At 36.0% G+C, this 70,513-nt stretch overlaps 9 protein-coding genes, 1 long non-coding RNA gene and 1 other non-coding gene across 16 annotated transcripts in view; 6 read left to right on the plus strand and 5 right to left on the minus strand.

Moving 5' to 3' along the window:
- LOC125193483 (NEDD8 ultimate buster 1-like) overlaps nt 1-701 on the minus strand; it is a 3,894-nt gene extending 3,193 nt beyond the window's left edge. The window contains exon 1 of the mRNA XM_048091277.1: nt 351-701. Coding sequence (XP_047947234.1) covers nt 351-655 — 305 coding nt within the window. The 5' untranslated portion in view covers nt 656-701. The remainder of the gene's footprint in view (nt 1-350) is intronic.
- Nucleotides 702-4,028: 3,327 nt separating this feature from the next.
- On the minus strand, nt 4,029-5,671 carry LOC125197243. 3 transcript variants are annotated; one of them, XM_048095963.1, is made up of 7 exons: nt 5,324-5,671; nt 5,125-5,262; nt 4,986-5,054; nt 4,847-4,918; nt 4,692-4,774; nt 4,425-4,605; nt 4,029-4,253 (listed from the first exon to the last, which is right to left on the minus strand). In XM_048095963.1, exons 1-7 carry the CDS (start codon nt 5,633-5,635, stop codon nt 4,209-4,211), a joined length of 900 nt encoding a protein of 299 aa, XP_047951920.1. In that variant the 5' UTR covers nt 5,636-5,671; the 3' UTR covers nt 4,029-4,208. The 3 variants fall into 3 exon arrangements, with proteins under 3 accessions (XP_047951920.1, XP_047951921.1, XP_047951922.1); XM_048095964.1 differs by having other exon boundaries at nt 4,029-4,622; XM_048095965.1 differs by having other exon boundaries at nt 4,029-4,630.
- Nucleotides 5,672-8,049: 2,378 nt separating this feature from the next.
- Nucleotides 8,050-13,718, plus strand: LOC125194511 (protein ALP1-like). 3 transcript variants are annotated; one of them, XM_048092771.1, is made up of 2 exons: nt 8,050-9,408; nt 13,257-13,718. In XM_048092771.1, the coding sequence occupies exons 1-2, from the start codon at nt 8,119-8,121 to the stop codon at nt 13,278-13,280; spliced, it is 1,314 nt and encodes a 437-aa protein (XP_047948728.1). In that variant the 5' UTR covers nt 8,050-8,118; the 3' UTR covers nt 13,281-13,718. The 3 variants fall into 3 exon arrangements, with proteins under 3 accessions (XP_047948728.1, XP_047948727.1, XP_047948729.1); XM_048092770.1 differs by lacking the exon at nt 13,257-13,718 and adding an exon at nt 11,065-11,175; XM_048092772.1 differs by lacking the exon at nt 13,257-13,718 and having other exon boundaries at nt 8,050-9,522.
- Nucleotides 10,816-13,560, minus strand: LOC125194509 (calcium uptake protein, mitochondrial-like). Its single transcript, XM_048092769.1, has 7 exons — nt 13,275-13,560; nt 12,906-12,973; nt 12,357-12,580; nt 12,200-12,283; nt 11,840-12,053; nt 11,329-11,625; nt 10,816-11,240 (listed from the first exon to the last, which is right to left on the minus strand). Exons 1-7 carry the CDS (start codon nt 13,558-13,560, stop codon nt 11,028-11,030), a joined length of 1,386 nt encoding a protein of 461 aa, XP_047948726.1. The 3' UTR covers nt 10,816-11,027.
- Nucleotides 13,719-17,794: 4,076 nt separating the features above from the next.
- LOC125193687 lies at nt 17,795-18,445 on the plus strand. The gene has a single exon (XM_048091534.1). The coding sequence runs from the start codon at nt 17,795-17,797 to the stop codon at nt 18,443-18,445; it is 651 nt and encodes a 216-aa protein (XP_047947491.1).
- Nucleotides 18,446-19,058: 613 nt separating this feature from the next.
- TRNAM-CAU lies at nt 19,059-19,143 on the plus strand. The gene is given in 2 exon segments: nt 19,059-19,096; nt 19,108-19,143. It is a non-coding gene; the product is annotated as a tRNA-Met (tRNA).
- A 4,153-nt stretch (nt 19,144-23,296) lies between these two features.
- Nucleotides 23,297-24,237, minus strand: LOC125196538. The gene has a single exon (XM_048095100.1). The coding sequence runs from the start codon at nt 24,106-24,108 to the stop codon at nt 23,527-23,529; it is 582 nt and encodes a 193-aa protein (XP_047951057.1). The 5' UTR covers nt 24,109-24,237; the 3' UTR covers nt 23,297-23,526.
- Nucleotides 24,238-31,891: 7,654 nt separating this feature from the next.
- On the minus strand, nt 31,892-32,967 carry LOC125196394 (protein CHLORORESPIRATORY REDUCTION 6, chloroplastic-like). Its single transcript, XM_048094887.1, has 4 exons — nt 32,748-32,967; nt 32,565-32,687; nt 32,290-32,504; nt 31,892-32,188 (listed from the first exon to the last, which is right to left on the minus strand). The coding sequence occupies exons 1-4, from the start codon at nt 32,935-32,937 to the stop codon at nt 31,991-31,993; spliced, it is 726 nt and encodes a 241-aa protein (XP_047950844.1). The 5' UTR covers nt 32,938-32,967; the 3' UTR covers nt 31,892-31,990.
- An 8,066-nt stretch (nt 32,968-41,033) lies between these two features.
- LOC125193675 lies at nt 41,034-42,482 on the plus strand. Of its 2 annotated transcripts, none has more exons than XM_048091517.1 (5): nt 41,034-41,196; nt 41,298-41,356; nt 41,478-41,538; nt 41,887-41,942; nt 42,072-42,482. In XM_048091517.1, exons 1-5 carry the CDS (start codon nt 41,136-41,138, stop codon nt 42,240-42,242), a joined length of 408 nt encoding a protein of 135 aa, XP_047947474.1. In that variant the 5' UTR covers nt 41,034-41,135; the 3' UTR covers nt 42,243-42,482. The 2 variants fall into 2 exon arrangements, with proteins under 2 accessions (XP_047947474.1, XP_047947476.1); XM_048091519.1 differs by having other exon boundaries at nt 41,481-41,538.
- A 13,771-nt stretch (nt 42,483-56,253) lies between these two features.
- Nucleotides 56,254-59,242, plus strand: LOC125197484 (pectinesterase-like). The gene is made up of 2 exons (XM_048096235.1): nt 56,254-57,258; nt 58,441-59,242. The coding sequence occupies exons 1-2, from the start codon at nt 56,268-56,270 to the stop codon at nt 59,079-59,081; spliced, it is 1,632 nt and encodes a 543-aa protein (XP_047952192.1). The 5' UTR covers nt 56,254-56,267; the 3' UTR covers nt 59,082-59,242.
- A 9,070-nt stretch (nt 59,243-68,312) lies between these two features.
- LOC125196381 lies at nt 68,313-70,029 on the plus strand. Its single transcript, XR_007171886.1, has 2 exons — nt 68,313-69,250; nt 69,342-70,029. It is a non-coding gene; the product is annotated as an uncharacterized LOC125196381 (long non-coding RNA).
- The last annotated feature ends 484 nt before the right edge of the window (nt 70,030-70,513 follow it).

Consider the following 70,513-nt stretch of genomic DNA (forward strand, 5'->3'; position numbering starts at 1 on the left):
TCAATTACACATACTATAATGGATTTTTGACAAAAAAAGAAATCTTAACCCATAAAAGACGACTTCAAAAATAAGCAAAAAACAGTAAAATTACTCAGAGAATTCAAGTCAGGACCACCAAAACACAAGAAACACCATCTAAATTTATAACGATCGCGACATCGAGCCCTAAAACCCCAACAAACACAACCAAAAAAATAATCTTGATCGTGAAAAATCCCCAAATAAACCATAATCAAACGATCATGCAATCAAACACGTCTCAATTTCAAAACCCCCACAAACCCCCACGCCGAGCAACTGTAACTTCTTCCCCCAAAACCCAAAATTAAACCGAAACACGTGCTTACTTGAGTCTAGCAAGCCTATTGCCGCGCTCTTCCTCCGCCAAAAACTCTTCTTTGATGGAGTTTCCGTGCTGATCGACGGGAATGTTGGTGGCCAGAATCCTGGAGTTGTTCTTAAGCCCCAATTGCGTCAGGTTTTGGTGGCCTTCGCCGTCTTTTAAAACCTTGCCGGCGGAGATGAGTTTGAGGCAGGCGCAGCCGGATCGATCGAGGAGCTCTTGGCGCAGCCTAGCGACAGTCCAGACGTCGAGCTCCACTTCCAACACACCACTCCATGCCCCGCCAATTTTGAGTTTCCCCATCACCATCTCCCTCAGCTTCAATCGCAATCAATGTGGAACGGAATTAGAGATACAAAGGGGGGTTTAAATATACGTTGGATTTTGTTGATCATCATTGTGTAACTTGAGGAGCAAGGGCCGAGGGCCCACATCCACCATTCCCTAAATTAATTACTAAAATTTGACTTATATTTATCCAATGAAATGAGTGTATACATGGAAAAACTACTTAATTCGTATGAATTCAGTGTGCGTCAAAAAATATTGATAGTTCCATTCACATTTATTATTATTTTTCTTAATTATATAGTATAATTAAAATTTATGAATAAAAAATACTCCAGTTTTTACGCTAAACAAGTAAAAAATACTCCTACATAATTAACAAACCACATAATGAAAATATAAAATAAAAATACTAAATAAAGCATAAATTTAATTAAAATTTAAGCTCGTGTGTCGAGAAGCGAATTAGGTTACATAATTTAAGATTAATTGAGCATGAGTAAGTTCGTGAAATTCCACTAAGAATGATCCGACCACACTTGATCATTATGTAATTTTTTTTTATTTTTTTAGAGCTTGGGCTCTTTCGTTGCTGTTACAAAAATAACAATATAAAAAGAACAGTACAATGCGGTCATATTAAAATGCATTTAGTATTCAATCCACTACTAACATCAATCCTACGTAGGTCTTAAAATAAGTCTTAAAATAAGTGAATGAGATTAAAGTAACATGATAACTTTTAAATGTTTTTATATTAACATAAGTTTTTTTTGTTGGGGTTAGGATTCTTAATCGTATTACAAATATCAATACAGTGATATGAGAATCTCAACACAAGTACCAGAAAATATCAATGAGCATATTGTACATGCATTATATTGAGATTGTTTGATGTATTTATTGATATAAAATTTGATTATCAATATATATGACAATTGAAATAAAAATTACTCCATCCGTCCATAAAAAATAGGGCAATTGGTGTAGGCACGGGTTTTAAAGTAGAATTTGTAAAGTAATGGGTAAAGTAAGAGAGAAGGAGAAAAAGTAAGTGAGAAGTAATGTTAGTGGAATGATGTGTATGGTTATTATTTCTTGAAAACTTTCCATAAATGAATGTGTTCTATTTTTTGTGGACGGCTAAAAATGATAAATGTGCCATATTTTTTGTGAACGGAGGGAGTATAAAATTCCATCATCCGATCATTGTCGGAACATATGCAATGAAGATCTCGTTAGAATCCTTATGAAATTACCTTTAATTTGATACTCCATCCGACCCACTTTTACTCCTTGTCCTTAGGTAAGAGCACAACACCCACATTCGTGCTCTTCCACAAGGACAAGCTAAGAGTTTCACCATTCTATTATTCAATTTAAATACTTCAATTACTAAAAACATTTCTACAATATAAAAATACATTAAAAAAATAAAAATTACATAATTAAATCCTAAAAAATAAAAATTACATAATTAAAATTCTAAAAAATAAATTACATAATTAAAATCCTAGAAAATAAAAAAATACATAAATAAAATCCTACAAATTAAAAATTACATAATTAAAGACTAAAAAATACCCCGTGGAAGACTAGTCCTTTATCCCCAATGTTCTCTTGAGACCCCGTATCATTGCTACATGTGTTGCAAGTTGGTCAGGAGTCATGTTAGACGTATCGATCGTATTAAGTTGACCCAAGAGGGCCCACAACGAGTTGGTCGGGGGTTGAGGTGGCACAAAAGGGAGCGGGAGCGGGGGCGGATAGAGTCGGGGCACGACGGCGGTTGGCCGTCGCCTTCTTCCTTCCTTGCGGCCGGCGGGAACTGCTCGGGCCAGCGTCGGAGCTACCCAAGTTAGTTCCGGCAAGCTGGGTAGCCACATCATCGGAGGCGCCGTCGGATAGGGCTACCGACCTCGACCGTTTGCTGGAGGAGGATGCTACTACGCCACCCCTATACTTCGATGTTGGCGCCCCTCCTGCCAACAACTGAGGTACTTGAACGGTTTCAACTCCAAGCTTTGGTAGGTCGCCAAGGCGGCACTGATGATGTCGAGCTCGCTCTTGCCGCTCCCCGCCGCCCACTCTTCCTGTTGGTAATACCCCTGGAACTTACCGATTGCGTCGTTGGCTCAGAAGATGCAATTGCGCACCATACTATCTGCATCATCTCATTCGGAGTGTACGAGGTGCTGGTACCACGAGTAGGAGGAGTAGGAATAGGAGTAGAAGTAGGAGTAGGAGCAGAGCTGCCGCTCCCTCCCGATCCGGGTTTGGGTGCCCACCCGTATCGCCCATCGGGGGCATCTTGGGCGTCTACCGGGTAAGGCCGGTTGCCACCCGAAACTTTAGAACATTGGGTTTGAGAAGGGGTGAAAATTGCGTTTCCGGACTAGAGAATGGCTCGGAGCCGAACCATTCGTGGTTCCAACCGCGGGAGCCGGAGGGATGATCGCCGGAGCCGGACATTGTGTAGTGTGGTGGGAATTTAGATGAGAGAATATGAGAAAAAAGATGAGAGAATAGATGAGAGAATTTAGATGATAGAATAGATGAGAATTGTGTAGTGTTATGGTAATTTTTTTGTGTTGAAGTGGGAGTATTTATTGATGAAAATGTGAATTTTGGAAAAAAAAAATTAAAAATGTGTATAAAATGGTTATAATATATTGGGAAGTGGAAAAATATTTTTTTTATTTAAAAATGTTTTTTAAATTAATTTTGATTTTTTTAAAAAAATAAAATTAAAAAATCAAATTGCCAACAGCTATGCCATTGGGCAATCAGGAGCTGCCACGTATGGCTGCTCAGCGGCACGGACGTGCTCTTATTTAAGAGAAGCGTCGTGCCGCTGACACGGACGCACGGGCTGCATTGGCGGACGGCGGGTGTCCTCGCCGCTAGCACGGACGGACGGGGGCACGCTGCGGATGCTCTAACACAATTAAACACTACTAATAATATGAAGCCCACATTCCACTAACACTACTTCTCACTTACTTTTTTCTCTTCTCTCCTAATTTACCAATTCCACATTAAAACCCATGGAATTCACAATGTGGTCTATTTTTCGTGGATGGATGGAGTATATTTTTATTAAAAAATAATTTAAATCGAGGAGAGTTACGTAAATTTAAAATTTTAAAATGATTTTGAGGAGAGAGAAAGTGGTTAATTTAACTACCATACATAAGAATGACATTAATACCCTTTAAGTTTATTAAAGTAATTTTTTTAATTGAAAATATTATCCACGTAGCATTATTTCAACCACTAAATATACTAATTTAATGGCTAAAATTTGATCTTAATTTATGATTATTAATTAGTTAGCAATTTATCATCACATTTCAACGTAATATCAACTGATTTTGAACCACAAATTTTTCATCACAACAACATTGTAAATGTATAAACAACATGAAGAAGTCTACAACTCCCAAAATCTTTTCCATTACACCATCAAAAGTTTCACAAATGTTTCAATGAAACATTACATCTAGCACAAAATAAACAGAAATCCAGATGAAAAATCTCTTTCACAAGCAATGCAGAATCAAGTTCATCTCTTTCACTCCAACATAAACTCTTCAAGCCATATAAGCACTTCATTCCTCTTCGACACGAAACAACACAGAATCAGACACTCTTTAGCAAATCTCAAAGCTAAGATCAGTATTCTAAGATGTTTTGTTAACTGATCACTTTCTCTGCAGCATTGTAGCCAAACAGGAAGCTCTAAAACAACAGACAAAAGACGACGAAAGTAGTACTACCCTTAGCTTACCATTACGAAGCTCCACGTCCTCCTTGGGTCGTTATAACATGCTACCAAACAACCCTCTTGACCTCTGAGGCCGTCTCTAGCAAGATTTTGCCTCAGGGCATTTTCCTTCGCTCGGAAAATCTCCTCATCTGCCTTTCCACTGAATTTCAACACTGCAGCTATACCTTCCTCAAACTGACTTCTGCTTCATTCAGAGCTCTGGCAAACTGCTCAACATCAAATCATCCAGAGACTTAAGAACAAAACGAACGAGTGTAAAACGCGTACCCAGCCACAGAACTGAAGCCGGTCGAGCCAGACAACTTGTCACCACTTGCTTCGACAGCCGTAAAAGGATCATACTCTCTCACCTGCAATACATCTCAAATAAACAGTCACTAAACATGAAAACTCGCATCAATGAGGAAAAAGGAGCAGAGGACCTCATAATTCGCAGTTCTTTTTAGTATCCGATATCTCGGTGTTTCCACATCCGGAGCCTTGTAAACCCGAAGCTGCACAGTTGAAAAGGGTAAATACTAGGCGTAATGCAAGGCGAAAACAAACTCTATGTGACCACACCTGCTTCACCATGTCCATGAAGCCTTCAACGGAGAAATAGTCGTTGTTCTCGATGGAATCCCAGGAGTCCTTGACAGAGAAACGAACGACGATAAGGTGCACGTTATTGTTGGATGGAAGAGGGTGTGCAATGGCTTACCACATGAGTGCAGAACTTCATGTTTTGGGGGTTAATGCCCATAACAGAAGTGCCCGTGAAGACTAATTCGGGCTTCCAAGGTAAGAGAGCAAACTTCATCACCACAGTCCACCTCGTGCTTATCTCATAAGGCCCCGTCTACACAGACTCAATCAATCAGTGTATGACGAGTTTTTAAAGTTTAGAGTGATTTCGGAACCTGTTTGACAGAGTGGAGGTGGAAATGGGGGTGGAAGAGCTTCCCGACCATGGCAATATTGAAAAGATAACCGCTGATTCCGTCGTGCTTGGTTATGGGGTCTCTGTACTTGACGGCGTCGTCGTAGGCAGTCGTGTCGATGCCTAGGCCGTCGAACATGTGGGGAAGGTCCTCGTATAGAAAATCCACCAAACGCTGCACCTCCGCATTTGTGCTTCTGACCACCAACCTAGTGGATTTGTGCTTGTCATGAGAAAAGGAGGCGGTGGTCGGCCGAGGATGGAAGGTGGCGGCGGGGAAGCAGGAGATCATGATGGCTGTTTGTGTTTGTGTTTGATATTCACTCAACTTGCTGCAATTGTTAAGGCAGCTATTCCATGTCTCCTCTGATTTTAGCACACACCCATTCTCTGTAGACACGTGCTTAATATGACGCAAACCGAGTTACCGACACCTTCGTCCTCTCCTTGTCGAGGCATGCGTACGTGGGGTCGGCCGAGTGCTGCCAGCTGCCAGCTGGGTCTCCGACCCCAACGTCAACTCCACCCGAAACTGATGAAGGAAAGTGATTCAAATAGTTTGGGCCTATTTTATGCAAATAAGTTGGGCCACTTGAGATGTTAGTGGGCAATTAATTTATTAGATTGGCTCATTGTGAATATATTAAGTATAGTTATTTTTATAATTTTCGTTCAAGTTTCATTATATTTACTAGTAATATTTTAAAACTATTAGTACAATGTTTGGTGCTGAGAATTTAAAATCGCCTGTTTTATATATGGATATTCTGAAAAATTAACTATTTAAAATATAATGATTTTTTAAATAATTATTTAAATATTAATTTATTATTATTATTAAAATTTTACTATATTCGACCCAAACGGGCTTCATTTTCTGGATCAGCCAGTTACACGCCTGTGCTTGGTGCCCAATCACCAAGAGTTTTGGGGGAGGGTAGTAGGAATCACCTACAACTTTTTCTACACCACCCCTCACAAACATAAAATATGATGGTGGATCCATATTTTATGTTTGCGAGAGATGATGGAGTAGGGGGTGGTGAGGAAAAGTTTTAGGTGATCCAATCCGTTATTTAAGATCACGTGGATGGTCTTATCGAATTCTTTTTATTAATATCCCTCTTCTCACATTCATTTCCACTTCGAGGTGCCATAATTATGTTTGATTAAATTAATACTCCCTCCGTCTCAGATAATTTGGGACACTTTGACCCGGCACGTGTTTTAAGAAATCTAATGAAAAGTGAGTTGAAAAAGTTGGTGAGATGTGAGTCCTATTTTTAAAGTATTAGTTTTATAATAAAATGTGAGTAGGAATGAATTAATGGAATATGAGGTCCACTACCAAAAATGGTAAAAGTGAAATAAGACAAATTATGTGGGATGATCCAAAATCGAATACTGAGTCAAATTATCTGTGACGGAGGGAGTAATTATTTTTCCAAGATATTTCCGTATTTAATTATTTTTAATTATGATCACACGCACTCTCATAGTCTCATTTTATGTGCGTAGAGGGTGTGATTTTTTCTATTTACTGGTGTGATTGAAATTCGTGTGACCATTTTACTCTCTGTGAGGATTTAGGACTACAAGACTAATTTTCTGATAAAAATACGAATCCTTACTTTTTCAATCAAAACCCAAATATGCATCACTTTTATAATTGAATCACATCGATTCAATGACTCTCTGTCTTTTTTTTTTATTTTTTAAAAACAGTGATTCTATAGAATGTACTATAATACATTGGAAGAATAGTTTAAATATTGTATACTACTATTAATTAGGGTAAATAATTGCATATATAAACAAATAGTGGAGTGCGCACATGAGTGCAACTCTCTGTCTCTTTCTTTAATTCATTAGAGCCAAGAATTAATTGTTGAAATCAACTATTACCATATTCTGTTACATTTATATTTTAATCTGTGGAAAAATGACAATCATGCTTCATGATAATGAATTTTCGCAACAAGACAATGGGCGTGCGCATTACACCTACCTAGAGTTTTGGTTACCGGAGCACCATATAGATTAGAAATTGTTCAAGATGCAAAGCAATAATTTTCCTTTAAAAAAACTTAAAGTACAACTAGTAAGTTAATAGTTTATAATGTACTACTTCTAAAAATAAATATACTAATTTCATCGCCTTTTTTGCTTCACGGAGCATGCGCACGATATTGATTACACCGCACACACTTACAAGTATATGTGTGCATGAGCATGCATGCTATGCACAAGTATGTTGCCCAATCCCAAGAATTGAGTAATATAGTGCTCAAGAGTTGTAGATGACCAGATATAACTCATCTCTGAATATCTCCTCTTTCTTCATTCATCTTCACTTCGAGCCTCCTCTACTAACATGCATCCGGAAAAGGTAGAAAAGGAAAAATTCAGAAAATGTTTAAAACTAAGAAAATGGAAAGAAAATAACCGGAAGATGAAGAAAGCACAAACAATGCTAGTGCCGTGTGCACGGCCACACAACGGGCATGTGCACTACATGACCACCGGAGCGACTTATAAAGTAGAAATTGTTCCAAATGCAAAGCTGCAATTTTTAAAAAAATGAAAAATCCTATTGATTTTTATTCCGAAAATTTTACTAAATCTAAATGAGATGCAAAGTTGATATTTTTGAAATTTGTATTTTAGCCCTCAAAAGTAGAATAATAGCAAAATGATACGAAAGATTCAAAGAGGAATTACTATACCTTTGATGAGCCCCAAATCGGGAAATTAAATCGACCACCGCCACCGGCGATGACCACCGCCGGCGTAGCCACCAATAGGCGCCGCGGCCTACGGAAAACCAAGAAGGAAAGGCCGAAAACCGAGCCCCAATCCAGCCACCACAAACACCTCTCCACAGCGATCCCGGCGCTCATCTCCGCCACTTCAGCCGCTCGCTCCTTCCTCCTCCGCCACGACCTTCACCTCCTTCCCTCCCAAACCCTAGCCCTAGAATCGCTCCTCTCCTCCACCTCCCGCTCCCTCCTCCACCTCCTCTCCCTCGTCTCCATCCCCACACCCCCTTCCCCTTCCCCTTCCCCACCCCCTTCCCCGCCGCCTCAGCAGAGCTGGTTCGACCGCTTCATCGCCACTTCCCCCGATTACGATCCGCGCTGGGTTCAATTCTTCAACCTCTCTAAGCCGTCGTTCACTCTGCTCCTCCGCCTCCTCACCCCCTCTCTCATCTCATCTCTCCACCCCTTGCCCCCCAATGCTGCCCTCGCCGCAGCCCTATTCCGATTATCTCATTCGGCCTCGTTCTCCGCCGTCTCTCGCCGCTTCTCTCTCGACTCCCGGACTGCCTGCATCGCGTTTTATTCAGTCTGCAGAGCTATCGTGGAGAATCTCGGTCATTTGTTTGAATTCAACTCTGACATCAACCGAATTATAGTGGGATTTGGCTGGATTTCTCTGCCCAATTGCTGTGGCGTTTTGGGGGTTGAAAAGTTCGAATTGGAAAGCACCGAAAATAGGTCTTTGTTAGTTCAAGCTTTGGTGGACTCGGAAGGGAGGTTCTTGGATGTCTCTGCTGGCTGGCCGGGGAGCTTAAAACCGGAAGATGTGTTGAAGCGATCGAAGCTTTTTTCTGGGGTTGAGGAGTCTAAAGAGTATCTCAATGGACCATCTTTTGAACTGAACTCTGGCAATGTAATTCCTCAGTATTTATTGGGTGATTCATGCTATCCACTTCTCCCTTGGCTTCTGACGCCGTACAGTGGTAAGAATAGGGAGTTGAGCTCTTCGGAAATGGAGTTCAATGGGGTGCATTGCAAAGGTATGGAGTTGGTGGGGACGGCTTTTGCCAAGGTCAAGAAGAAGTGGAAGCTTGTTGGGAGGAAATGGAAGGAGCAATGCATTGAGGCTCTCCCCTTTGTTATTGTTGCGTGTTGTTTGCTGCACAATTTTCTCATCAAGTGCAGCGAGGTGTTCCCCGAGGAAAGTGTTGAGGGTTGTAAGGAGAGGGAGTTTACGGGGTTTGATGGGGAGGACAGTGAGATTGGGAAGAGGATTCGGGATGCACTTGCTTCACACTTTACTCGGGTAAGTCAGAGATAGTAAAATCTTGTAGCGCTTGTTTTAGATAGGAAAGCTTGTAATGTTCTCATGTTCAACTGCTCTAAATTTTGAAATGCATTTCTGGCGTTGTCTTTTGTATCCTGTACTTTCTTTTACAGTAGTTTCATTTCGCCAATTAGATATCTGGAAACGTGGTTAAAAAGTGCTCTGTGGTTTGCATAAGAAAGGAAGGAAATGTAAGATATCTAGCACCGATGACAGATTCTGTTCCGTTTTTAGTTTCTGAAGAGGTCAGGTGGGTGTCTGGTACCGTCTGTAGGGTAGGAAGGAGCACTTGGAGATACTCCATTAATCAGATGCCTTTAGGTTTTGATGTGGTAACTTGGTTAAGAGTGGTATACGATATCCAGTGCTCATGAGTACTGGTCCACCATTACTTCATGCGCATTCTACCCTGGTTATAAGAATTTCTAGCTAAACTAGTATTAGGAAATAATACCAGCTAGTTAAAAATTTAAAATGGATGCATTCTCATAAGTATCACTTGAACTGATCAAAACTAATTGATGGATGCTCTGCAGAAGCTATTAGTCTGTGCTACACTGAAATTATGTTCTGTGAACTCGAGACATATGATGGGACAAGCAATGACTACTGATGAGCTTGTTTATGGATAGTTGGATACCTATTTCCATTCGATATAACTATGTCCTTGTTAGTAAATTTTGAGATCCATTGTTCAAATTTAATGTCTATTTAGTATTGGTGCCATAGATTCCCACAAAACAGAAGTCCTCTGTATCTATATGTCAATACTATAAGTTGTCAATCAATTCTTTTAATTGCTTGAGAGATCAATACATTGAGTACACTTTCTTCCGATGTACTGGTTTTTAGAGAAGTCCTTTATCTTGTTTTCTTAGTTTGAGAATGCTCTTGGTACCCTATTTGGGTCAGTACTTTCCCCATGAAGCTCAGGTTTCCAGATTCTTGTATTTAGTAAATGTGAGCTGGTTGCCAAAAAGACCAATCCTTCTAGATAGGTTAAGAATGCCTCTCTGCTTTTAACAGAACTTAGTCATTTATATCGAACATTGAAAATTTTGTTTTATGCTGCCCTAGCACAAGCCACACTGGACGCTTATTGTGACAATCAATTTTTGCCTACAGTTTTGATAGTAAAAACAGCTAATATTCCTTGAAGTAACACCTCAAATAGTATCCTCGTGGGTCTCTGAAATCACTTGGTTGTGACTTGATGCTGCTGACAACAAATAGTTTTTGAACAGTTGATATAAGATCAAATATATATACAACAGAGTTACATCTATTGATGCTCATTGTATTTGCCTGGGATAATGCAGCATCTATGGCAGTTTATGGACTACGATAGGTTGTGGTGTTATGCTAAATATAAAGGCATGAATTATATAAACTAATAATTGGAAGTTTATATATCTCATGTCTATACATCTTCACTGAACTGTCTTACAAAGTAGACTACATTCCTGCAAATGTAGTTTAACACCACATAAAAAAAAATGGCAATTGCTATATGCAATTATCTATATTGAAGAAAGGGTGTTTGCAACTCAATAGTCATCATCCCTGTTTCTATACAATATACGGTTTTCACTGCTTGATCAGAGCAACTTCTTTGAAGAACAGTTTCTTGTGCAGTCTAACCAGCAAGATATCAGACCTGCAAGGCCCGCCTCCTGCGGCTGAGAGATGCCTGCTTCTCGTCTCTCCAGAACTCTCAGGAACTCGTCTGAGCTTAAGCTACCATCCCGGTTCAGATCAAACACGTAGAACACCAGATCAACCACGTTATCAGAGAGGGAGATGCCACAAACCTTACACAAGAGTTTGGAAATCACTGAAGTGAGAGAGAATAATAGCAGGTAGTTTAAATCTGGAGCAAAAGAGGGAGTAGTTATATACTTGATGAGCAGCCCTTTTGAAATCCTGCTTAGACAGCAGGCCATTCACTTTGCCATAACTGAATAGGGCTAAGGAGAATTGCTCCAATCTTTTCCGAAGCATTGCAAAATTTTCGAATTCTTCAAATGTAATGCGCAGGTGACTGAGGGAGGGATCATTTCCCAGCTCGTCGGCTTGATCAAGAAACTTGTCTATGTATCTCATGTCAGCAGATGCAACCATTGATAGCACAAAATCTTTGGCAGAGATGGTCCCTTGTGACTTGAAATCATAATGTGCGAACTCCAACCGCAGCATCTGTCAATAGAAAGCCCGTCCATGACATCATTGTCTATGCAGTTACTGATGGGTTATGAGTTGAAGGGCATCGCAGGGAAATTACTCCAGGCTTGCACCTGTACAACAATAACCTGTTGATTTTGTGACATGTGGAGGGTCCAACTGCCTCGCAAAATCAATGTGTTAGTGTAGTACAGGTACATGCCTGATGGAGTTCCCTGGGCAGCGGTACCTCAGTTTGCAAGTCTCTCAAGAACTCTACGAATCTGTCGTGTTTAAGGGGTTGAGTCCCGTCTTTCCCAAAGAAGTACTCGACGAGACCCCCTTCCTCCACAGAACCTGAAACTTTCATCCCTAACCTCATTCCATCTTTGTGTGAAGCTCCTTGTCTGTTTCGGCTACGCATAAGTGTCATCACCTTTTTGAATTCTATATTGTCTATACTTCTGCAGGGAGGAAAAAGTTCATCAAACAACAAAAAAAAGGTATGTTTCTTTATGTTTCCTTAACCATTTATAAGTTGAGGCAAAGTGATGAGATCCTCTGCTTTCAGTTGTATTGGATATTAGTTAGATGGTGGAAAGTGGCGTACCCGTTGTTGTCAAGGTCAAACATTTTGAATGCAACGGAAAAGCTCGATTCTGGTATGCTCAATATTGTGACAAAGAAGATGTATCTGTTACATCAAAGAAAGTTCAATATCGCAGAAAGTTGGCTTGATGTGATGAATGTATTGTGGTGGTACTAACTCTGGAAATGATATAAGGCCGTCGTTGTTGGTATCAAACAGCATAAAGAATTCAGAAGGAGGACAGTGCAGCTTGCTGCTGATGAGTTCGCCTTTCAAGTATCCGCCTCTAACAACATCTGCTTCAGATGGAGGAAATACGGGAACCACTGCTCTCATCAGGTCTGATGCTGTCATGTACACTTCCCCAGAAGGGGATTTGAACGATGCAAAGTACTCGAACACCTTGAAAACGTATACTCAAAGTTAAGACTGATTAGGTACGTTGCATGATACCAAATATGCCTACACTAATGCTCTTGCCTTTTATGATCTGCTTCAAGCATTATCATATCTGATACATGGATGGATCAGAGGCTGAAATGTGTTTATTTTATAATTTCTGCTACATTTTTGTATTGCTTCTCCTTTTACAGGTACAGTTGCTTGCTAAGCCAACATCTATCAGCATCTTGTATGCATCAACATGAAAAGATATAGTATAACTAACAGTCGACAGGTGCATCTTAACATGCTATTCATTAGGTCGTAGTATAGCTGATAAGTTTACCTTTTCGGGAGGGCTTCGTGTTCTTATCCGTTTCTCATACTTGAAGAAAACTTTTCTCCTGTATGTATCTGAAATAAGCAAAGATTAAAAGCAACGACCATTGGCCCTACAAGGATGCAGTGCCTTCGAATGAACGAATGGACAAAAAATGCTATTTGTGTTCATAGATAATCATCAACCAGCTTGTTTGGTGTTCATCATTTCTCCACTTTTTGACCTTTTCTCTCTAAATTTGTTTTATATTCTTCCTCAAAATGCTTAGCTAGAAGTTGAATCCAATTCTTGATGATAAAACATTGATTGTTGCTATTACTGATGATGGATTGCTAATCAGTTGTGCATATTGAAAAGGGAAGATCGTGTCTGTACCCGTAAACAAGAACGTCTTCTTCTCAGGCCGTGCTCCAGAATCAGCATACGACACGACCGATCCTCCACCGTTGAACGGAGAGCAACAATAAAAGCCTAAGCCGGAGGCAGCAGCCGCAACCACCACCCCATATCTCAGAAACGGCGATTCATTCCTGTCGAATCCTCTTGATGATTCCACCTTTGATTCGGTGGAAAGAGAACGACGACAACCCGAACTCTTGGCTGCAAGAACTCTGATCTGTGCTTCGGTTTTTCTCAGTGAAGAGGATGCCCAAGAATGCATAGTAATATTGCACTTCCAAATGTGGAAAATTTTGCAGCAGGAACAACTCTTATAAAAGAGGTTAATATGTGTCTATGATTGTGATGAGGAGAGGAAAAAGGTTGTAAGGATTCAAATATAACCGAAAATCAAGGTGACACCAACCAACATTTGGAAAAGTCTTGAGACTTGTTCTCAACGGTCTTCAAGGTAGTTTGGTTTTATAAACTACACATGCATCTATATTTATGCATAGGATTTTTCAACACGCATATCAATATGTATATTCTATTATTAATAGATCTTTAATATATTTTCTAGCAAAAAAATTTTATGGCAAATTGTCCTGAATTTATTTACAATTGTTTCAAGATGAAATTTTTGATAAAATTGTATCTGATATGATAGCTGAGTAATCATACGTGGTTGTGGGTGAGTTTATAAACATTGCCTATTCATACAAAACAAATATGCAGTTTGGTTGAAAAACATTAACAATATATATCATAGCAAAAGAATTCACAATAAGATAATTGCATTTAATAATATTTTAAACTTCGATTTGAGACATAAAACATTATTTTGAAATAAATGTGATTTGTTGGACATAGAAAAAATTAGTTTGAAACAAATATGATTTTTCTATCAAGTAATGAATAATGATTATTATTTATTAATTATTTATAATTACATATGAAATTTGTATAATACTACTAAGACATTATATTATCACCACATAAGTTAGGAAAATACTCGCATGTAGATGTGATTGACCCCTAAACATCTCCTAAGTGTTGGAAAAATACTCGCATGCATGAGATTGAACCCATACCTAAAGTGTTGGAAAACACTTGCTTACAATTGAACTCAAAAATTCTTGCTGGTGTTGGAAAAAAGACCTCATGTTAACTTGAAACACGGAGATGGATCGAACCCAGTGTTGGAACAATACTTGCTTGTAGACAAATCTGAACCCAAAATCTCTCGCAAGTGTTGGAAAAAAGACCTCTCATTAACTTGAATTACGGAGAATCATGTGGTCGTTAGTTGAGCCACTTGAGTTGCGCTTTATTATTACTAAAAATTGTTACATTTTTCGTGAATTACTATCACTTTTCTAAGATAAGATAATAGCTTAAATTTATAGCTAAATAGAAATTCATCTTCTAGTAGAGCTTTCAACCATAGCTTTTGAGTTTATTACATTTTTTAGAAATGGTAATAGACGTGAAACTGACTCTGCTAGTTTTGTGCCACTAAATCAATATAGATTGTGTAGGTGGCTTTTTTCTTTCTTTCAAAATCTTGTATTCGTGGAATTTACATTCATTCACAAATCCATTCACTTAACAATTAAAGCTATCTAAAGATTCCTTGTTTAGATTTTACTTTTTTGGTATCATGTCATGTGAGAGTTATTTTTTGAGGAATTGTAAGAGGGATTATTAGTTCTTGAATATAAAATTAATTCGAAATCATATGATCGATTCATTGATCATTAGTCATTTAGTTGAAAACGTTCATGTTCTATGTTTAATGTTGCTTTCACAATTATGTGATGTGGTACTTTGAGATTCACTCAATAGCATCTACTTGATATATATGGTTTGGGCTCAAGATGGTCCAAGATGGCCATATTAATTAGGTAACAATCCACGCTACTACGCCGGTGCTTGTGACACCTCATTCGAATCTTATTACCTTTTATGGAATACATAATAATGAAAGACCGTGTACTACAACTTTATCGAAAATGTGTATTTTTAAGTTGAACTGGAGCAAAATTAAGTATTGAAAAAATTATAATTATGATACTATTAAATACTTCCTCTATATGTGAAATAATGGTTCCTTTTACCATTTCAATGCGTCAACAGTTTTAAGTGTTTTTTCCTTTCTATTTTAGATAAGTAGACTCACATTTCACTACCTTTTTACTTATTTATTTGTATAATATTAAATAATTTCTTAAAATTAACTCGAGTCAAAACGAGTATTTAAATGGTGAATTGAGGACAGTTAATTTTGATTTACCTTTTCTTGAATCTTAATTCTTGACACAACATGATGTCCCACAATATTTTATGATTTATCATTTTCTTCTCTTTTAGGGTGTGGGGGTCACCCAACAGGACTTAACTAATCAAAGTCCAAGTCAAATAAGTACTTCCATTATCAAAGTAGCCCAAAATTTCTCATTTTGTTAGTCTTTTTAGCTGGAGGCTGAGATATGTTTTAGTACTATATTTAGTTGGATTTTATATTAATCTTCTCAGGGGCGAATTAACTGCTTTCTCCTAACCATTTTCACTGTCAAAATATGATATGTTTCACATTTATTGCATACATTATAAAAGCTCAAGATAGACATTAGTAATTCCAGCCAAATTTACACACATTAGGTCTTACAATTATTTTTTGCACTACATATTAGGTATGTTGTTTGGAGCCTTTCAAGAAATGCAGCTGATGACAGTTTCTTCAAAGAAAGTAGTTCAATGTGGGGTCTTATTTATTATCACAATTATTAACATTAACACTCTCACCGTTTTTTCTCAGATATGTACAATTTCCCAAGCACATGCTCATCATATATGTCAATTAATTTTTATTTATTAGTTTCACATTATGACTTATCAAATATATGTACTTTGTAATTATTAATTTTATAAATTACTACAAACAATGAAAGCTCTTTTTGTCATTTTATTCATTATTTATTTGAAGATAAAGAGAAAATGAATGAATTGAACTGACTTTTAAGTATTTTTTATGAACTAAACTTTTGAAGTATTTGAATCAGAATAAGTCTATAATAAACAAATAATGGTACATAAACTACAAAGGGAATTGCCAATGTAAGATAATGTTCATCTATATACCTATCCCCTCATTTCATTTTCAGTTGAATTTGAATGAAAACATGCATGCATTGATTTTATTTTCTTTCCTTTTTAAATGCACTTGATTGATATAAAACGTCATACTACTAATTATACAGATTCCCTCAACAATTCAGATCTTTGTTTAGAAAAATAAATTTTATCATAGTAGCCTCAAAACCCGTGAATATGTTTTGTCCTTTAACAATTCATGAAAGAAAATTGATCAATTAAAGAATAAAGTAATGTAACCTAACACAAATTAAAATCCAACCATTTTCTTTTAAATCAAGAAGAACAAAAGCAGGGAGAGGTTCAAACAGTTTAAGAGGCTTATACCCATAGTTTTCATGATATCTCACCTACCTTTTGAATTTCATAATGTTTGAAGATAAAGAAATAATATTGGTGTCTATCACTTTTACCCACCGCATTCATGTATACTTTTAACCTCATTTTCTATCCCATTTCTTGTTTCATTAATTAGAGACTCACAAAGTCACACCCATAACCAAAATTATTACTACTAAGACTACATAATTCAACCCTTAATTAATCACCTCTCGGTCAAATTTTAGGGCTGCATAATTGCTAAACAAATTCACCAACTTTGATTCGATTGTAACTTTTGTTGTACTAGTAATTTATACTATAAATCATTGCAATAAATCACTTGTCTGTTGATATCTGTAGCTCTAGCAACATAGGCGTGGCAAATTTTCTAACGACAGTAAAAATGGTCATGAATCAAAGTCACTTTTGGTCCTTTTTTTTTTGCAATAATACTATGTAAAACTAAAATATGTCTAAAATTAAAATTCAGTTAAAATTAGTTGTTTTATAATCAATGATATAGCTCTAAATTACACGTGTGACTAACTTGAATATGAAATGAAACAAGGATCAACTGTTCAAAGATGAACATTCTGGTTTTAGATCGAATCTTAACGTAAGAAATGATCCGAAAATTCGAACTTGGAAAGAATATAAATAAAAACTAATCCAAAAATCTATTTTTACCATCACTACATTCGAACCGAACTAAAAAAAAGAAAATTCGCAAAACATTCTAAAGAATCCGAATTTCAATAAAGCAAATTCCAATCCAAAAATTCGAATATTTTTACATAATTTAATATTTTGATTCGATTCAGTTACTCAAACTTACCACCAATATTTAACTACCCTTATGACAAATTTGAACAACAAATTATAAACATCCCTACTAATAAATAATTGTACATATATATACACACATAGAAATTGTACATCAACTCTCACCACTTCTCCTCCTCATCCTATATATATTACACACAAACAAACTTTCCAAAAACTTGCTCAAAACAAAAAAAAAGTGTGACAATTGCAACAAAATGGATTGGTACACATGGCTCTCGCAGACGAACCTCGACCCGAGCCTCGTCCACGAGTACGGCCTCGCTCTCGTCCGGAACGAGGTCGAGGACGAAGACCTCCCCTACTTCAACCACGACTTCCTCCTCAGCCTCGGCATCACCATCGCCAAACACCGCCTCGAGATCCTCAAGCTCTGCGCCAAGCACCACGCCGTCACCGGCGCCGGCGGCCTCTCCCGCCTCGTCCTCGTGATGAACAAGACGAGGAAGCTCTTCGCCCGAAAGCTAGGCTTCCGGAGGAGCTCCGCGCCGGCGCAGGCGTCGCCGTACGGGAGCCAGTGGAGCGGGGCGCTGCGGAGGATCAACGGCGGGGGTGCGATGTGGTCGGGGCCGCTTGACCGGCGGCTGGTGGCGGCGAGGCCGTTGGATTTGAAGGGGCATGAGAGGGTTTTGTACCCGAATTGGAGCCCGATGGTGGTGAGGCAGAGGCAGAGGGAGAGGCCGGGCTTTGTTTGTGGGAGCCCGGCTTTGTCCGGGCCGATAGATAGGCTCGGGCTCAGCCCGAAGGTCGGGTTTTATAGAGGCGAAACGGTGGAAGATGGTGGTGGTGAGTATTATGCGGCTCAGTCGCTGTGGTCGATTATGTTTCAGGATATGAAACCGACTTAGAGATTGATTCGTGAGATTATTTTTTTTTTTTGTTTGTTTGAACTAGTGTTTGTAGTTTTGTTGTTATTGAATTTCATACTTAATCCATGATGTTCCTCCCAAGGATAAAACTACACTTTTTCGCATTAAGGAGATATTACATTCTAATAGTAGTAGTATACATTTCTAATAATATGTGGCATATAAATTGAATGTAAAATTTTAAAAGACAAAAAGCTGAAGTTTCTAAGTAACAACTTTCAAGTGCTTTTGGACCACTTTCTATAATGAAAACTCAATATTATGGGTAGTATCGAAAAGCTATTGTCAAAAGCCTTCTAAGGATACATTCCAATTTTATGGCTAACTCTAGTTAACAAACTTGTTAGCCAACCAAACTTAGGAGCATGGCAAAATGAATAAAAAGATTTGAAATTCAAGCGAGCTCCAATTGAGCTTTTTATTTAACCCGGGGTTAGATATGCGAATTAAATATACAATGTTTATCTCTTAGTTTACTATGATTTTAAAACTAACTAAAAGCATATATTTTTAAATAAGATATGAAACGGGGCACAATGGGGTTAAGATAGAAATCATTTTAGTAATAGCCTTCCCGAATTATAGACATGTTGGGGTGGTGGCGCAGTTGGCTAGCGCGTAGGTCTCATAGCTTTAGAGAAATCCTGAGGTCGAGAGTTCGAGCCTCTCTCACCCCAAATTCCTTTTATTTTTTTGGCAAGACTTTGGTCTAATTTATTTACTACAAATGAAGCCAGTGCATTAAATTTTGCCCAAATCTTTATGTATGTATTACTCCACCCACCATTTAATTTTTGTGGAAAGACTTGGCCTATTTTACTTACAAATGAAGCCAGTGCCCTAAATTCTGTCCCAAGTCTTTATTTGCATTGATTATTTAATAAATACTAGCATTATGTTATATCAATCCACATATAAATAGATTTGGGTTTTGTTCATGTAAGTTGGAGAACCCAAAGAAGTTATATACTCCATATTTGAAGCAAGACATTGGACATAGGAAGAGAGAAGTGTTGAGCTGCAGACGTCGCGCTGATATTTTGAATTATCATAACCGCTTCAAAATGTCATACAATATTAGTTTCGATTTCGGAGATTGTGAGAAATCAACAACCACAATTGAAAAGTGTAATTTTATAAATACTTAACCTTCCGACTGTTACTATTTTCAATCTGTACATTTAATAATTAAAAACTAAAATACATGAAAAATTCAAAAAATATATAGAAAATAACTACTTTTTGTTCAATTAAGTCGACTTATCAAATGACTCTGAAATTGACTGGATTGAACCCAATTTATGAAAGAAAGTCCTAAGCTCAATCCATCCCACTTCAATCATTGTCATGGGTTGTGCCGAACCTTAAACTCACTAGACCTTACCAAATATAGACCTAGTCCACTTGACAACTAGGTCTAGACCCATTGTAACTTCGTCCTTGGCTCATCTCATCTAGATATGTACATTTTTCTTTGAGGTATTAAAAGTGGCAAAATTTAATGAGAGAAAGAGGTTCAACTATAAATAAATACATTGTCAACACACATAAATTTGGTTGATGTGAATGAGCAGTAAACAACTATAAATAAATACATTGTCACCGAAAATTTATGAGATTACTATCTCTATTTTTCAAATTTTATGCTATTGGGCTTAAAAGATGCCACAGTCCAAATTTCTCTATTTTTTCAAATTTTCTTATTAAAAGATGCCAAAAGCCCAGATGAAAAATAATATTTTAATATAAATGGGCTTGTTATAAAAGTATGCCTTTTTAAATTAATTTTAGGAATATATAATTAGACGTATAGTATCCTCCGTTTTCTAAAAATAAAAATTCTTTCTTTTTGGTTTGTTTTTTAAAAATAAAAACTTTTCAGTTTTGAAAGTGGTAGATCTCGCAATCCAGTGACACTAATTACACTATTTTTTCTCCCCCTCTCACTTATTTTATCCATTTCTTCACTTCCTCTCACTTACTGCCTTACTTTACCAATTTTGCATTAAAACTCGTGGCGTTTCAAAGTTTCTATTTTTAAGTAACGGATGGAGTATGACGGCAAAACTCCTACTTATGCTTAGTTGGATCATCCGCTCTAATATTTTTTTTGAAGAAAATTAGTAGTAATTGGTTTTAATTTAATCATGTACTCACTTAACAGTGATTCAAGTCCATAACTTATCTAACACTTATTAGTTTCTATCAATCAAAATGTGCTCAATATTGTGCTACCTTATCTTCACAACCTTATCCAGAGTCCAGACATGAAGTTGCATTGTGCGTGTCTAGAGCCTGTCTGTATGAATCACACACACAATATTCAATAATACCTGAATTGGCCTATGCATGAATGAAATGCCAAAAAGTTAGGATAAGATTGTACAGTTCGGGATTTTGGGTAAAACTGAGATTTGAATGGCTTGCAAGTTGCAACTATCTATGTAATTCTCCTTTCACTAATCATATGTTAAACTTTTTAAATGTGAACAAAATAGCTAATAGTTAGATGGGGCGACACTAACAATAATAAAGTGATTAAAGATTGCATCACAATACAATAATTTAATAGTTTTTCTATAGAAAAAAAAGCATGTAAACCCAATTACTGGAAACTAACGAATATAAGCAATAATTAATTTATCATGAAGTAACCAACTACTGATATCTAGCAGCGACGACTCCATAACATGAAAGACTATGAAAGTTATCAACAAAATGAGCAAACTTCCCTTTCATGTACATATGATGAAAAACCACGGACTGTACCTTCTGCATAATGGATCAACGCCCAAAAGAGATGTCATGGTGTCCCATTATCATTGATATTTCGATAAAGTTGTCACTCTCCACCTCTAACTTCTGGAACCCCAATCATTTGTTCGCTAGAGCCCATATAGAATGCACCAAAGTTAAAATCATTCCAATCTCTTAAATCGTCCTCAATAGTCTTCTACCAAACGTCTTTTATGAACCTTCTTTTATAATGAGCTTACCAACATGACGTTTAATCGTTAAGTGGAAGTGATGAATGTTAAATGGGTTATTATTGTTAGGATATACTCCATCCGTCCGCTGTTAGGAGTCTCATTCCTTGGTGACACGAGTTTTAAGAAATGTTAAGAAAATGGATAGAGAAAAGTTAGTGGAATATGAGTCTCACTTGTATATATTAGTTCTAAATGAAATGTGAGTGAAAAGAGTAATATATTGAAAATCATGTTGATATTTTGTCGCATAGTTTGTATTTGTACTATTATTATTAGTTTATCTCTTATTCCCTCTTTTCTTTTTTGATAAATATGGAATGATTTGAACCTAAATTCAATAAAACAAAATCTAAAAAATGATTTGCATTTATTACTAAAAAATAAGTATATTTCGTGCAAAGATATAAAATTAAATGAATTTTTTACACTATCATTGAAACTATTTCCAACTCTATTTTGCTTTTACAATACCATCACAGATGGTTTTATACCAACATCGTCTAAATAATTATAATTTAACAACTCCTTTTGGATGTTGTGAATATCCCCTATATAGAAAGAATTAGCTGAGCTTTTTGTATTGAGGAAGTATTGATCAAATTACCAATTTTATGTTCACATTAAATAATAAATTACCTAAGAATAATTTAAGTTGTTTCTTTGTTAAAGTTTTGGTCCCCTACTAGTCTACTTTTGCACCCATTCCAATAATATTATTATAGCTCGAAAATCAGTTTCCCTCTATCCCAAAAGTCAATTGGTCAAATTAAACACCTCTGACTTTCACCTTCACACTAAAACAAATAAAAAATATCAATATATTATTCCGTCCACCAATAAACATCTCATTTTGCCATTTTTAATACGTCCACTAATACAAGTTTCTTTTTCTATTATTATTATTATTATTATTATTATTATTATTATTATTATTATTATTATTATTATTATTATTATGTGTTTAACTAACCAAGTCTTATTTACTCCCTCGGTTCTATAGTAATAGAGACGTTTCTTATCGGAAGAGAGATTAAGAAAATTGTGTTAGGTGAATTAAATAAAAGGAGAGTAAAGTTAAAAATGAAAAAGGTAGAGAGATAAAGAGAATATAAAGTATGAGAGAATAAAGTAGTGTGAAAAAATGCGTTGACTTTTATTATAAAGGGAAATGACTCTATTACTATGGAACATACTAAAATGACAAAATGACTCTATTATTATAAAACAGAGGGAGTACCTTTTAAGAGTATTTTTTTTATAATGAACCTTACCTTCACTACTTTTATTTAACTTACATAAGACTCACCTTCTACTATTCTTTTCTCACTTTTTTTTAGTTACATTTCTGAAAATATGTTCATAGTTGAACGTGCCCTTATAATGTTGAACGGAGTGAGTATAGTATAAATTAAAAACCGCCTTACAATAATTTGAAATAGGTGCAAATCAAATTACTACTCTTAGACCATCTCCAATCGTATATCAAAACTTATTTTTAGTGTAGATAATTTCTTTAATCATACATCAAACTTAAACTCATTTTTGGGTTTTTCAATGAAATAACACCAAATATGTTGTTTACTCCAAAATTTTGTTAGAGAAATACTCAAAAATGGTGTAAACTTAAAAATAGTGTAAATGATTGGAGTAAAACTATTTTTTTGTGTGACATATACTAAAAAACAAGTTTGAGTTTGGCGTAAATGGCTGAAAATGACCTTAATTAAAGTATTACCTAGTTTTTGTTGATTTATCAATAAAATAACTGGTAATTCTCTGGAATTAAATTTGTTCGCACATCTAAATGGCTAAAATAACTGTAAATAAATTGGTTGCATTGTTTTTGTCACGATTCAAAATTGTATTTACTGAATTTTGATTGAAAATTATGTTTAATAAATTAAGTAATATTGCTATACAAATACTGTCCAAGTGAAAAAAATACGTCAGGCTCCTTCTCCGATCAAATTGGGTCTTCGGTCACCGGAGCTAAAAAAAATCCGTCCTCGTTCAATAACCTTCCACCACCGCCACCGCACCCAGCAATTCACACCTTCAATTCACGCACAATCAATCCTTCGACATCGCCGATAGCCGGCTAGGGCGCGGCCGGAACTCGCCGCGGCGCCGCTGGCTGTGGGAGGAGGGGCGGATCAGCGCCGCCAGCGCTCTCATCACCAATTCCCCCTCCACCGTGCCGATCCGCACCAGCGAATTCTTCATCGCCGACCGCCGCAGGATCAGCCGGCTCGAGCTCCCGCACGACGGCGCGCGCGAGCTCGCGGCGGCGGCTTTGTGCAAGCTGCACCGGAACGAACCGGGGTGGTTAGTTGGGGAGCACATACACGTCCTCCGCTGAGGAGCCGGTCGGACCGGGGGCTTCTCGGACCGGCTTGAAAATGAAACGGTCTGGTTCCTTGAACCGGACCGGTCTAATGAGAAGCTGAGTGAAGGGGTCGTGTAGTTGCAGAGGTTTACCCGGGTCGGGGAGGCCGGTCTCCCGAAGGAGCGCGGCGAGGCGAAGGCGGCGGAGGTGGAGGCTGAGGCGAAGGAGGACGGCGATTGGGCGGGAAAGCGGCGGTTGAATGATGGGGAAGGGGAACCGGACCGGATGACCGGTCCGCTCGATTTACGAGATGCGAGAGTTGTCATTTTGAACCGGGTTTGTTGAGCGGTTTTTTGTTGGAGAGAGGGTTTTGAGTGGTGATTTTGGCAAACCTGGCTATACGAGTGCAGTGTATTTATAGTGGTGGGAAAAAAGCGGAGATGGTTTCGGAGGGGCAGAATTGGTATTTTGGAATTACTTTTCTGTTTTGATTTTTTCGCAGCCCATGGTCTCTTTTATATTGCATTTGTGGCCCCTCGTTCTAGAAAACATTAAAAATACGGTTGAACGCTTTTTAGTGGTTAAAGTTAATTAAGTGTAATTAATTGCTTAATAGCGCGTTTTAACCTTGTCCTTTGCTAATTAGGCTACGGGAAGGTAGCTACTAATTTGACTTCAAATTTGCTCTTATGGTGGTTTTTTTTTTTTTTTTTAAATCAATTTTGACAATAACTAATTAGTTAATTAACAAAATATGTTGAAGGGCCAAGAGTAGGAAAAATGTGCAAATAAATTAGGTACAATCTGATGACAATGAAGCACATTTTTGTTGGTAAAGTGTTTTTTTTAATAATAGATAGTGAGCTTAACTAATTTTGATTTCAAACTACAATTTTAATTAATTTACATTATGTATGAATTATAAATAAAATTAATATGAAAATTTAAACATGTCACATAAATTTACTCTTTAGTCTTTATTGTACTCCCTCCGTCCCGGAGTATTAGACTCACTTCTTTCGGGCACATGTTTTAAGGAATTGATATTTAAATAGTTAAAGTGGAAAGAGTAAAGTATGAGAGAGGGAAAAAGTAGGGGAGAGAAGAGAGAAAAAAGTAGGTGGAGAATAAAATAAGATAGATGCTTTTTGCTAAAAAAGGAAATGAGTCTAATATGTTGGGACATCCCAAAAAGAAAAGTTGGTCTAATACCCTGGGACAGAGGGAGTAGCTTCTAAGATAGTAGTACTTCATTTGTCTCCTAAAAATTAGATACAATAAGAGACTTTATTACGAAATTGGTAAAATATGAGAGTGCTAAAAATGAACTATAAGTATATATTTGACTACAATGAAACGCAACTTAGTTGATGTCTAAGACAGTACTCCACTCATCTGTCGCTAGACAACATAGAACTTCAATATAAAATGAGTAAAATATGAAAGAGTGGGAAAGAAAAAATGATTGACGTATTATTAATGGTAAATTTAGTCCACTTGTTAGAAATAAAAATTAATCAAAAATAAAAATTATCTAATTTTTGGAACAAACTAAAATACTAACAAAATTGAACTTTTATTTTGAAGGCAAATTGAGTATTTTCCCTTCCTAGCTATAACCACACCGTTAATCTTTCCTCTACTAAAACTAGGTTGGTTCAATTAAAACTGTATTAAACACAAGGATAGAACTTTGATAAAATGAACTTTACACTTTACACAATAAATTGGCATAAAAATCTCTCCCTAGCAAATTTCAACTCTTTTGTGGTCAAATATATAAAATTTCAGAAAATAGGGGCCCCCTAGTAGTATTGTGACAACAAGCAAGTGGTATTCAAAATTTAAGTGGTGTCATAAAAGTTGGGAGAAAATTGTGGATTCTTGTCCAAGTAAACTTAACCATAGTTTTTATTTTATATATTTAAATAATTAAATCCATAGATTGAGAAGACATTGGAAAATGCAAACCAATGGGCTGTCAGCCCATCACGATGGACGAACAAAACGACAAATCGAATTGCCGTTTGAGTAACGACTTTTTTTTGATGCCACGTACGCCTCTCCTATTTGGTGACTCACTCTTCATAGGTCCCACGTATTGGTGTAGGTACTGTTTTTTAACGTTTTCTTCTTTAAAAAATAAAATTAACCTGCAATTATAAAGTTTGGTAAAAAAAATAATCTGCAATGATAAAGATTCAATTTTGGGCATCATTATTTTGCCGAATAATATGATGAGGTGTTGACAATGATCATGTGATATTGTCCATTGAGATCTGGGAATATACGGCTTTTAATATTTTTATAATTTTATGGCGCCTTTGTGAAGCTTTTTTAATCAAAAGATTAGTGAATAATCATGGAATATTAGGATGCAATTATAAGTCTCCTAATGATGATCTTATTTGTTAATTTAGGGTGGTTGGGGGTATTATAGATAGTAATTGCTAATTAATTATTGGATCAGGACGATGTATTAGTTGAATATGGGAATTTACTACTACAATGGGTGAAGCATTTGGATAAGTATAGAACTAATTAGCTTTAATTTGAACACAATTGTTTTGTTTATAGGTGTAGCTCATAGCACATTTTGTAGAATCTGTAACATTTATGTAATGACATAGAGTATTAACTTTTAAGTTAAAATAAATTCATATTTTTATAGATTTTAATGTCCGATATTGATTGTGAAAGGTCCTTTGCCTTAAGAAATGTCTAATACGGATTGGACATGATAGTCAAAGCTATCATCGACACATAAATCTACTTCCCGCTGATGGAGGACAGAACTCCGACTAATGGCGGACACATTGTCTTCTTACAAGGTGAAGAGGCTTAAGTCCCTATCATATATTTTTTTCTACTGGTAATTTTATTGAAATAGTTTAAAAGTATCTTTAGCCCTTACTATATTGACTCAAATGAAAAATTGTTAGAGATTGAAAGATTTAGATGGGTTCAATTAAGAAAAAAAAAAGGAGATAAATTGCCGCAGGAGATTGGTTTGAGAAATGAAAAACAAAATTATGTCAAATTGAGGAACACCAAGATAAATAAAACAGTAAAAGAATATCTTACACGAATTAATCTAGTTTTAAGTTAGATTAACACAAAAGAAATTATAGATAGACTATAGGAACTTAAATCAATCTACGAGGACTAGGAGTCGAGGACCTATAAATATTTATTGCCAAAAATTATGCATCTAAATATAACCAATTTACAATTATTGATTAATAGTGGCAGAGTCTCATATGGGGAGGGTAATATTTGGACAGGGGAAAATGCCAGTATTATATAAATATAAATTGGTAAAATTTTAGTGATTTTTTTATGGATGGGTTTGAAGAGATGTAGCCTGCACCATATAAGGTTAATAAAATATAATTTGCTCATAAAGATACATTGTCTGCCTAATGATGGAAGTAGTTGCTAATTTAACTATGTATTATTATTGCCTTATGTCTTCTTATTCGCAACATATGAAGTTCATATCATATGGTCACAGTTTTAATATGTATATCCAAAGTCATGTTTTATAAAACCCCCCTATTTTTAAAAAAGAGGTCGATTTTAACCACACGTTACAAAATTTAACGATGGAATAGCTAATCATTTCGCCAGATTTTTAGGTTGATTATATGAGGATTTTTTCGACAACCTATCTGATTTAGACGAATGACATTTTGATCGGAAAAGTTAGAAAAAAGAAAGAAACGAATGAAAGAGTAACAAATCTGAGGAGAAGAATTCAGATTAGGTAATTGAATCAGGAGAAAAGAGAAGACGAACAAATTTTTTAAATAAGGATTTTTATTAAATTTTATTTTTCGAAAAAACCATGTACTTCTATAATGCATCAATAAAATTTGTATTTGCTGTTGGATTATCTCATGCTGGACATACACAAACCTTTTTTAGAGGTGCATTGAACTTTTTTTAGAGATACATCGAAAATTTAAAAAATATTGGTTTAAAATTGAAAAATAGAAATTGTGAACTTTTTAAAAAAGTTGAGGACTTTAAAAATTTACTAAGTTGAGGACAAGATGAAATCACATAACTACTTCCAACTATCTAAATTGTAAAAAGAGTAGTGCTACTTACTTAAGTACACTTAAAAGGAAACTGGTAAATGGCATTGGTTGATTTATTATCATTAGACTGAGTTGAATTAGTAAAGAGTCAACATTGAACTAATTTAAGAATATTCCAAGGCGTTTAGTAGAGACATGAGAAGAAGTCAAATTTGGGGAAAGAGTAGAAAAGTCTGGTCAACATTTTGGCTACGAAACTTCTCATTAGTACAGTTAGTAATATTTTTTTATGTCTCATTAATTAGAGGTATTACTATTTCTTTTTACTATGTCTCATAATTAGAGCATCCACAATGGTACAATAGGCTCATTCTCTCCCCTGCCACGTCAGCAACACTCAAAAATCCACCTGCCACATCAGATTTAGGCCAACCATACAGCCAGCATTGCAATAAAAATAATTCAAAATATACTACATTTACGGAATTAAATTTACGGAATTAAAATTACGATTAAAATACGGAACTAAATTTACGACACATATACGGGAAAAATTCGTTAATTTTATTTAAATAAAAAAAATTACATTAACTAAAAATCAAAAAAATTACATAATAAAGAAAAATCCGGGCTCCCACACACGAGCCACCGCCCCACTCTACTCCTCACTAATTTATTAAAAAAATACATTAAAAAATGTTAGTATGCCTTAAATCAATTATAGTTTGCCGCTAGCCGAACGCGAGTCAGGGGGTCAAGGGGGGCGACGCCCCCTTGCCATGGGGGTCCGGGGGCGCGGAGAGGCCCCCGGCCCGACGGTATGACATGTTTCTGTTTTAGTTCTTAATTTTGTATTGGGCCTAGTTGTTGTTGTCCATCGTTAAATATTGCTCTTGTACAGAAATTTAGAGAAAGAGAAAATCGGTTTATATAGGTTTTTTTTTTTAAAAAAAAAAACAAAAAACGTCGGCTGGCCGGTCGCTGGCCGATCGGGCTGCCACAATAGCGGCTAGCCGACCGGCTAGCGCCCGCCGATCGGCTCAGCCCACGCCGATCGGCTAGCCGAAATCGCTCTTGCCGATTGCAATGGTTCGGCTAACCGACCGGCTAGCGCGACGAATCGGCTAGCCGGTCGCTAGCCGACCATTGCGGATGCTCTTAGAGGGTTCTTGGCGACTAAATCAACTAATATTGGGAGCATTAGGGAACATACATATGGGCATCCACAATGGGACGCCCTAAGCGATGCCCTATGTATCGCCATGTCATCAGTTTATCCTCCTTCTATTCCACTTGCAGTGGGGCGGACTATAGCCCGTCCTAAGCGACGCCCTAAGCATTTCACTATTTTGTATTTATATTTTTATTATGTTTGCAAATGTAAATAAAAATATTAAACAAATAAAAACAACACAATTAAAGGGAAATTCTAATTTTACTTAATTAAAAAAAAGTTACAAAATAAGAAATAAAAAAAAGCTGAAAATACAAAAAAATGAGGCTAGTCTAAAGAAGTCCCAACTTGCGGCGGGCCGGCCGCGAGGTGCGGCAGGGGCGGAGGGGCGGTGTGGAGACGGCTCCATATCGGACAGCCCGTATGAGTCGGTGGAAAAGTCGGGATCGTACTCGGATTTGGTGTCGAATGGCCGGTATTCGTCGGGTTCTGTACCCGGTCATCGTGCACCACCGAACATCGGACTATTCGGATAATCTCCGGAATCCATTTTGCTTGAAAATGTAGTGAATTTGATGAGAGTGAAGTGAGAAAAATAAAGTGAATTTGATATATAGGTTTTGAAAATTTAATAAAATAAAAAAAAAACTAAACCGCGTCGCATCGTCCGCCTCGTCCACAACGACGGACAATGGGTATCCTCCGCGCATCGTCCGCCCCATTGCGGATGCCCTAAAAATTACAAAAATTTATTTGTTGTAGCTATTTTCCCACTCCTCTCACTGAAAGAAGGCCCCCAACCGCCCAACGCAAACAAGTGAAGTTTTCAAGCCTAGTTTAGCCTATATTTTCAAATAGAGGATATTTTGGTTAGAGTGAATGTATATTTTCATTTTTGTGGTTACTATTAACTTTTATTTTAGTAAAATGGTGTTATGAACGTAACTATATTGGAATTATTATACCATAAACTAAAAATATAGGAGCACACTATTATATAGTAATTCATTTAAGCATTATACATGCATGTAGTATGATCCGTAATTGATTCCAAATCATATTATTAAATTTTAAGCATAATTACTACCAATAATAAAATTTGGTAATATCATCACATTCTAACTCATGTCCATAATGATCGTACTTCGAATTATCAAGTGAAAGAAAAGATATGCAAGATGTAACCTTCGTTAATTCAACATTAATTATACCCATTCTAGTATTTTTTTCAATTAAAATCTATTTTGAATTTTTTTATTACAATCTATTTGAGTCCTTAATAAATGTGTTTAGTTAGAATCCAAGGATAATCCAAAAAATACGCATAATCATTCAGTCCAAACATACCATAAAAGTAGCTTAATATCCATATAAATAAAGAAGTCTTGATCATTTTTCACTATCCCTCTCGTCTCTCTCTCCCCCTCAAGAAAGACTCATAGCCAAATCAGTCTTTTCTTGAGGGAGGTGGAGAAAACTCAAACTAATTAAAAATAATGACGAAGAGCAATTACGACACGTGGGGTGTGAACGATGGCAATCCGAAATCCAGTAGCCAGCCGACAAGGCTGGGTGGTCCATCGTCGAAGCTTTCATTGATAGTGAGCGACAAATTGGACCGGACCAAGGAGGCCGCGGCCGCTGGCATGGAGAAAACCAAGGAAAAGACCAAGAAAACTGCCAAGAAGGTCAAGACCGGAGCCACCACCGGTGTCAATTGGATCAAAGTTAAATGTAACCAAAACAAGCTCTTTCCCAGGAAATAAAGCTTTGTAAAAGTTCGTGAATTAATTGATCATGCATTTGATTTGATTTCTTCTTTATTCATTGTATATGTAGATTCTGAATTTTGTATTGGTTATTTAATGGGAAATATGTGATGTTTTGGTTTCTCTCTGGCCTCTTTTTAGTTTCTTAACAAGATATGATTTTAAGGAGGAGATTTGGGATTAATAAATTTAATTTGATTTATGGGAATGTGGCCAGGATGATTAAATAATATTGCGGTTTATAACATTAGAATGACAAAAGCTTTAATGTAAATTACCTATACAAACATGGTTAGAGATCCAATGTTTCCACATTGTTTTACGTTTTAGTGGAAACAACATTAAGTCCACACGCCTTGTTAATGAATCTCATTTGAACAATGAAGGTAAATTTTCAATATGTGGTTTGCTACACACAATCAAATAAATAAATCAATAGTAGATTTAGGGAGCTGAGAGATAGTGGCCATCCCAAAAGCATCCACAATGGTCCGGACTAGTATCCGCTCCACATCAGCATTTTTCATTAAATTTTTTTATTTTATTTTATTTTTTGTTTTTCACATACACTAACGGGAATCTGGTCTGCTAAAGTAAACATTATCTGCTCGATCTATAACCTGATTTTGGCCTTTGTCCGTTGACAAGTCGTCGTTGGGATACATTTTGTAAAAAGTGAGTGAGTGAGTTTTGAGCTGAAGGAAGAGATGTTGTGTGAGGAATGAGTGAAAAATGAAGTGTATTTATAGATTGACAAGTGTGAAAAAAGGTAAAACGCGTGCCTCATCTGCCGGCCTACAGTGGGCGGACGACGCAAGATCGATACGTCGTCCGCGGATGAACTTTTGGGTGAGGCACTCGTCCGTTGCCGTGCAATGGGAGGATGAGGCGGACGACCGAACGGACGAGGGATCGCCCGGACGATCTCCGCCCCATTGTGGATGCTCTAAACCATCACTCGAGCCCAATTTTACTTCACGATAGCCAGAAACTGACATGTTCCTCGATCTTCAAAATCTTGTGTTTTTCTAATTTATTCATTAAATTAAAAAAGAACTCTACTACATCCATTTAAGTATTCTCAATACACTACTAAAATAAATGATCAAATTCTATTTGCATGTGCTATCATAAAACAAATGTTATTGCATGGGACTAAGCACATTAATTGATAGTATATAATAGTATGATTTGGTACAAAATTGAAGAAGCATTAACATGATTATAAAGGGTTTTGATCAACCAAATCAAATAGATCATCTCCAATTCCAAACCCAAGCATCCTCGCCATATCCTTAGCCTTCAATCTAGGCATCGCAACATCATTCTCCTTCAGCCACGTGTACACAACAAAAACCTTTTGCACCACAAACAACTCCAACGCCTCTGGATTGAACACCACTCCCATTCTCAAACTCATCTATTCATTCCCCAAATTCAATTCCAAATTTGAGTTGCAAAATAATTCAATTTAAGATTAAAATGTCATGAAATTTTTTTTACCAAATTGCCTATAATTACCTGGTGAGGTACAAGCATTGCAGCGTAGCGTGCAAGCTCCCCTGCTCTCCAGTCCAAAACCAGAGGCAGCCATGGATACACAGCGTCGAGCCTCACAAACCACAGCCTAATCTCAGGAAACTCCGATAGCTCTCGAGGATCATTCTCGTCCGCCCTAACGTAGTTGATCGTAAAACCCACGCTACGTTCTAGCAGCTCCTCCGCCTTCTCCTTCGCTGCATCCGCGATTATATCAATCTCGCGTTTCAATTTCACCAATCGATAAATTGAATTACCTGAGGTCACGCCGGTGGCGGCGTGGAACGGAGACAGATCGAGGCGGGCGATGGCGTCGTTGTCGATGACGACCTCGAACCTGCCTTGCTTCGGCGGCATCGGCGGCGGGGCTTTCGTCGCATCTGCGGAGCACAAAATTAGGGCGAAATTGAGAAATTGAAGTAGCAGCGAGATTTGAGTACCTTCTTCTTCGAAGAGAGAGAGGTCGTAGTTTCCGGAGGGATTGAATGACACAGAAGTGGAAATGGAGATTGAACGGTGCGATTCAGAGAGAGAAAACGGGGAGTGAGATTTGATTATGGATTGAGAAGAAGAAGAGGAGTGTTTGAGTGGACAAGAAGGTGGATAAAGAGGTCGTATGGAAGCTGCCATTGAGATTGAGCTCCCTTCTTTTTCTTTTTCTTTTTGTGAATTATTCTCTTTTAAATTGAAGATAATGGGCCTATGGCCAGAATATTTATTGGACATGAGGCCCAAACTAGTTTCAGTCGGCCCAATACATATTTTGGGCCACTGTTTGTTTATTGTATTTTCTTTTTCAGATGGTTCCTACTTCCTCCGTCGCAGAGTCACTTTTGGCCATAAAATTCCGTCTCAGTTTAAGAGTCACATTTAGAATTTTCTATATTTGGTCATACAATTTTATCCCATTGTTCATCAGAAAATGCCATTAATCTATATTAAAATAAACCAAAATAAAAATAAAAATCCAAAAAGTCAAAAGGGACCCACCTTCAACCAACTCACTTCATTTATTACACACTCCACCATCTCATTTCATTTATTACACACTTCAATTTTTTCTTAAAATCCGAGTCATAACTATATTTAATTCCTAATCTGGGACGGAGAGAGTACATTAATTCGAGTGAAATGAAGAAGGAAACTTGGAGGGAAGCCACAAGAAAATTGCCAATTCACAAGTTTGAGTTATAATTTTGTCGTGTTGTGGTGTCGGTTAAGAAAATTTTGATAGCATTTATACTTGGTAGATGTAGCAGTCTTATCATATAAATTGACCATATAAGCCAAAATGCGTTTTCCAAAAAGAAAATTGTATATAAAGAAAATATTACTACTAATGAACGATAGTTCATCGGGCCCATTTTTATTGATGAATTCCACACAAGATCAGTTGATTAATCAAACTGATCACCTATACTATGATTGACGCAATTTTCATTATTTATGTGAGTCTTCAATGCTACCGAACCTAAATTCTTGTATAGTTAATTTTGTTGCGAAAACAACTACTCTTATTCTTAATTATAAAATGAATGTACTAAGAATGACTGGTGAGAGAAAAAGTTTTTATCAGGGTACTATCGGAAACGTATTCAATGGACATGAATAGAGTGTCGGGGGTTCGAATACGAGGGCAAGGGCGGACACATAATTTTATTTCGGCAAGGGCTATATATTTTCCATGTATCGTATTTGAAATATTGAAAATAGAAAATTTGTAGTAGTATGATTTTTTTTGGTTTCCTAAGGTATCTCTCCTGCCGGTAGCTAGAGGACTAACTCTTGTCACAACGGTCAAAACACTAACCTGTAGGGGATTGGCCAAATGGTTTGCTATATTCACATGGGCAGGGCTCGAACCCCTGACCTCATTTGTATGATTTAATTTAATGATAAATGTTTTTCCACCATAACTTACACAAAATATCAAACATTTGACAAAATTATAAGATAACTTATTCGTAGGGGTTTAAGCCCCTTGAGCCTTTCACTTCAATTCTCCATGGTTCGAATCCCTCCTCGCCTTCACCCGGCCCAAAATAAGGAAGTACCTACCCATAGTGACTAGAATGGATATCTTGTAACCGAAAACTAAATCAAGCTAATTCTTAATGCTATATATAGGGTTAATAAAAGTTTTGATATACTAATTAATTGCTATGTTTAGTGTGAGACTAGTTGATTTTTTTTTCAGGGTTAGGGTCACAAGATGGTGTGAAAACCAATTCATCACTTCATATAAGTTCATAAAATTAACTAAAAAACAAGAACAAGTCAAGATTCCATAGTATAGCATAGAAAATGAAGTTGGCTTAGCAATCGAGAAGGGCCGTGTGTAATATATGGACCCATACATACACAGAATAATTGAATGAAGAAACATATAAATCTCTAGAAAGATCATTTATTAAATGAAAATATATATGTGGAGCATTTTGATTAAAGGTAATGAGCATATATATATAAAAGAATTGAAACCGAAAAATGAAGATGGAGTCGTAAGATGAGAAGCATGTCGGAGTAGTGGGGTTCTGCAACGAAGCAGGTAAGGAGAATTTAATGAGATGATAGTATTATTGCAGGAAATAATTGTTGTGAGTTATAGCTTGAAAATGATTTGCATTTACCTCTGGTCCCTATAATCTAGATCCAAACCTATTTCAAGAATCTCCCATTTTTGGCTCTTTGCAGTCTCCATGAAATTATTCCGATACCAACGAGTTATGATCTTCGACTCCTAGGTTGTAGTAAGGGATAACGAGGAATAACAAAATTCGTACCCTTTAATCGAATGAATATTGGATGCTAACTTTACCGACGGATTTTGCAATCGCAAGTGTGTCAATAAATTTCGAACTTTTCGTATTTTCGTTCTTTTTGGTAATTTTTTTATTTATGAATAAGGATAAAGAATGTGAATGACTTAAATTGCAAAAAGCAGAGAATACTTCAACAGGCACAAAGGACATTCAATTTAATTACAGTGCAATAAAAAAAATGACATTTTTCAATATAATTAAAGACGCTGATTTGTTTACTATACAAAACTATGAAAGTTAAAGCAAAATAATCTAACCACATAAACTAATGAACATGAATGTGGCAAATTTTGAATAAAATTTAAAATAATATATTATGGCTTCAGTTTTCATACGATTTGCAACCTGAATTTTGAGTCCACTAGAAAAAAAAAATGGGACCATGGTCCATATATATGAACTATGATCGAGTGTCGAATTTTTCTCATTGACCAAGTTGGTAGAATTGAATTGCAACTACTTCTATCTAACTTTAATTAAATGCAGCAATGTGTGATGCTTTGATCGATGGCCTTAATTATGTCTGATAAATTATGCAATTGCATGTGGCCCTTCCTATATTTATACCATCTCTATAGATTCATCATTCATGCATTTGGCACCATAGCCATTGTTGACAAATTGTGAGAATGTCGTGCCTATGAAATTAACTAACTTTACATGACCAATTAATTCATTTACTTCGTTAATATATGAAGCCGTTGACTCATGTATACTAATTAATCAAATAAAAGTCGCCATTTAGTTTGTGCTCTTTTCATAGATTATTTTCGGATTTCCAAATGAATATACAATAGAGGGGTCTTATTCTAATGCTTATAGCACCTTAATCAAAAATCAAGACTAAATCTCTACCCGTGGATTTTAAAATGAGTGGATAAGATTAAAGCTCACAAATCTCAATAAATAGTAGACAAAATATCAACAAAAGGGTAATATTGTCATTATGTTATCATATGATAATTTTCGTGAGTGTTTTTTTATATCAACATTGTGTATTACAAATATCAACAATATGACATTAGAATATCAATACAAAGACAAGAAAATATCAACACATTTTTATTGAGATTGGACATGCATAATATTGAGATTTTGCCTATAACATATTGAGATTTTTTGTTGCGTTTGTTGATAAAAACTGCTTATCAACATGTACGAAAATTGAAATATAATTTATCAAATTTCATCACCCGAACATCGTCGGAACATATGCAATTGAGATCTCGTTGGAATCCTTATTAAATTATCTTTAATTTGATATATTTTTTATGAAAAAATAATTTAAATTGAGAGAGTTACGTAAATTTAAAGATTTGAGATGATTTTGAATAGAGAGAAAGTAGTTAGTTATAATTACTACATATAGTATTTGACATTAATACCCTTTTAATTTAATTAATAATTATTTAAATTTAAAATTTATTACCCTTGACATTATATTAACCACAAGATCTTCTAATTTAATGGTTGAAAATTGATCTTAATTTGAGATTGGTAATTAGTTAGCAATTGATTATATCCGTACATATGTAATCATCACTCTATGTATAGGAGTTGATTAAAAATTAATTATTGTGAAAACGTAAAAATACTTGCAGTGAAAATTTAACGGAAATGGTATATATATTCACTGTAAACAACAATTGCATTGGAAAAAAATTGCCACCTCTAATATTCGAACTTAGATATGCATTCATCGGGTAAAAGTAATGCATTTACAGTCTATACCATTTGATGGTTAAAATAATTTTAGTTTTTACCACATCAAATTTTTATTTCAAAGTGAATTATTTAAAAGTAAAAGATATTTTTTGGGGAAATTGCTGAAAATGTAGTACATAATAATGAAAATTGACATCCCAACTTTTCACCCAAAAATGTCCTCATAATATATTTTACCTTTAAATTTCAAATTCGAAAAGGTTTCAAATATCTGTATGCTTCATTAAAATCTAATGACGAAACATCTAATTTATTTGAACCAAACAAAAGTAATAATGTTACGAGTTTCCAAAACATTATCTCATGTAACTCTAGTATGATGCTAATTCTGGTAACGAGAATGCATGGGGTGTTTGTTTTTAAATTTCTAAAATTTGCAAAATTCAGGTTTTTCAACCAATTTAAAAATCCACATGTACTACCTAAATATTACTAATTTGTTTTGCTTTAGCAACAAATTAAGATTTTGGCTCTAATATGACTTAAATATAAATCTTAATTTAATTTCACATAATACAACGCTGTTTTGCTGTCTAAAACATGGCTTTCGAGCTTAAGTATGTCATCAGGCTATGTTAGCTAGCATTGAATGTTGATTAATTACAAAATTAGAATACATCAATTGTTTAATTACAAAATCAGAACAAACCAATAGTTTGGATCTAAAAATTGATATAGCAACTTCAAATTTTGCGAAAGTTAGAAATTTATAGGGAAATTAATTAACCCAACAAATAATATTCATTCATATGATTAGCCAAACAAAAGAAGAGTAAAAAATGGAAGAAGCATGAGTGGAATTATGAGCAGACAAGTGAGCAGTTGGGATGTTTTGTTGTTGGTAGTAAAAAAATAAAATAACGTCAACGCCCAGGTAGTCACGTGTGGGACCCAGACGTCGACGTCCACGTGGAAGAGGGGGCCGCGGTTCGCCGTCGGAGTGAGCGGTGGCTGGTGGCGGTTGTTGGGATTGTCACCGTCGCATTAGCTGCTTGGCCCAGCTTCCTGTCGCGGCATCATTTCCATTCCATCGTTTGGTGCCAATCCATCCTACTCATCCTTTTCCTTTTTTTTTTCTTGTTAATCAAGTGTGAATGCTAGTAACAATATTTTATGGGATTAGTACGTTCTACATACTTCAATTTTAGGATAAAATTAGCCAAAGTTTCAATCAAATTACATAATTATTGCGATTTTACTATTCCTCTCTTTTAATTATTTTTTTCAGCTATTCTCGCTAAAACTTAAAGAAAAATTGGTCAATTAAACCATTAACTAAAAAAAAACAAAAATAAAAAATCTAATACCTTTAAAAGTGATATTGACAATTTTACTTATGTGAAATGCCGACACTAACTGTGGAGCATCCATATCGTAAGTTTCATCTCCGCATAGAGCATCCATATCGTAAGTTTCATCTCCGCATAGAGCATCTACAATAGCGGACTAGAGGTAGGACTAAAGGTAGGACTATTAGCAGTTAGGGCGTGGGGATGTCCGTCCACAATAGCGAACTAACACGACGAACGTCCTGAAGTAGGACGGGCGCCCATCCACACATTAACCGTTAGTCCTACCTTTAGTCCGCTATTGCGGGGACAGAGATGGACTAACCAATTTTTTTATTTTTTTTATTTTTTTATTTGCACTCAATGTTTACAACTTCATTTTTTTAATATTTGATAAACACCAACAATCAAAATGAATTAATCGTATTTTCAATTTGTTTTATTAGCTAGGGCGTCGGCTAGTCCTAGTGCTAGCGTATTATTGTGTTGTGGTTAGTCCTAGTGATGTGGCAGGCTGTGGTTAGTCCTAGTGACGTGACAAGTTGTGGTTAGTCCTAGTGACGTGACAGGAGGTGTTTTTGGTTAGTCCTAGTGTTATGCTATTGGTTAGTTGATTCACTTGGATTTTACATGGTTTTAGAGGGTAGTTTTACTTGATTTTGATTGTATATTGTGTATTTTGAGACATGATTATAGCTACTCCTCTGATATTGGTATTTTGACCATTTTGTGAAGAATGTGTAGAAAAAGGGTCGAAAATGAGCTTAAATGGCGAAAGGAAGCATCGGGATGAAAAAGGACGAAAATGCAGCGCACAGCTGGCGGATCGCCAGCTTCGCCAATCTCCAACCTGGCGACTCGCCAGGACAGACGCCCAGATTTTCCGAGAGCAGCTGGCGACTCGCCAGCTTCATCGTTTAACAAACCTGGCGACCCGCCAGGTTCAACCGACTCTTCTAAGCAAGGAAATTCGAGCCCTAATTATATATCATGCATGGGATGCCTCCTACACCATTCTACACGCCTCCAACCCCAAAAATACCACTTTTTCACCCAGAAAAAAGAGAAGAACGAGCAGAGGACGAGTATTCATCGCAAGATTGAAGACGAGGCCTCCAATCCCGCCCAATCCGATTCTAGGAGTTCATCTTTTAGTTTTATTCTTGTTCACCTTTTAGCTAAATTTTCCGTAGAGTTCTACAGGGGAGATACAATAATTCTTATGTTTAATTGATTTCCGTATTCTATGCCTTGGCTCATGTGGTTATACATTTCTTTGACTGATCACCTTATAAATACATGTGGATTTTACTACAAGAACTGAGAAGTGAGTAGTTTAATTTGAAAGAGAAGAAATTGACGACTTTGCCAATATAATCGAGAGATTTGAGCCTTTGAATGAAGCTAAGTATCTTATGAGCTATTAGGAGTTGTTGCCTTAGTTCTAGGAAGGAGATTTCCGTTCTAGGTAGCAATCTACAAATTATATGCTTTGAGAAAAAAATAGTTTTACCTTAGTGATAGCTTAATAACCCTTGAGAACCTTTGTTGGCGTAGTTTGGAAGTTAATTGAGCATATGATAGTTGTTATCGATCCCGTAGGATTCTACCTTCCTCATCCTTGATCTACATCCGTTTTCTCTTATTTGCTTTTAGTTCTCTAGTTGTTTTTAATTGTTTTTACCTTGCTTTTAAGTAGATTAAGAAAACCAAACTTTCCGATTCATCTAGATAGTAATTGAGGTTGGTTCGTGGTAATTAGGTTGACACTGATTGTCTCTGTGGATACGATACTTTTTGCTTACTATTTGCTACATTAGCCCCGTACACTTGGGGGTATACTTGTGTTAAAAATAAGTTGAGTCATTAGTCCAACTTATTTATGGATGCTCTAAGATGGAATGTAGCTCTAAGATGGTTAATACACATAGGTTTTTTTTGCATTTCACGTTGTAAAATTTTACACACCTATATATCTTCACAAAACCAAATCGTGACACATTTCGCTACATTCAGTATATTCTTCCTAATTAAATTCTAAATGAGATTTGTGGAATTTCAATTGGAGTGGACGCATTTTACATAAGGATGTACACAAATTTTTACCGTATTTGATTGGGACTACGTCGCTCTCCATTCTCAAAATTATTCAATTCATACTCGTAACTTTAAAATATATAGAATTGAATGTCAAATTATATAGTTTGTGTTCATTAAAATTACTTGGAGGTCCTTTGTGAAGTAGTACATAGTTTTCATTTGACAGAGACGCAAATTTGAATCTCAAGACATGAGATATTGAATGCAGTAGGTATAGTCATGTGACACATCGGTAAATAAATTAATCTATGTTTCTTCGTACTGTCAATTTTACCACAAATACTGCAATCTTGTTTATGTATTGTCCAATCTTATTTATTCAAATACTATTTCTCCACATTCTCAAAAAAACATTAACACAAAATATGAAATATTATTATGAAGTTAGATATTATGAATTCCAAGAAGAGACAATCGTCCGGGTGCAAATTCACACTAAACATACAAACATTCCGACATTAATTTTTAAATTGAGATTTGGCATTATCTCTAAACAATTAATGGTGCCTCATTCTCTGAGGATGATTCTGTCTTGTTCCCCATTAATTACTAATAACATAGTTGGAATTCCATTTATCCACTATTTAATTAAGCATCATTCAAAAAGACCCTAATCATTCCCATGTAAAACTTTTTACAAAAAGGAATAAAATCCCATTTTTTACAAAAACAACTAACATCATTCAATGTTCAAGAAATAACATGGGCCCTCATGCATTCAATATTAGGTGTGTGGATATATTATAGTATATATAAGCAAGACTTATGCTTAAGTTCATTCACCACTATCACTACAAAGTCACAGAGCACTTATTCAGCAAACTCTAGCTCTTCTTCCTTAAACTTATTCCTCTTCTGTCACCAAAGAGAGAAGAATAAAAGCGAGGGCATAATGAGGTCATGGCTACTGATGTTCCTGCTAATTTTGTCTGTTCTAATTCATGATGCTCAAGGTATTAATTAATGATCATTTATTAGTATTATTTTCATTAGAAAGATATGTTGAGTAGCTGTCTTGTTATTAATTAATTCTTTGTTCAATTTATTTGTGCAGGTAGAATTTTAATTAGTAATAAAGCATCCACTCCAGCTGAAGCTGATCATGGGCTACATGTAAGAATGATATTCTTGAACAATTAATCATGTAAAATAACTACAATTGAATTAGTACTATTAGTATATTACTATATATGATTATGGATTTTGTAGATTTAACTTAGAATCAATTTTTCAGCAGGAAAAACTTGGTGAGATGAACAAGAGCAATGATGAGAAAGAAAGCAAGAAGTGGTCAGGTAAAAGGAAGGAACCCCACAATTTGTTACCAAGAATCCATGAAGATTACTATGGTCCAAGAATGCACAGACCTAAACACCACTGAGTTCTTCACCTATACACATTTGATTTTCAACCTCTCCTAATTTTTACTAGACAATTATTAGGTTTTACTCCAAAGCCAAATTGATATGACCATTCAATTCTTGTAGCCTCTCCTCCATCATGTACTTCTTGCTCTTGATTAGTTCTAATCATTCCTTTCCATTGTATCATTTTTCTGAGATAATTTAGTGCAACACACAATTAGTGTTTCAAGAATGAGTTGAATTCTATCTCAAGCATTGGCTTTATTTTATTGATTGCAGGAAGCAATAGGAAACTTACTTTGATCCATATTTCTAGCACTACCACCATTGCTAAGGTTGGTTAATTAAATCTTTACAAAAAGAAAATAAAATAAAATCCAATTATTACACTATATTTTCAAGAATCATCAAATTTTCAAATAAGAATGCCTACATAATCATGGTTTTTTATTTGGTTATTACAGAGTGGTGAAATAAAATCGGAGGCCCTTGTTTCAACTAACTCGAAAATGGGAAGGGAAGACCAAAATGTTGTTGTTAATTCATCGTCGAAAACGCAGCAAGAGCAAGATATTGTAGACATGGCTGAGATGGATTACACCTTGGCAAGAAGAAAACCACCAATACACAACTAAGACAAAACTTTTCTAACTTGAAGGAGAAGTTTGTCTAAGCAAAAAGGGTGCAGCATTGCAGAAATGCTGCCATTGTGTATATAATAGAGTGTATTTTTATGAAATCCTAATAATTATTAGACTATGTGATGATCATTGTGATCAAATTATAAGCACTATATATAGCTGGATAGCAAAATTGTTTTGTTAGCTTTTGTAATTTAAAATAATTATATGCTAAAAGTACAGTTACTTAAAGTAGTTTAAAACCCTAATTTATTTAGCATTTTATATTGAGCTATAAACACATATGAATATACATACTCAAGTTTTAAATTGTTTAATGCTGAACATTTATTGATGAATATCTGTATTACTATACATGTGGTATAGTGTTTATTTTTGTAAGATATATTCTTGTGTAGTGCACATATGTCAGGTGGAACACATAAAACTATAAGGGGCCTAAAACGCATGTATAGTCATTGGATATATACTATTCATAATTTCATATAATATCTTAACTAATAAGTACAAATAATTATATGAATTTTTTGGAGGATATGAATTTGATTTTTATTTGAAGGGTGTCTTATCGGCCTTGTATTTATTACAAAACCCCATCTGAGCAAGGGTTTAGGTAAGTATTGGTTCCACATATTTATTGCAATTTTTCTGCCCATTCCCAACATGTACCCTCTTCTCTTCGACTAGATTAGGGTTTGGTCCACTTGCGGACCACATATGAATTTTCTTGATTATCAGCTCTTATGGCATTGATTGAAGAGTGTATTTTCAAGATTAAAATGTCTTAAATTCGTCGATAACTAGACCACATTTCATATCTGGTTTTTGAAAATGTGGAGTACGCCTCTCATGTGGTCTTCGGATGTTGGTATGTGGACTAGCGTTGACAAATTTGGATACGACACGAACACACATGCACAAAATTAATAGATTGGTGTCAAGCTTTATCGTGTTTATGTCTTTATCCATGTGTGGGTTCACGTCCCATTATTATTATATTGTTATTTTTATATATTAGTTATTTTACTTCTTAGTTTACTTGTATGGGGATCTAGCGGTGCGAAATTGAATTTTAGGTAGATATGGACGTTGTTAAAAGACTAATAATTAGGAAGCTCAGTGTATTGATGCATTCTTCTTAAATTAAAAGATGTTTTACAATGTAAAAGGAAAAAGAAAAAGAGAAGGCCCAAATTTTAAAAAATAATACTAATATGAGCAAGAATTGGGTCCAGCAAGTGATGGTGTCAGCCCACGAAAAAGCCCAAATTTCTGTTTGTGCAGATTTGTGAGATGCAGCCCAATTAATATTCCTTGTACTATTATTCTTTTCTTTTTGGCCACCATTTATCCCAAAAGCCAACTCGAGTCTCTACTTGTGAAAAAATGAAAATAAAACTACTGTACTAAAAATCGTGAAGAACTATATTATACTCCAATCGTCTAAAAAAAAAAAAAATCTTACTTTAATATTTTAAAATTATTCATGAACAATACTCTCATTTCAATAATTAGAAAATTTTTCTCTGAGTATCCACAATACAGCCGCGTCCGCCTATTGTAAGCCGGAGGGGAACTGCAGCGAAGGTGGAACAGCCGGTTATCCGGCGGAGGGATGCGGCGGGCGATACGACGGTCTACTGCGAGTTGCGCAACCGCCACGACGATCTTTTTGAATTTTGTCTTTTTTTTTTAATTAAAATTTTTATCTATATATAAAATATATATTCTCAATTCATTTTTTTCTTTTTGTCCGATTAATTTTGTTCTAGTCTAATTAAAATATATCAATAATTAAAATAAATGTGAGGCTAGACAAGTTTTTGTGGTGAGCAATGACTTTAATTACTAGGTGGATAACTTTTTTTTTTTTTTTTTTGGCAAAACATTGTACTTTGACTGTTTATTCCGAAAAATCCTTTTAAAATTTTTTTCATCTTAATTGGTCCTTGTACTCTACCTATTCAAAGGAGGATGTTTTTTTTTCCGGCTATAGCATGATTGTGCCAAAGAATTCTTCTTGTGGACACTCTCACTATCTTTGACTCCTCTGTCCTAGCTGTCTAGGAATAATAATGACGGAGAGTAGCGCTTGTTTACTCTTCAACTGTGTTTTCATATTTCAAGATTGGTTGGCTTCAAAAATCTTCTCATTTTCAATCAAAATCGAGCAAAGCATGGCAGCCTATGGAGCTCTGGTTTCTCTTATGCATATCATAGATACCCTCGACAAACATCCTTCGCCTCCCATTTCTATCCACAAAACACAAGTTCAATCTCTCACTCAAAATGTAACCTTCTTGCAAGAATTTCTTGATGGTTATACATCCCCTGTCGTTGCTGATGGCCGCGAAGCCGATCCATTGGAGCGTCACATTACTGATGCAGTTTATGCAGCTGAGGATGTTATCGAGTCTCAAATTGTGGTTCAAATTGACAAGCGATCCGCAATAGTTGAAGATCCTGACTTCTATCAAGATCTGTAGAAAGTGATAGAAGAAATGGATCTGATCAAGAAAGATGTGTTGAAGATTGCAACTGCAAGCCAAACTCAGCCGCAGCAAAAGCCCGTTGCTGACTCGACGTCTTCTTCTACTGTGAAGGAAAACGTGATGGTGGGTTTTGAACAAGTCTTTCTTGAAGTTTTGGATAAGCTAACTGGAGATCAACTCAATCGCCAAATCATCCCCACCATGGGGATGGGTGTGGCATTGGTAAGCAGGGGCGGACGCAGAAAAAATTGGCCGTAAGGGCTGAGCTTCATCATATATTTAATACGAACTAGTCCAAAATATACTCCCTCTGTCCATAAAAATATGCGTACTTTCCATTTTCGCCCGTTCTTCCACAAAAATATGTGCATTTTATTTTTGGAAAGTTATATTAATTCAATAATATAGGCCCTACTATCCGTTTAACACTACTTTAACTACAATTTTCCTCCTCTCTCTTACTTTACCAATTTTGTCTTTATTCCTGTGTTATACCCCTTGCCCATATTTTTATGGGATGGAGGGAGTATCTAAAAAAAAGAACATATCAGAGCTTCTAAAGCGGTGACAACTGAATTCTACGTGTTCTCACTGATTGAAAACATTATAAGATTCATTCGTTATCAATATATAAAAACAGGTCCTTCTCAATATAGACAGTTAAAATGTCATTTATCCACTCATCTCCCATTAGTTTATATCAATAAGATATTATCAAGAACCACGTCAACATAACATAACTGTATTCTATATATTAGACAATCACAATTCACAACTATTACCTCACAAGTAACATTGTTATAATTTTTCTAATTTGCAACTATTCTATCAAAATCTTAAAAAGAAAAAAGGTAAAATATAAAATTAACAACTTTAGTAAACTCTTTACCTCACAATTTATGTAAAATTTGAATGTTAATTTCTGTAAAGTCTCAAAAACTCAAACCCTCTGTATTCCTTTGATTTTTTAAAGTCCCAAAACCGTGTACCCACTTCTTAAATTTTAAAAAACGTGTGCCCACCTTAAAAAGTGAGAGCACTTCTATAAAATGCGTTCTCTGTTTTTTAAAGTTAAAAACGAGTACATATAAAGTGGGGTAAGTGCGGTAAGTTTGACTTTTACTTGTATAATTAATTAATCTATACAATATATAAAATGGGAGTTTTGAGATATTCACTATATTGCCATTATGAAAATTTTGTAATATTAATGAAAAAAATTTAAATTATCTCAATATTTTATCGGTAATATGTTGGTACTTCACGGAATCATGGGAGCAGTTAAGGATTAGTGGAGTGGTGGATGTCATCTATGGAACTACTTCTGGTCCACTCAAAATTTTCTATGTAAGTTTTTTCACTCGGACGTTTGATCTTCTCTCTGCTGATTGACTACGCATTTTGAGTACAGCAGAGAGCCAGAGAGAAGGTTATGTGCGTGCGTGTTTCCTTTTTATTGTTTTTCCAATGATATGTGAATTATGCGACTGCATGATGTGTTAATGATTTTTTGTTCCATTCTACTAAGTATTATGTAAACTGCAGAGTGAGAGATAGAAAGCGAGAGAGAGGTGTAGTAGAAATGTTGCATACGGAACGAAAGTATGGAATCAGGCGCATTTAGTGTTGATCATCGTCTCCTGAAGCTATATTCAACCGCTATTGACTCTCTCTTAAACATATAATAGGTTAAACCTTGGTCAGATTTCACTGTTTCTGTAACTTCTAATATCCTTTTAATTGAACATTGATCTATTTATTGGAGGGTAATAACATTTTCGGTTCACAAAATATTATGGTGGAAATTTCAGAGCCTGGAAAATGGAAGAATGAAATCACAAAAATTAGTTGCAGTTTTCACCACTGGCATTGGATTGGCTAGCACTATAGTAATACATCTGGTTTACTTAGTAACTTTGACTCTGATCAGCACTATATCATGGCAGAAGGGACTGGGTCATGTCAGTGGATGCATTCCCAGCCAAAACCTCAAAATTATGTTCCGTTTCTTTCAGAGACAGGGCACGCTGAAATCCAGAAACAAAAAGGCATATGATGTTTCAGCACAATGTCCTACTTTGCAATTACCATACCCTTCTCAATTGGTAAAGAACCCTTTATGCATACAGATAGAATTCGTCCAGAGTGGAACTAAGATTTCAAGAGCAAAGTTATTGTTAAAAGTAAAAGGGTCGGTAGAATGGTTCATTCTTATTCAATGTATCAACAATGTAGAGTTTACAAGATTATATAGCCTAGGATATTCTATACATGGTAAACCTAGATTACACTCAATAAATGTGAAATATTCTCTCATATCAATCCCTGATTTTGTGCAATATCTTCTAACACTCCCCCTCAAGCTATGTAACGGGGTTGCCGATACTTAGCTTGCCAAGTACTTCTCGAAACGACTTCGAGTTCACCGCCTTTGTTAAGATGTCTGCCAGTTGATCTTCGGACTTGACATAGGGTATCTCCACCACCTTAGCCTCCAAGTTCTCCTTTATGAAATGTCGGTCTACTTCTACATGTTTGGTTCTGTCATGTTGCACCGGGTTTTCAGAAATACTAATGGCTGTCTTGTTGTCACAGAATAATCGACAAGGTAGCGTAGAGTGGAGATTCAACTCCGCCATCAACCTCCGTAGCCATAATATCTCAGTTAATCCGCTCTTAATTCCTCTGAACTCTGCCTCCGCACTTGAAAGTGCTACTACTTTCTGTTTCTTGCTCCTCCACGTTACAAGATTCCCTCCAACAAAGGCAAAGTACCCTGCGGTTGATTTCCTATCATTCGGATTTCCTGCCCTGTCAGCATCAGTAAAACCATGTATCTCCATGTGTCCGTGTTTCTCAAACATGAGCCCATGTTCGGCTGTTCCCTTCAAGTATCGCACAATCCTTAGCACTGCCTCCCAGTGCTCTCCTTGTGGCGCATGCATGAACTGACTCACCACTCCTACTGCGTATGCAATGTCTGGTCTTGTATGAGAGAGGTAGATCAGCTTTCCAACAAGCCTTTGGTATCTCCCCCTGTCGGTCGGTTCTCCATCTTCCTTAATTTGTAGTCCGTGATTTTGCACCATAGGGGTATCTGCAGGTTTGCAATCTAGCATCCCAATTTCTGCCAATAGATCGAGTATATACTTCCTCTGGTTTATGAAGATCCCCTTTTTGATCTCAGTACTTCACTTCCTAAGAAATACTTGAGGAGGCCAAGATCCTTCATCTCAAATTCCTGGAATAAGTTCTTTCTGAGTTCTGCCATTTCTTCCTCATCATCTCCTGTAATGATCATGTCATCTACATAAATAATTAGGCACGTGATCTTGCCTTCCTTCTTCTTGAGGAATAGAGTGTGACCTTAATTACTCTTTCATATCCATACTTCTTCATAACCTCTGTAAACCTCCCAAACCACGCCCTCGGAGATTGTTTTAACCCGTATAACGTCTTCTTGAGTTGACAAACTTCTCCTCTCTGAAACTCTTCGGTGAACCCAGGTGGTGGTTCCATATACACAGGTTTTGGTAATTCCCCGTGTAGGAACGCATTAGTTACATCGAACTGATGAAGTGGCCAATCTTTGTTTGCTGCGATCGAGAAAAACACTCTAACAGTGTTAACCTTGGCAACTGAGGAAAAGGTTTCAGCGTAGTCTACCCCATAGGTTTGAGTGTACCCCTTTGCCACAAGTCGCGCTTTATACCTCTCAATTGTACCGTCTAGCCTTTTCTTTATCGTGAACACCCATCTGCATCCAATTGTTTTTGCTCCATCAGGCAATTTCCCTTTCACCCATGTATTGTTCTTCATAAGTGCCTTCATCTCAGTTAGCATAGCTTCCCTCCATTTCTTATGTTTCATAGCTTCTTCGGCTGATTGTGGGATCTCTTCTTCTTCGTATAGTGCAGCCTCAAAAGCTCGTGCCATCTTGGTGAGATTTCCTTGCACAAAATTTGCTACTCCATACCGGCTTTTCCTCCCAATCCTCTCGGGGGAGTATCTTTTCGGTGGAATTCCCCTTGTAATTCAATAAGGAAGTATAAACCTCCCGGTATCTCCGTCAACAGTGTTATTCTCCTCGTGGAGCTCTGTATCAACAGGGTCAGAAATAACTGGACTTTCAAGTGTCGGTTCAGGGATTACCTCGGATATCGTCGGAGGGGGATCACATGGGGGCGGATGAGATGGCTCTTGTGAAGAGACCTGCTCGGCGGTAGTGACAACTGGTTCTGGTGGTTCCTCAATTTGAGAAGTTGGCAATGGCACCACCCAACTTAGGTAGTCCATAGAACTATCTGGAACATTCTCCCCCTGACTACTAAGGTGGGTGTGGTATAAGTATTCGGTTTCCAAAATATTACAGTTCATGGTGGTGGTGATTTTCTTGGTTTGTGGGTCAAAGCATCTATATCCTTTCTGGTTCACCACATACCCCACAAATACACATTTGGTCGCACAGGGTGATAGTTTGTTTCTCTCATGTTTTGGGATATGAATGTATACGGTACACCCAAATACCTTGGGTAAAAGGTTCATATGGTCTGGAATTTTGGCTTGTTTGGATAGTATATCGAGGGGAGTTTTCATGTGGAGGACTTTGGTTGGTAGGCGGTTGAGGAGGTAGATTGACGTGGCAATGGCTTCTGGCCAAAAAAATTTCGGAACTTTGGATTCAATCATAAGGGCCCGAGTCATTTTTAGAATGGTCCTATTCTTCCGTTCAGCTACCTCATTTTTTTCGGGTGTATAGGCACAGGAGGTTTGATGGATCACACCATGGTCTTTGCAAAATTGGTTCATATGACTGTTAACAAATTCCCTCCCATTATCTAACCTAAGGGTTTTGATAGTGGTATGGAATTGTGTTTGTATCAGTTTAAAAAAGGTAGCAAATTTATCAAAGACTTCAGATTTATGCTTCAAAAAATAAATCCAAGTCATTCTAGTGCAATCATCCACAAAAATCACGAAATATCGAAAACCATTTCCCCCAATAACTGGTGCAGGGCCCCATACATCAGAATGCACTAAAGAAAACATGGATTTCATACGAGTATTTGTAGGTTTAAAAGACTGTCTGTGGCTCTTGGCCAAAACACAAGTTTCACAAGAAAAATAAGAAGGAATTGAAAGGTTCGGATAAAGTAATTTAAAGTAACCAGGAGAGGGGTGTCCTAGTCTTCGGTGCCAAAGCCAAGTTTCCTGCTTCGTGGATCCGTGAGCCAGCATCGCACTACCATGTTGAGCTATCTCGTCCACGTAGTAGAGTCCTTGCTTCTCAGTGCCACGCCCAAGAATCCCCCTCGTCTGAATATCCTGTAAGATACAAAAGTCGGGATGCATCAGTAGTGTACAGTTTAATTCCTTAGTCACATGACTAATAGACATCAGTCTCTGAGATAAACTGGGAACATGTAAACAGTTTTTAAGACGGAGGGTAGGGGAAATCTCAATCGTTCCTGATCCCATAACATTAATCAAATCCCCGCTCGCAGTTTTAATATATGACTTTGGAATCTCACTAAAAACAAGAAAATCATTTCTATCAGGTGTCATGGTATCAGTTGCCCCACAGTCAAAAATCCAACCCTTTGAATCTCTATCAGATAAATCTTGAACATGGTATGCAACGAAAATTAAGGGTGCAAACTGATTCCTAGACACAAAATTTGGGTAAATTTGTAATTTCTGGGACGTTTGGGGTTCAATTGCAGATTTATCAAAGCCTGGGGTCCTAAATAACATGGAATGGGGCTTCTTATAATATTTTGAATTCTGGATGGGGTCAATTGCATAATAACAAAACTTATAATTAGGGTTTGGTTTTAACCCAAACCCTATACCTCCTTGGGCAGCGCCGTCTCTCGACTCTGTTCTCTCTGCAAAATTGCCCGCTCCACGCACGTTGCCGCCGGTCACGCCGGTCGGCTGACCCTCCGATCGGACTCCGGTCCCCTGTCCAGTAGTCTCCCCGTCGTTTCTCCGTGAGACTCCTTCGCCGCTCACTCCGACGGCTAGCCTTGCCTGGGCTTGAGTCGATCTCGCCTTTTGTCGTTCCTCCCACCATTCTGGGTAGCCCAATCGCTTAAAACAAGTTTCCCATGTGTGCTTTTGCTTCCCACAGTGAGAGCACCATAGTTTCGACGTATCTGGGCGATTTCCGGACGGCCGGCTGGTAGCGGCGGAGCGTGGTGGTGGCGGACCTCCTCGATTTGACGGTCGTTGGCTTTGGACAACGAAACCATGTCCGATCTCCCCCCCAAATGACGAATCGGTTCCTCCGATGGCTTCTCCGGTAGGTGATGGAGACGCCGGTGGCATGATGTGACGTCGAGCCGCCTTCTTCTTCACCATACCGTAGGCAGCCTCTACTGATGGGGGGGGGGGGTTCCTCCTTCAATATCTCCCTACGAACTGAATCGTACTCCTGATTCAATCCTTTCAAGAACTTGATCAACCGCTTGTCGCTTGAGTGAGCGCGGAATTGGTTGATTCCTTTGTTGCAGCAGTCAATCGGTTGCTTCTGGCACCGATCGATGTTGATCCACAGCCCGTGAATCTTTCGGCAATACGTTTCTAGGTCAAGGTTCCCATGTCTAATGTTTATTGCTTGTTCTTCCAGATCGTAGATGAGGTATCGATCTGCTTTGTTCTCGAAAGTCACCATTAAGCTGTTCCACAGCGCTTTGGATGTTTGGTGGTGTGTGAAATCGGCGATGATGTCGTTTTCAATGTTGTCGACGATCCACGAGAACACCACCAAGTCGTTCTCTTCCCACACATCGAACCCTTTGCTTCCAGGCTCCTGGGGCTCGTTCTTGATGTATGAGTAGGCTCCTCGTCCTCCAATCTTAACTTTGATCAACCGAGACCAAAGGGGGTAGTTTATGCCATTCAATTTGAATGCAACAGTGATACTTTTGCTATTCCTCAGGCTTATTATTTGTTCTGGATCGGCTTTTGTGTCCTCTGTATCTGACATTTTTGGTTGTAGGAACTGTTTCTGGGCTTGATTTGGTCGGAAAAAGGGTCGAGAAAAAGGTATTATTGGCTGTGATGAAGGTTTTCTGAGCCAAGATCGATCTGCTCTGAGGCCATGTTAAAAGTGAAAGGGTCGGTAGAATGGTTTATTCTTATTCAATGTATCAACAATGTAGAGTTTACATGATTATATAGTCTAGGATATTCTATACATGGTAAACCTAGATTACACTCAATAAATGTGAAATATTCTCTCATATCAATCCCTGGTTTTGTGCAATATCTTCTAACAGTTATATTTAAACTTCATGTGATTAATTCGTATATTACCTTTTAAATGTATGTTTGAAGATTCTGATAGCAAATGATATTGCGTGTTTCTATTTGACCCCATCAGATTCACACACATTCTTATCATTTAAGTGGAGTGAGTGAGAGATTTTACTATGTCATGCATGATTTAGTGGAGTGAGTGAGATGTTTTACTATGCCATTTAAATTTGGTTTAAACATTTAATTAGAATTCCAAAATATAAATATTTTTTATCCTTTCATCGAAAACATGTGGTGTGAAGTGTTTGATTGTGTACTTTCATAGGTCTCATCTTATGCTTTGCTCTACGGATGATCATTTTAATTTATATTGATAGTTGATTTTGTGTATTGCAAATTGATTTTGTTCGTTATTTTATTTTAGTTTTAAGTGAGGAGGGCGGCTTTAAAGATGACAAACGAGTTATTTAATGATGAATTTGATTTTAACTTTTAAGTTAATATCACTACAAAAATCTCGCGATTTAGTATGTTTAAACATTAGTATGTGATTTAGTTCAAATTTATTATGCTTCAACGTTGATTTGTATAGATTTTTTATTTTCATATAACGAAAACTGTTACTCATACTCCATCCGCCCCCCAAAATTCATCACCATTTGACCCGGCACGAGTTTTAAGAAATGTAATAAAAAGTGGGTTGAAAAAGTTAGTGGCATGTGGGTCCTATTTTATATATTAGTTTTAAAATAAAATGTGAGTGAGAATAAGTTAGTGGAATGTGGGGTCCATTACCAAAAATAGTAAAAGTGAAAGGTGACGAATTTTTAGGGAATGAGGGAATATTATTTATTGTTAATATTGTATCTAATTTTGTTTAATGAATTTAAAATTGAATATTAATGTGTTAAAAATATATTAATCTGTGCATAGCACAGACGTGATACTAGTTCATTTATAAAATTACACATCTTCCCTACGCTGCCAAACACCATTGTTACACTTTCTTTCTGCATATTTTTACTTCCCCCTTCTTTAATTTCAGCTCCTTACAATTCTTCATCACAAGATAATTTGGTCTTTAGTAGCATTATGTGGTAAGGGCTTAACATGATTTTTCCAAATTTTAAAAAAATTGAAAATAGAAAAAAAAAAAAAAAAAAAAAAAAATTGGGTAAGGGCTTAAGCCCTACCCTCTCTCCACGTGTGTCCGCCCCTGTTGGTAAGACCACTCTCGCCAAAAATCTATTTGAAAATGCACTTGTCAAGGAGCATTTTGATATTCGTGCTTGGACTACGATTTCTCAAACTTATAATGTTAGAGAAACGCTTAGAGAAGTTCTTCTCCAAGCAAGTGGGGATTCGAGTAGTGAATCTGGAACTTATAAATAATTCGTGCGAGATATGAATAAAGGAAATTACCATTCTATGGGGGAAAGCTTTAGAGCATCCGCAGCGGTTTGAAATTTTCGTCCGTCCGTCCGCGCCGCTGAGCACGAGGTCGTCCGTCCGCCAATGGAGCTCGTCCGTCCGTGCCAGCGGCACGACGCTGCTCTTAGCTAAGAGCACGTCCGTGCCGTTGAGCAGCCATACGTGGCACGCTCTGATTGGCCAACGACATTAACGTTGGAAAATTCATTTTTTTTAAAATGCATAAATAATTCAAAATAATACCAAAAAATAAAAAAAATATATTTTTGGATTCCCAAAAAATAGAGCCGTTTATAGACGTTTTTTTTGGATTTTTGTGATTTTTTTTTTAAATCCCAAAATCATTTATAAATACACACATTCATCATCCACTTTTAACATCAAAAAGATCTAATCAATCACATTTGGGCGAAATTCGGCAACGAGTAGTGTAATTTTTAATTTTTAGGATTTTATTTGTGTAATTTTTAATTTTTAGGATTTTAATTATGTAATTTTTAATTATTTTGTAATTTGTAATAGTATTTCAATCATCTTAAAACTTTAAATTTACGTAACTTTCTTGATTTAAATTATATTTTGGCATAAAATATATCAAATTAAAGGTAATTTTATAATAATTCTAATGAGATCTCAATTGCATATGCTCCGACAACGTTCAAATGATGAAATTTGATACTAGTATTGATATTCTTATTTCATATTGTTGAAATTTGTAATACACTATGTTGATATAAAAAAACAATATGATAACATAATGACGATATTACCCTTTTGTTGATATTTTATCTACTATTTATTGAGATTCGTAAGATTTAATCTCATCCACTCATTTTAAAATCTAAGAATGAAAATTTGATATTAATTTTGAATTAGAGTGCTATAAACATTATAATATGATCCTAAAGTCCATTACATAGACCCAACCAAATAAATTATTAAATCAAATTAAATGCGTTAATACGTTGTATGACAACATTATTTCAACAACATTATAGTAGTAAGTAAAAAACATATTGAAATAAAATGTAGGACCTCTGTTTTGCCAATAATCATTAATTCATTCATACGAGCATAAGAGCATATGATCAACACAACAACAAAGTCAAGTTTCATGCATTGTTGAATAGTAGGTTTAGATTTAAAACCAGTTGATATTCGAATTTGATGGAATTTTATACTCCTTACAAATTATCGCTAGCTAGTGACAATATTTAATATTTATATCAAATTTTGGTTCTAGATAATATTCGAAAAGGTATTGGTCCCTGTTCAATAACGACGATTATTATGTCATTTTTGCTTCGCTGGACATTTGTTATTATATTAAAAGTTTAAAACATAGTAGCAAAACCGGATAATTATACCTTTTCATTTTGCTATTGATTTCTTTTGAGAACTAAATTTAAAAAAATTATATATATTAAAATTTATTGTAAAATAAAGATGACAGAATAAAATAGAGAAATAAATAAAGAATAAAGTACAAGAGGCTATAAAATAGAAGAGATAATAAAGTCCGTAAAAATAAATGTGTTGTTTTTTTGCAAAAAATGGAAATCAAATGTCGTAAAACAACCATAAAAGTAAAATCAATCGCTTGCCATGAACGGAGGGAGTATTTATTTATATATAACACTTTTATACTGTGACTCTCTTTGCAGATTCTACAACTATCCATGTAGAATATTGACTCAAGAATTATCAAAAAATTAAATAATTTATTGATATTGCTCGCTATTAGCTTATAAATTTTTAATTTTCCATTGATTCCTACGTTAATATACAACCAAATTAATTTCAAAATATATAAAATAAAAAAAATAGTTAAATTATGATGTCCGGTAAATAAAGATTCAACTAAATTTTTGTTTAAATCAAAATGTTTTAGTATAATATATAATGACCTAATGTAACAAAATTTATAAAATAGCAAAATAAAACAAAATACATCAATAGAAGGATCTAAGTAATACTATATGATAGAACCAATTAAAATAAAATGTATGACCTCTATGTATGTTTTGCCAATATATATTCATTCATATAAACATAAGATCAACACAATAATAAGCCAAATTTTATGCATTGTTGAATAGTAGGATAAGATTTAAGATCAGTTGATCTTCGAAATTTGATGGAGTACAATTTATCACTAGTGATAATATTTAATATTTCGTGTATATTTATATCAAATTTAGGTTCTAGATATTATTCAAAAAAGTATATGGTCCCTGTTCAATAACGACGACTATTATATCATTGTGACGATTATATATTATGTCATTATGCTTAGCTCACCATTTGTAATGACGCCATAAGAATTTGAACTCTTATATTCTTTTTTTCCGGTCCATGAAAATATGAATTTTCTAATTTTAAAAATATTTAACATTACTAAGTAACTTGAATCTATTTTTAACTAAAACTATTTCCACTTTTTTTTTTCTTCATTACCATTACTTTATCAATTATACTTTAAAATTCATGCTTAATCAAAAGTGCATAATATTTTTATTGTGGGATGGAGAAAGTATATTAAAATATACTAAAATCCGATATTCTATATATGTAACGGATAATCATACCATCCTGCCTTGCAATAATTGACTGATTTTTTTCGAGCGTACGAATTGATATTTATTGAAATAAGTGAATAAAAGTAAAGTATGAGAAAATAAATAGAGAGATATAAAATATTAAAAAAATGAAAATCAAATACTACTAGTCCACTTGCTATGATACAACCAAAAAAGAAAATCAATTGTAGTGAGGAGCGACTCTATATAAGACTCTAATATTGTGAGTCTCTTTACAAATCCTACCACCAACCATGGAGAATATTCCCAAAATCCTAATGCTCTCCGCATTCCTATCTTTACTAGTCGACACCGCCGTATCCACCCCCCCCGCTTACCGCCACAGCTACCACATCAGAGGCGAAAATGCATCCTCCTCTGCTATGGTGAGTTCCACCTTGGCTCAGGGAGAGTTCATCAAAAACTTTGAGTTCATACTCCCTGAGAAGTTCAAAAAGGCCTTAGAAGTGGTCAAATCCTCCGGGAAATCAAAAGAAAAATACTTCATGGAGGATGTAATTCAGAACTTACGTAAGAAGTGGGAGAAGTTTGTGTTGCCCCGCCGGCTGAGCGCCTTCGACGACTGCTTGGTGATGACTGTCGACACGATAGACCAGATCAAGACCAGCATAGAGATATTAAATGGCGTCAAATTGTCCAAGGAGGACATCTCATCCCTGAACGCGTCACAGAGGTTGCAACTCAATATCCTCTTCGGCGCCGCCAATGCCAACGTGGCCACCTGCCTCGACGGCTTCTCCCACAGCCACAAGGCCAAGGAGATCCAGGCGGACATCCGCAAAGCCGACTGGACGTTATTGCAACATACCGCCGGCTTCGTTTATTCGACAGTGAAAACTCTGCAGGATAAGGAGCCGGACAACGTCAATGTTCCCCCGGACTCAGAGGAGTGGCCGAAGTGGCTGTCGCCCAAGGAGAAGGCGCTGCTGCGGAATGACCTGGATGGGGTGGTGGTGCACGCGACGGTGTCATTGGACAAGCCCGGGGACTACAAGACGGTGTCGGAGGCGGTGAACTACGTGAGGGCGATAATACATGCTAAGGCTCCGTCCCTGGGTAGGAGGTATGTGATTAGGATAAAGGCGGGGAAATATAAGGAGAATGTGGTGATACCCAAGGACATGAAGAACTTGACGTTCATCGGCGATGGCTCCGACAAAACTTTTATCACCGGCGACAAGAACGTCATCGACGGCGACACCACCTTCAATTCCGCCACCGTAGGTCAGTTGTCTATAAATTACTTCCCCATCCTATTAAATATGCACAGTATAATATTACTGCCTCCAGCTAAAATTTGTCACCTATTTCTTTTTTCGTCTGTTCCTAAAAATTTGTAACCTTTCACTTTTACCATTTTTGGCAGTGAACCCTACATTGCACTAACTCTTTTACACTCACATTTTATTATAAAATTAGTACTCCCTCCGTCCCCCATTAAGAGTCACACTTTTCCATTTCGGTCCGTCCCCAATTAAGAGTCACACTCAATTACCATAAATGGTAAGTAGGTCCCACATTCCACTAACTCACTTCACTCACATTTTATTATAAAACCAATATAAAAAGGTGGGTCCCACATTCCACTAACTTTTCAATCAACTTTTCTTTAAATTTCTTAAAACCCGTCCCGGTCAAACTGTGACTCCTAATCGGGGACGGAGGGAGTAATATATAACAATAAGATCCACATCTCACTAATTTTTTCAACTCACTTTCTATTATATTTCTTAAAATCTGTGTCGGGTCAAATAATGACGAATTATTAGGGATAGAGGGAGTAGTATTTTGTCAATTTTTTAAAAACAGAGATAATATTTTCTTAGGATATTGACATCTAATATCATGAAACTTTCAAAAAGCTGGGTTTTTTCCACGAACTTTAAACGGTTTTAATCCGATTTTGATGGTTTTAACAGTCTCATTCGGGTTAAAACCGTTTAAAAATCAGTCAAAATTGGGTTAAAACCGTTTAAAAATTAACGAAATTGTTAGTGTAGGACTAATTGTGATCTGAGTTGAAATGTTCATGATGAAAAAATTCAAACCGTTTAAAAATTAACGAAATTATTAGTATATGACTAATTGTGATCCGAGTTAAAATGTTCAGAATGAAAATTTTCAAAAGATAAAATATAAAACCAAAATCATAAAATAAGCATGTTACTATGTTTTAATATCCGTAACAAGTAATAAAGCTCTTTAAATGGTGGACAAAATTAGTACTCTGTTTGAATTTTGTCGTAAAGATTTTGACAATAGGGTACAATTTTTTAACAAATCGATTCTCATTACTCAATCAAAATCATTATCAAGATCAAAATTATTGAGTAATAATGCAAACTCTCCATACTAACATTAATTAATCCGTTCCAAATAAAATGACTATTATTGGTGATCACACAGGGGTTGCCGGAGACGGTTTTTTTGCCAGCGGTATCACATTTGAAAACACAGCGGGGCCATCGAAGAACCAAGCCGTGGCCCTCCGCGTGAACGCAGATCTCACCGCCTTCTACCTTTGCAATATTATCGGCCACCAGAACACCCTCTACGTCCATTCCTTCCGCCAGTTCTACAAACACTGCACCATCAGAGGCACCGTCGACTTCATCTTCGGGAATGCGGCCGCCTTCTTCTACAGCTGCTATATCGAGCCCCGGATCCTCAATTCCGACCAGAAATACATTATCACCGCCCAGAGCCGCGACGACGAAAGACAGGAGACCGGTATCGTCATTCACAGAAGCAGCATCAAAGCAGAGACAGACGGCGAGGGAAAATTTACGACGTACCTCGGTCGGCCGTGGGGGAAGTACTCGAGGACCGTCGTGATGCAGAATGAAATCAGTGATGTGTTAGATCCTGCTGGTTGGTCTGAGTGGAAGGGGAAATTTGCTCTTGATACTCTTGAGTATGTTGAGTATATGAACACCGGCGCCGGGGCGGGGAAGCAGGATAGGGTGACGTGGGTCGGGATTCTTAAAGAGCCAATTAAAAAGAAGATGTTGGAACCGTTTACGATCGGGAATTTCCTCGGCAGTTAGAGTTATTAGCTGAAGGGGATGGGTTTCCCCTTCTCTCTTGGGCTCTGATTCTCGTATTTGTGTTGTTTTTCATATACAATCCACTTGTACTACATTGTTTCTTTGTTGTTTTGTTTCCGTTGTTGTTGTGCTAAAATAATGAATCGAAGTGTCCCGCTATAGTAGAAATGTTTCTTTCGAACACAAATTTAAAATTGAATGTTAAGTGCATTAACAGAATATAGAATTGAGTATGACAAAAAATTATGTTTAATGTTTCTTTCGAACACAAATTTAAAATTGAATGTTAAGTGCATTAACAGAATATAGAATTGAGTGTGACAAAAAATTAAGTAAACATCTGAAAAGTATTAAAAAGAGAGTGTTGGATATTTGTTGATGGACTCTTATTGGGCTGTGATTATTTATTAAGCCCAGATGTTATTAATTGGGCTGAGCCCAATGACTTAGCCCCTCTCACCAGATGCTGCCACGTGTCCTCTCTTTGGATGATTGTTTCCTGACCGTTGGATGTAGGGTTGAGAGTGTTATGTGTGTGTTGGCTTTGTTGAGCCGTTTCATATCTCACAACCTCTCTCTCTCTTCCTTGTGACTGAGAACTTCTTTCTCTTCTCTCCGGTGTACTTCCGGCCATCTCTTGGTGATCTTCCTTGGTTCTTTGAGTGTAAGATCTAGTGTGAGTGCTGGTGTGAAGCAATCTCTTCGATTGCTTAGTTCTGGAGAAGTTCTAGGGTTTGTGAGTGGAGGATTTGTCCGGTGGATCTTGATCTGGTGTGAGGGCTTTCACGGTGGAGGTAGGTGGTCTGAGGGTTAACTCTATCCAATCCATTGGTGCTCCCTTGGATCTAAGTTCTGGAAGAATAGATCAGTGATTGATTGCGGCGGGTTCTGAGCCAAAGTTCCTTTGATCTCTTGTTCTTACTCTTTAGTGGTTTAGTTGATAACTTGTGTTTAGATCCGAGAGGATCTCTCTTAGTATTACTAACTTGTTTCTTGAGTGTGCAGGTACAATTGAGTATGATTGAAGCTGGAGTGACAGCTTCAAGATCTTGTAATAGTTAGAACTAGATTCTAGTAATCTTAGTTTGTATTACTTGTTAAAATCAGCCGCGTGGGTGAGAGTTTGGCTGAGCTCTCTTGTACAAGAACAAAGAGGTCTCGGTAATTAGTGAATCTAGACTAATCTGATCCCTACAGAGAGTGTAAGAGTGACTAAATTTGTTTATTTTTGTAAAAAAGAGGAGTGACTCAATTAAAATGGAACGATTAAAACATGAATACGACTCAACTATAATGGAGCAGAAAGAATACTTGCGATGTTGCTTTTGAAAAAAAAATAGTTATCCAAAGCTTTTTTATGCCGATAATCATTAGGTGTTGCCTTTTCATATGAGATTTAAGCAAGTCGTGGTTTTAATGGTAATTGTATAAATATGTAATTTTCTGCTATTATTAGTGATTATGGATCAATTATTTGTCAAATATTTAAGACCATTTTAAAGTTGTATAGAATTCAAAAGTTTAAAATTTTTAAAATCATTTTAAAAGTTCTAAGGTAAATACCAAAATTTGCCAAAAGTTTATGATATTTTATAATCAATTCGTCCTTTTATGACAAGGTCTAATATCTATGTTTAACATATTTATGGACACTAAAACACACTTTAACAATATTTGAAGACGGTGTAAGCTAAATTAATGGAAAATAAATAAAAACAGCTCCACATATAGTTTGCCATGTCGAAGTTTAAAATAATGATATAAATGAAAAAAAACATGCATTATAAAGAAAAGGGGAGAAATGATCCAAAGAGGGAGGTTGAAAGAAATTTGTTTTCTGGTATACAATATACTTTAATCTTTATTTATGATTTACTCCTAGTTATTTTTTTTGAACCATTGGGTTCATAAAGGGGAAAATCATTTCAGAAAAATATAAAATAAATAATCACAAACACTATTTTAACAATTGTATCGAAACTATGCACGCAACAATTGATATTAAATAATCATTCATTCATGCAAGGCATGATCAATATAATAACAAAGCCTAATATTACGCATAGTTGAATTAAGTTTAGATTCAATCAAATTAAACTAGTGAGTAGTGACAATATATATTTGATACTATATAGGGAGGTGATCAATTGCTAACTAATTAGCATTCTAAAATTGAGACCAATTTTTAACTATTAGAGCATCCCCATCCGAGCTCTTAGCTAAGAGCACGGAAGTGGGCCCGGACCCACTTTTACTCTTTGTCTTTAGCTAAGAGCATAACACCCACATCCGTGATCTTAGCTAAGGACAAGTTCAAGGGTCTCACCATTCTATTATTCAATTTAAATACTTCAATTACTAAAAATATTTCTACATTATGAAAATACATTAAAAATAAATATTACATAATTAAAATCCTAAAAAATAAAAATTACATAATTAAAATACTAAAAAAATAAAAATACATAATTAAAATCCTAGAAAATAAAAAAATACATAATTAAAATATGATTTTTTGGGGAAATCCTAGAATGTGATTTTTTTGTGTTAAATTGGGGGTATTTATAAATGAAAATGTTAATTTTGGGAAAAAAAATTGAAAAATAAATTAAAAGTCGGTAGAAAATGGATGGGAAATTAGTCTCTAAAACCATGAACTTTGCCCAAAATTTGGTATTTCCCATGAACTTTGAAATTGGTATATAATATCACGAACTTTGCATTTTGTTTGGTATTTCCCACGGCATGTTTATTACTATATTTGACTAACTTACGAGGCTTTTTTATCATACTTGACACAATTAAATCAACGTGGTTTTCAACGTGACTTTTTATGCTACATGTTATAAACTTAAAAAGTGGTTTCAAATGTTATAAAACATATCACGGTTGCCTATTTTAAATAAGATTTTGATAAACATATCTTATTTGAGTGAGTTTGGGAAATACCAAACAAAATGCAAAGCTCGTGATGTTATATACCAATTTCAAAGTTCATGGGAAATACCAAATTTTGGGCAAAGTTCATGGTTTTATAGACCAATTTCCCAAAATGGATATATTTTTTTGGGAAGTGGGAAAATATTTTTTTTTATTTAAAAACGTTTTTTTTAATTAATTTCGCATTTAAAATAAAAATAAAAATAAATTTTGAATAAGCCAACGGCTATGCCGTTGGCGAATAAGAAGCCGCCACGTGTGCTGCTCAGCGGCACGGACGTGCTCTTAGCTAAGAGCAGCGCCGTGCCGCTGGCAAGGACGGACGAGCTCCAGCAGCGGACGGACGACGTCTGCTCAGCGGCAAGGACGGACGGACGAAATTTTTTCCACCGCTGCGGATGCTCTTAGATTTTGTGGTTGATATAATGCCAAGTGTAATATATTTTAAATTTAAATTATTATTAATTAAATTAAAAAGGTATTAATGTCAAATCCTAGTAATTATAACTAACTATTTTCTCTCTCTTTAAAATCATCTCAAATCTTTAAATTTACGTAACTCTCTCAATTTAAATTATTTTTTTCGCAAAAAATATATCAAATTAAAGATAATTTAATAAGGATTCCAACGAGATCTCAATTGCATATGTTCCGACGATGTTCGGGTGATGAAATTTGATAAATTATATTTCAATTTTCGTACATGTTGATAAGGAGCTTTTATCAACAAATGCAACAAAAAATCTCAATATATAGTAGTCAAAATCTCAATATTATGCATGTCCAATCTCAATAAAAATGTGTTGATATTTTCTTGTCCTTAGTATTGATATTCTAATGTCATATTGTTGATATTTGTAATACACAATTTTAATATAAAAAAACATCCATGAAAATTATCATATGATAACATAAGCGTGATATTGTATTCTTAAATATTGTACTCTCTTTATCCCAATTAAGTTGGTACAAAACTTTTGGGCAATTCATATCTCGCACAAATTATATGATTTACTACAAATTTTCTCAGCTGCGCAACGCGTGGGAAAGTACAATATTGAATCTGATGATAATCATGAATCTGTAACTGTAAGTAAGAAATTCAGCGTAAATATATTCTCTAACATCTTCTAGGCTATTGCAGATAATAACAAGCATTGCAGGTAACACTGACCGACCCCACCGCGGCCAGCGAGCGTTGCCGGAAAACTTGAATAATTGACATTTGACCGGTCAATCCCCGCCAAATCCTTCAGCCTTTGAAGGTAAAAAAGAGAGGAATAAGAAGAATCGTTGTGAAGAATAGAGGAGGAATATGGGGGAAGTCCAGAGGCAGAATCTGAACTAAGATCTTGTATGAGTCATCTACTTGTTCTATTCTTAGTTTGTCAAATTCATCCAATTTGAGATCTTGCTCTTTTTGCTGTAAACACAATATGAGAGCAAAATATTTGGAGTCAAGACAAACATGAAATTAAGGTATTCTTTATTTTCAGTCGAAGATAATGAATAAAATCTTTGGAGTCAAGACAAACCATTTATATATTCAGTACATTTTTAAAAATTTCCAACAAAAGGAAGATTCTGTCCTTAATATTTAAATTTAGGTAATTAATTGTAAGCATAGTTCTTAATATTTTAAATAATCTATTGACTAATAATCTAATATATTGAATAATTACTAAAAGTTACTACCTCTGTCCCTGAAAATTTGATACATATTACCATTTCGGTCCGTCCCTGAAAATTTGATACACTTCACTTTTACCATTTTTGGTAGTGGACCCCATATTCCACTAACTCATTCCTACTCACATTTTATTATAAAACTAATACTTTAAAAGTAGGACTCACATCCCACCAACTTTTTCAACTCACTTTCTATTACATTTCTTAAAACTCGTGTCGGGTCAAAGTGTAGCAAATTTTGGGGGACGGAGATAGTAGTATTTTCTTATGAAAGATGGTAAGAAGAAATTATATTTTATGAAAATGCAAGAAGATGACAGTTTGATTGAGTATATTTAACATAGAGAGGGCTAAAATATTCATCTACTTTGTTAACATTTATGATACTATGTAAATAAGTTAGCATTAATAAGATATTTTATTTAAAAAATTAATGAGTATTTAGTGAAACTTTTTTTTCTATTTAAAATTTTTATTTTTTTATTTTTCATAAAAAACAATATTATGCGTTATTGTTAGTATTCTTTTCTCTCTTTCATAAAATCAATCAATTAAAATTACGGTTGTATGTCTATTCCATGTAGCTATATTTACCATGATATAGCAATTTATTAGAATAAGATGCTTGGTTTAATTTTGTTTCAATCTTACCTACATAATTATTAAATAACACATTAATCCCACAATACTATTAATAATTTACTACTATAAATTACACAATAAAATAGAATTTTCTTAGTAGTTTATTTATAAAAATTTATACATTAACTTGAGAACTAAAATATATTTAAAATACTGCAATAATATATAACATAAATCAAAACTAAAATACTGTCAGTATTTAATTTGGCATTTCCTTTATTTTATTAAAAATAAAAAATTTACAAACAATAATATGGAATAATTATGTTGATTAAAAAAAATAAAAGAATCTAATTATTTTTTAAAATTTATATAGTTAATATTTTATTTTTTATAAAATATTAAATTTTTATCTCATTCACGATATCATACAATAAATTAACTGGAGCACAACTTTACCCCAATTTTCCCCTCATGTTGCAGTTTGAAAGTTGGCAGAAAATCCTTTAGAATTCTCCCAAAAAACCCAGCTTGTAAGTACTATATGTATGGATTAAAGTATGGAAATAAATATACATATTTTTAAGTGTATGTCTTGCACATCTTTGCCAAAAAATTGACAATGACCAATTTAATTTCATCTGATTTAGTTGCTAATTCAATAAATTTATTAATATACTGACTCAACTTATTTTTAACACAAGTATACTCGCAAGTGTACGAGGCTAATGTAGCAAATAGTAAGCAAAGAGTATCGTATCCACAGAGACAATGAGTGTCAACCTAATTACCACGAACCAACCTCAACTACTATCTAGATGAATCGGATTTTTGGGTTTTCTAAATCTATTTAAAAGCAAGGTAAAAACAATTAAAAACAAATAAAGAACTAAAAGCAAATAAGAAAACGGATGTAGATCAAGGACGAGAAGGGTAGAATCCTACGGGATCGATAACAATTATCACATGCTCAACTAACTTCCTAACTATGCCAACAACGAGTCTCAAGGGTTATTAAGCTATCACTAAGGTAAAACTATATCTTTTCTCAAAGCATATAATTTGTAGATTGCTACCTAGAACTGAAGTCTCCTTCCTAAAACTAAGGCAACAACTCCTAATAGCTCCTAAGATACTTAGCTTCATTCAAATGCTAAAATCTCTCGATTATATTGGCAAAGACGTCAATTTCTTCTCTTTCAAATTAAACTACTCACTTCTCAGTTCTTGTAGTAAAATCCACATGCATTTATAAGGTGATCAGTCAAATAAATGTATAAGCACAGAAGAAATCAAAATAACCACATGAGCCAAGGCATAGAAAAAGGAAATCAATTAAACATAAGAATCATTGTATCTCCCCCGTAGAACACTATGAAGGATTTAGCTACTCATGTTCAACACAAAAGTTAAAGAAATATTCAAAAACATTGTTTGAACAAGAATAAAACTAAAAGTAGAAACTCCTAGAATTGGATTGGGCGGATTGGAGGCCTTCCTCGTCTTCAATCTTGCGATGAATACTCGTCCTCTGCTCGTTCTTCTCTTTTTCCTAGGTGAAAAAGTGGTATTTTTGGGGTATGAGGCGTGTAAGTTGTGTTTGGAGGCGTTTCCTAGGCATATATATACCTAGGGTTGACTTTGGGCCCGAAATAAACCGTCGGACGAAGCTGGCGGGTCGCCAGGTTGGGTGTGCGTTGAAGCTGGCGAGTCGCCAGCTGCTTACGACGTTTTTTTCGTGTTTTGCTGGCGGGTCGCCAGGTTCGTTTGCATGCGAACCTGGCGGGTCGCCAGCTATGTCACTGCTCTGCGCAGTCTTGGTAAAACGGCCATAACTTCTTCTACCGAACTCCAATTGAGACGTTTAAGATATCCACGCGAAGCTCTTTCGAAGACGAAGCTCTTCAAAATCTCCAGATAAGCTGTCTCGGACATTGAGCAGCTGCACATCCACATATTTTGTACATTTTTCTACACATTCTTCACAAAATAGTCAAAATACCAACATAATAGAGAAGTAGCTATAACCATGTCTCAAAGTACACAATATATGAGCAAAACCAAGTAAAACTACCCTCTAACGTCCTGTAAAATCCAAGTGAATCAGATACTATTTTTTAATCCACGTTTATAACTTTAATTTGATTGGATTTAAAATTTGGAAAAAGTATTCATATTTTCAGTTGTTTGTTGCATATGTTTGCTAACAAATGATTAAATGAAAAAAAAAATTGTCTCAATTTTAAAGTTTAGGCTAAAAAAAATGCTACCAACATTTTCGGTCTTTTTGCTAACATACATATGTCGTACGAAATTGATTGATAGTAGTCGAGACAACTTGATAGTCATAAAAGAAAAGAATGAAATAAATAAGGAAGATTCACTTTGGAATGAAATCTGCATTAATCATAGATAATATTTTCGAATTAAAAAATTATGTTCCTCTTTCCTATTTTTTCCTTCTATATTTCCTACTTTATCCTTTGTCTCTTATTTTATGGGCGAATATATGAGAGGATATTGGTAGCAAACATAGTCCACTTACAACTTTTTGCAACTAAATAGATGCTTACACGTAGGGATATCAACATAGCCTGCAACCCGTGAGCCGGCCCGAATAGCCCGCCAAATTTACAGGGTTAAGGCTAAAAATTTATAGCCCGATAAAATTACAGCTCGATTAGACCGCACCCGATTAACCCGCAACCCGTTAGGGCCAGACCCGAAAACCCGATGAGCTGGCCCGGAAACCCGATAAAATTTCTATCGTTCTATTTGTTTGACTCTAATTCGACACTTCACTGGTTATTTTATAATATAGATTACTAAAAATATAACTTTCAATTTTATATATTAAATATATAAATTATATATTAAATTTTTATTAACATAGTAATAGATATATAAATTACAAACTTCAAATTCACTAAAATATATGGAGTATTTAAATTTCTAAAATATGCTTTAAAATTTCTTGATGTTTATATTTTATTTTGCATAAATCTCAAATATTAGTATTTGATCATGTTTATGTTTGAGTTTAAGCATATATGTCACGACCGCACTTTACTAAGGAGAGCAAACACGGTTTATCGTGACTAGGGGAGGATTAAAGAAGCGGGGAAGAAAGGGAAATCTCGACAAAACTGGAATGAACGAAATTAAATTAGAATAACTAGCAAAATGTATCAGAGTGCGTAATACAAAAGAACATAAGTTCGTTATTTACATTGCAGCGGAAGAGTCAAGAGAGAATGACACCGTGTATGGAGACACGATGCATCCAAGCATTTATCAAACTGAAACACATTCGCCATCTCTGCTCAACATCGCCCCTTGTCGTCACCGCTTAACTAGCATATTTAGAAATATATGCAGGGCTGAGTACAAAAGTACTCAGTGAACACATTGCCGAAAAATACAAATATATATATTTGAAATTATTGTCAAGCCATTATCACCGTAACACTCAGGGGTTTTATTAAAAAGACCTGAGCTTACTAAAAATTATTTTTCGACTGCAGTCCATTTTCTTTCTGTATTTTGCCATATCTGATCATCTTGTGCCGTAGAGATGGTGTTCTCTCACGGTCACATCAACATTCTTGTGCCGTAGAGATGGTGTTCTCTCACGGTCACATCAACATTCTTGTGCCGTAGAGATGGTGTTCTCTCACGGTCACATCAACATTTTGTGCCGGGAAGGTGGCCACCTTCCTCGGTCACCAGACCTGCCCTCTGGCCATAGGTCTCCTGTGCACACTAGTCCGAGTAGGGACACCACCCTCACTTGGACCCGAATTCGATTCACATATCATCATTCATAACTCACTTGGCATCACGCCAAAACAGATAGGCATCATACACAAAACATTTATGGCAAGACAATATCAAATCACGAACATGTGTTCGAGTTTTCACAAAATATAATTTGTATTTTTTTAGTATAAGAAAGCTCACCTCAGTCGTTTAGTTTCCTTAACTTGAAATTCTCGTTCTGACTCTAACTTGCAAAGATAACCTTTTTGGAAACAACAAAATTATAATATAGTATACTAATCAGACTTCAAGAAATTCTTAAACTTTAATAGGAATGCATGCCTCAATTAATTATCTTTTATGGTGTTTCACTTATCCTTAAGAAATTTCTAAAACTCATATATTAATTGATGTTTCTTCTTCTATTATTTTCGGGCTTTGACTAAATTGATACTCCGTATATTGCTACAAATTTTTACGCAAAACTATAACAATTCGAATCGCAACTAATTATTTTATCTTTCTTAATCATTTTATTCTTCAGTCCAAAATCCCTTAGAAAAAGATTCCATTCGGCCCAACAATTCTTCTTGCTCTTTGATAAATTTAGGTCCAGTAATTAATTATACTAGCCTATTGCCTATTCCATAGGACTAGCCCACAATAGAAATTGACCCAAACTCAAATTTAATTAATGGCCCAGCAACTAATTAGGAAAACAGTGGCCAAATTCTGAGATTAATTCAACACATATACTCTCTCCCACTTATCGTATCCTCTCTCTCAATCACTATTCATCCTCATCCTCCCCAATTGCTAAAACTAGGGAAATCCCTTCCCCATCTCGGAATTTCCGTCGACCAGCCGCCACCGTCGCGCCGCTGCCGCCTCCGGCGGCTTCCCCTTCTCCCTTCTCTCTTTCTCTTCTCTCCCTTCCCTTTTTCTCTCTCGGCCCTACTCCACCGCCGCAGCTGCAGTGAGCGCGGCGGTTCGCCGTCGCGGCCCTCCACCTCTCTCCCTCGGGATCACCGATCACCGCTGCTACGCACCGCCACAGCCCCTTCTTTCTCCCGATCTGCCGCCGCCGCTGCTGTGCATGCACAGGCAGCGGCTTCGCCGCTTCTTCTCCGCGCCTCGCGCTGCCAGAGCAGCTCCCCGAAGCCACCACAGTCGCCGCCTCCTCGCCGAACTCCCGAAAGGTAAGGAATGCCCAATTTTATCATTTCCCCGTTTTGTTTTATTTCTAAAGATTAAATCTTGAATTCAAAGTTTGGTGTTTTTAACTTGTAGATTTGTAAAGGTCTTGAAATCCTTGCATCGGTGACATATCGGGGTTGTGGGGTTGTCCTCGTGTCGATGGGGTGCCTAAGTCCATTCGCCGGAATCCGGCAGATTTATCTCCTCAAGATAAGTTTTCCAATTGGCTTAGTCATTAAAGTGTCTACTTACTTCTGCTACTTCATGAATTTGGTGATTTTGGAGCATTTTTCTTACTGTTATGGATGGCTTAGTGGTGGAAGATGATGTTAAACTTGCTGTGTATTTGTTGATGTTACTTGGGCAGATTCTACTATCAATTTATATATGCATATGCTTGTAAATATATGAAAGAAAGAAAGGTTTGGGGGTTTACCTTTTTAGATGGGAGCAAACTCAGCAAAGTGTTGTTGGATTGGGTACTTTGATCCTACAACTATCTGCAATACTCTCCTCCTCTTACTCCTCTATTCTATGTGAGTGTGAAGAGAATGTTTGATGGTGATGGCTGCTTGAAAGTGCAAAGAGCTGGGTTTATATACTTGTTGCAAGTTCTGTCAAAGAGAAGAAAGGTTTATCTTGGGGAGGTTGGATGAATGTCAGAGATATTTTGTTCATTTTGGTGATCCTATGGCCAATATGAGTTTTGAGATTTGAGGGACTATCTGAGACGTTAATTATTCTTTGTTGAAATCTGCTCAAAGATTTGGTCTGATGTGGAGATAAATCTCCTCTGTTACTCATATTTTTATTGTTATCTTAGTTTGATTGTCCTACAATTTACTACTCCCTCCGTCCCATAAAAGTTGTTACAAAACTTTTGGGCACGGAGATTAAGAATTTATATTAAATAAATAGGAGAGATGCAAAAAGTAGGAAAGATAAGAGAGAGTAAAGTAAATAATGGAATAAAGTAAGAGTGATTAGATGTTTTGTCTTTTCTTAAAAAAAGGAAATGACTCAACTTTGTTGGGACGGACTAAAGAGGAATACGACTCAACTTTTATGGGACGGAGGGAGTACAATAGTTTATTGCATATATATATATCTATTATTTTCTCTAATTACCTTTTTTTTATGCAGGAGAATTAGTTTGGAGAACATTGGCTATTTCCATGATGTAGTTGAACGGCTGGCTGGAACTTGCACGTCTCTCTCTAAATGTAATAGATAGGATTTCTCTAAATGTAATAGATAGGATTTTG

Source organism: Salvia hispanica, chromosome 6, assembly GCF_023119035.1.
Source record: "Salvia hispanica cultivar TCC Black 2014 chromosome 6, UniMelb_Shisp_WGS_1.0, whole genome shotgun sequence".
NCBI classification, from domain to species: domain Eukaryota; kingdom Viridiplantae; phylum Streptophyta; class Magnoliopsida; order Lamiales; family Lamiaceae; genus Salvia; species Salvia hispanica.

Bases quoted from the DNA above. Each gene is read 5' to 3' on its own strand.
- LOC125197243 (XM_048095963.1), bottom strand. From the start codon at position 5,635: ATGATCTCCTGCTTCCCCGCCGCCACCTTCCATCCTCGGCCGACCACC. The intron at 5,055-5,124 runs GTAAGCCATTGC...TTCTCTGTCAAG, and splicing joins TGAAGTTCTGCACTCATGTG to GACTCCTGGGATTCCATCGA. The intron at 4,606-4,691 runs GTACGCGTTTTA...TGAATGAAGCAG, and splicing joins GGCTTCAGTTCTGTGGCTGG to AAGTCAGTTTGAGGAAGGTA.
- LOC125194511 (XM_048092770.1), top strand. From the start codon at position 8,119: ATGACCACCGCCGGCGTAGCCACCAATAGGCGCCGCGGCCTACGGAAA. The intron at 9,409-11,064 runs GTAAGTCAGAGA...TTTCTTGTGCAG, and splicing joins TTGCTTCACACTTTACTCGG to TCTAACCAGCAAGATATCAG.
- LOC125194509 (XM_048092769.1), bottom strand. From the start codon at position 13,560: ATGCATTCTTGGGCATCCTCTTCACTGAGAAAAACCGAAGCACAGATC. The intron at 12,581-12,905 runs GTAAACTTATCA...TACGTTTTCAAG, and splicing joins CACGAAGCCCTCCCGAAAAG to GTGTTCGAGTACTTTGCATC. The intron at 11,241-11,328 runs GTATATAACTAC...CTCTTGTGTAAG, and splicing joins TCAAAAGGGCTGCTCATCAA to GTTTGTGGCATCTCCCTCTC.
- LOC125193687 (XM_048091534.1), top strand. From the start codon at position 17,795: ATGGATTGGTACACATGGCTCTCGCAGACGAACCTCGACCCGAGCCTC.
- LOC125196538 (XM_048095100.1), bottom strand. From the start codon at position 24,108: ATGACAACTCTCGCATCTCGTAAATCGAGCGGACCGGTCATCCGGTCC.
- LOC125196394 (XM_048094887.1), bottom strand. From the start codon at position 32,937: ATGGCAGCTTCCATACGACCTCTTTATCCACCTTCTTGTCCACTCAAA. The intron at 32,505-32,564 runs GTAATTCAATTT...TCGCGGATGCAG, and splicing joins CGCCACCGGCGTGACCTCAG to CGAAGGAGAAGGCGGAGGAG. The intron at 32,189-32,289 runs GTAATTATAGGC...GGGAATGAATAG, and splicing joins CAATGCTTGTACCTCACCAG to ATGAGTTTGAGAATGGGAGT.
- LOC125193675 (XM_048091517.1), top strand. From the start codon at position 41,136: ATGAGGTCATGGCTACTGATGTTCCTGCTAATTTTGTCTGTTCTAATT. The intron at 41,197-41,297 runs GTATTAATTAAT...TTATTTGTGCAG, and splicing joins TCTAATTCATGATGCTCAAG to GTAGAATTTTAATTAGTAAT. The intron at 41,357-41,477 runs GTAAGAATGATA...TCAATTTTTCAG, and splicing joins AAGCTGATCATGGGCTACAT to CAGGAAAAACTTGGTGAGAT.
- LOC125197484 (XM_048096235.1), top strand. From the start codon at position 56,268: ATGGAGAATATTCCCAAAATCCTAATGCTCTCCGCATTCCTATCTTTA. The intron at 57,259-58,440 runs GTCAGTTGTCTA...GTGATCACACAG, and splicing joins CTTCAATTCCGCCACCGTAG to GGGTTGCCGGAGACGGTTTT.